The following is a 72,089-nucleotide window of genomic DNA, read 5'->3' as shown; positions in this document are numbered from 1 at the left end:
TAGCACTCACTTCTGTCATCATGAAGTGTTTTGAGAGACTAGTCAAGGACCATATCTCCTCCTACCTGATACCCTAGACCCACTCCAATTTGCTTACCGCCCCAATAGGTCCACTGACGACACACTGCACTAACTCATCTGGACAAGAGGAATAGCTATGTAAGAATGCTGTTCATCCATTACAGCTCAGCATTTAACACCATAGTACCCTCCAAACTCATCATTAAGCTCTAGACCCTGGGTCTCGACCCCACCCTGTGCAACTGGGTCCTGGACCGAATTTTGCACGCCCAGTTTTTCAGTTTTTGATTTGTTAAAAAAGTTTGAAATATCCAATAAATGTCGTTCCACTTCATGATTGTGTCCCACTTGTTGTTGATTCTTCACAAAAAAATACAGTTTTATATCTTTATGTTTGAAGCCTGAAATGCGGCAAAAGGTCGCAAAGTTCAAGGGGGCCGAATACTTTTGCAGGGCACTGTATACTGTACTCCATACCATCTACTGCATCTTGCCTATGCCGTTCGGCCATCACTCATTCATATATTTTTATGTACATATTCGTATTCATTCCTTAACAATTGTGTGTATAAGGTAGTTGTGAAATTATTAGGTAATAATACTTGTTAGATATTACTGCATGGTCGAAACTAGAAGCACAAGCATTTCGCTACACTTGCATTAACACCTGCTAACCATGTGTATGTGACAAATAAAATTAGTCTTGATTGCAATGTGCCATACCTTCATTTGATATACTGTACATATGAGGAGAAAGCTGAAGTCTCTATCCATTTCGTCTGCAGGAACTCGTTATTTTTCACTCGGTCCACTCGTCCATGTGCTGATGTACACTGCTCAAAAAAATAAAGGGAACACTTAAACAACACAATGTAACTCCAAGTCAATCACACTTCTGTGAAATCAAACTGTCCACTTAGGAAGCAACACTGATTGACAATAAATTTCACATGCTGTTGTGCAAATGGAACAGACAACAGGTAGAAATTATAGGCAATTAGCAAGACACCCCCAATAAAGGAGTGGTTCTGCAGGTGGTGACCAGAGACCACTTCTCAGTTCCTGTGCTTCCTGGCTGATGTTTTGGTCACTTTTGAATGCTGGCGGTGCTTTCACTCTAGTGGTAGCATGAGACGGAGTCGACAACCCACACAACTGGCTTAGGTAGTGCAGCTCATCCAGGATGGCACATCAATGCGAGCTGTGGCAAGAAGGTTTGCTGTGTCTGTCAGCGTAGTGTCCAGAGCATGGAGGCACTACCAGGAGACAGGCCAGTACATCAGGAGATGTGGAGGAGGCCGTAGGAGGGCAACAACCCAGCAGCAGGACCGCTACCTCCGCCTTTGTGCAAGGAGGAGCAGGAGGAGCACTGCCAGAGCCCTGCAAAATGACCTCCAGCAGGCCACAAATTTGCATGTGTCTGCTCAAACGGTCAGAAACAGACTCCATGAGGGTGGTATGAGGGCCCGACGTCCACAGGTGGGGGTTGTGCTTACAGCCCAACACCGTGCAGGACCTTTTTCATTTGCCAGAGAACACCAAGATTGGAAAATTCGCCACTGGCGCCCTGTGATTTTCACAGATGAAAGCAGGTTCACACTGAGCACATGTGACAGACGTGACAGTCTGGAGAACGTTCTGCTGCCTGCAACATCCTCCAGCATGATAGGTTTGGCGGTGGGTCAGTCATGGTGTGGGGTGGCATTTCTTTGGGGGCCCGCACAACCCTCCATGTGCTCGCCAGAGGTAGCCTGACTGCCATTAGGTACCGAGATGAGATCCTCAGACCCCTTGTGAGACCATATGCTGGTGCGGTTGGCCCTGGGTTCCTCCTAATGCAAGACAATGTTAGCTGGAGGCTGGAGTGTGTCAGCAGTTCCTGCAAGAGGAAGGCATTGATGCTATGGACTGGCCCGCCCGTTCCCCAGACCTGAATCCAATTGAGCACATATGGGACATCATGTCTCGCTCCATCCACCAACGCCACGTTGCAACACAGACTGTCCAGGAGTTGGCGGATGCTTTAGTCCAGGTCAGGGAGGAGATCCCTCAGGAGACCATCCGCCATCTCATCAGGAGCATGCCCAGGCGATGTTGGGAGGTCATACAGGCACGTGGAGGCCACACACACTACTGAGCCTCCTTTTGACTTGTTTTAAGGACATTACATCAAAGTTGGATCAGCCTGTAGTGTGGTTTTCCACTTTAATTTTGAGTGTGACTCCAAATCCAGACCTCCATGGTTTGATAAATTTGATTCCCATTGATAATTTTTGTGTGATTTTGTTGTCAGCACATTCAACTATGTAAAGAAAAAGTATTTAATAATAATATTTCATTCATTCAGATCTAGGATGTGTTATTTTAGTGTTCCCTTTATTTTTTTGAGCAGTGTATTTGTGGCATGATGTGAACAGTAAGAATTTGTGTCACTACCAAAGTAATGGTTTTAAATGACTGTTTTGTATTGTCTGGAAACTCACTTGTAGAATTCGCTTGCAGTAGGTCTCTTAAAAAAGAGAAGCCGTGCAAGGTTGTTAAACAGAGGTGCCTAGTTATTCTTCTTTTGTTGATATCAGGTAACGTGCAACCAAACCCTGGCCCTGATACGCAATGTCTCCAAACCCTCTCGGATTTTAAATCAAGATCTGGTTTTGGTATTTTTCATTTAAACGTATGCAGCCTGTTGTCTAAAATTGATGGGGCTAGGATTTGGGCTAAATCTACTGATGCTGATGTAATTGTGTTTTCTGAAACCTGGCTCAGCAAGTCTGTTTTTGATAAGGATATTTGTATAAGTGGTTACAATGTTTATCGCACTGATCGGGTTAAGACTAAATTCCTTGTAAGTGTGTCAAAGTCTGAAACTATTTGTAAACAGCTGGAATTTCTTTCTTGAATATTGAGGTTTCAAAGGGTCTCTTTATAACTGTGATTGGCTGTTATAGACTCTCTGTTCTCTGTTCTCAGAGATGCATTTTCATCTTTGACGCACCTTAAGTCTAAACTTCTTTACAGTGAAATTATCTTGATTGGTCATCTCAACTGGTGTTGGTTAAAGCCGGTGTCTGATGATTTAAAAATGTTTTGTAATTCTATGAATCTTACCCAGTTGATTAACTCACCTGTCACGGCTGGCTAAGTGTGTAGAGAGGAATCAGGCGCAGAGAGCAGAGAGGTCCAGGGGAAAAATGCACTTTAATGCGGCACCAAAAGTAAATGCCCAAACACGCAGGGCGTAAAACACTGATCAACCCAAAACAACGGGTAACACGTTCCAGAGCACAAACAACACCAATGACACAACGTGAACATCAAAATAATCCCGCACAACAAAGGGGCGGGTACCACACGCTAAATAGGGAAGCAAACCAAGCACACACAAAATAGGAACAGGTGTAATAAATGAGACAAAACTAACCGAAACGAAAAAGGGATCGGTGGCGGCTAGTAGGCCGTTGACGACGACCGCCGAGCACCACCCGAACAGGCGGGGGAGCCAACTTCGGTGGGAGTCGTGACATCACCCACTCGCCCAAATCTTAAATGCCCAGATACATCTACCCTGATTGATTTGATATTGACAAATGTTCCACATAAATATTCTGCTGTTGGTGTTTTTTGAAATTATTTAAGTGACCATTGTGCTGTTGTTGTTGTTAGAAATACTAAGGTTCCTAAAACAAACCCACCTTTTTTCGTAAGAGAAATGTGAAGTGTTTTAATGAGCAGGCTTTCTTTCATGATTTGTTTTATTTTGACTGGAGCAAGATTGAGCTTATTCCTGATGTGGAAACTGCCTGGAAATTCTTTCATTATGTTTTTTTCCAAATAGTAAACAAACATGCCCCATTCCGCAGGTTCAGGGTTAAAGGGAGGGATAATCCATGGTTTTCTTCTGAGCTGTCTTGTATTATTCACGACCGTAATCTAGCCTGGGCTAAAGTAAGGAAATCATGTTCTGATACTGATTGGCTTCTTTTTAGGCAGTTACGGCAATTACGAAACAAGTGTTCTTTTCTTCTCCTTTATGTCTGTTACCACTGATAACCTGAATGACCCTAGAACGATTTGGAAAGCTATTAAGTCTATGTCTGGTAACAGTAATGTTAATGACTCTGTTGCTGTCTATGACAAAACTTAAATGCTGAATTGTTTCAATGAGCACTTTGTATCATCTGGTAGGCTGTTTGATTCAGTGTCCTCTGTCTCTGTACAACCCTGTGTGGATGAACCAGTGAGAGCTGGTCAAAGTTTTAGCTTTTTGCCATTCTCAGTGCAGGTGGTACATAAAGCCCTGAAATCCTTAGATCAGAGAAAGCCTGCAGGTCCTGATCTTTTGGATTCCTGCTCTTTAAATCTGGCAGCTGATTTCATAGCTGAATCACTTACATATCTGTTCAATCTAACCCTGGAATGTAATGAAATTCCAAAGATCTGGAAATCCGCATTTGTTCAGCATTTGTTAAAAATAATGTAAACATAACCTCTGTCTGATTCCCAGTTCGTCCACTAGACAGCTGTAGGAGATCACATGATAAGCTTGAAACAAGTTGTGTCAAAATGGCTGAACAGATTTTCAAGTCTGACATCTTAAAATTACCTTAGTAATCAGGGCTTTCAAGTTAAGGTGAAGAAACTTCAAACCTCTTTTCCTATTCACTTTTCCTATTGTAAAAGACGAGGTAACTAAACAGTGCATATGGAGGATGCATACAAGGTAATGTGGATGGAGAATGAAATGTATTGCTTTACAATGACCATCAGGGTGTATGTACCCTTTCAATGCATACTAAATGTTGGCACTTTTGGTGACTTGACCTACATTGCATACTCTATGAATATGTCCACAGCGCATGATTTATGACCTTTATGGGGGGGAGAGATTCTTATGACATTGCCAGCAGTAAGATTTGAGATCGAATTCCAAAAATTCTAATTTCAAATGATCAAATCAAATCAACAAAAAAACATTTGTCACATGCGCCGAATGCTTCAGTGAAATGCATACTTACAAGCCCTTAACCAAAAATGCTTCAAATATTTAAGTAAAAATAGATAGGTAAAAAATAGACAATTAAAAGTAACAGATAATTCAACAGCAGCAGTAAATTTAGCAATAGTGAGACTATATACAGTACAAGGGGTACCGGTACAGAGTCAATATGCGGGGGCACCGGTTAGTCAAGGTAATTGAGGTAATATGTACATGTAGGTAGAGTTAAAGTGACTATGCATAGATATTTAACAGAAAGTAGCAGCAGCGCAAAAGAGGGGTCTGGGTAACCCTTTGATTAGCTGGTCAGGAGTCTCATGGCTTGGGGGTAGAAGCTGTTAAGAAGCCTTTTGAAGATTGACTTGGCTCTCCGGTACCACTTGCCGTTCGGTAGCAAAGACAACAGTCTATGACTAGGGTGGCTGGAGTCTTTGACAATTTTTAGGGCCTTCCTCTGACACAGCCTATAGAAGTCCTGGACGGTAGGAAGCTTGGCCCCAGCGATGTACTGGGCCGTACACACTACCCTCTGTAGTGTCTTGCGGTCAAAGGCCGAGCAGTTGCCATACCAGGCAGTGATGCAACCAGTCAGGATGCTCTTGATGGTGCAGCTGTCGAACATTTTGAGGCTCTGAGGACCCATGCCAAATATTTTCAGTCTCCTGAGGGGGAATAGGGTTTGTCATGCCCTCTTCACGACTGTCTTAGTGTGTTTGGACCATGATAGTTTGTTGGTGATGACCAATGACCAATATGTGGTGCTCTTTGTTTCTGCATTTTATTCATGACAAATGTACAGTGTATAAGAGTGAAGGAACTTTTTCAAGGAACTTGAAAATCTCAACCTACTCCACTGCAGCCGCCTCTAATGAGAATGGGGGCCTGCTCGGTCCTCCTTTTCCTGAAGTTCACAATCATCTTCTTTGTCTTGATTACGTTGTGGGAGAGGTTGTTGTCCTGGCACTACACGGCCAGGTCTCTGACCTCCTCCCTATAGGCTGTCTCATCGCTGTTGGTGATCAGGCCTACCACTGTTGTGTCATCGGAAAACTTGATGATGGTGTTGGAGTCGTGTCTGTGAGTCGTGCAGTCATGAGTGAACGAGGAGTACAGGAGGGGACTGTGCACGCACCCCTGAGGGGCCCCCATGTTGAGGATTGGTGAGGCGGATGTGTTGTTACCTACCTTTACCACCTGGGGGCGGCCCGTCAGGAAGTCTAGGATCCAGTTGCAAAGGGAGGTGTTTAGTCCCAGGGTCCTTAGCATAGTGATGAGCTTTGAGGGCAATATGGAGTTGCACGCAGAGCTGTAGTCAATGATTAGCATTCTCACATAGGTGTTCCTTTTGTCCAGGTGTGAAAGGGCAGTGTTGAGTACAATAGAGATTTTATCATCTGTGGATCTGTTGGGGCAGTATGCAAATTGGAGTGGTTCTAGGGTTTCTGGGATGATGGTATTGATGTGAGCTATGACCATCCTTTCAAAGCACTTCATGGCTACAGATGTGCGTGATATGGGCCGGTAGTCATTTAGGCAGGTTACCTTAGTGTTCTTTGGAACAGGGACTATGGTGGTCTGCTTGAAACATGTTGGTATTATAGACTCAGTCAGGGCCAGACATGAAAATGTCATTGAAGACACCAGTTGGCCAGCGCATGCTCGGAGTACACGTCCTGGTAATCCGTCTGGCCCTGCGGCCTTGTGAATGTTGACCTGTCTAAAGGTCTTACTCACATTGGCTACGGAGAGCATGGTCACACAGTCGTCCGGAACAGCTGATGCTCTCATGCATGCGTCAGTGTTACTTGCCTCGAAGCGAGCATGGAAGTAATTTAGGCTTGTGTCACTGGGCAGCTCGCGGCTGTGCTTCCCTTTGAAGTCTGTAATAGTTTGCAAGCCCTGCCACATCCGACGAGCGTCAGAGCCGGGGAAGTATGATTCAATCTTAATCCTGTATTGACGCTTTGCCTATTTGATGGTTTGTCTGAGGGTATAGCGGGATTTCTTATAAGCTTCCGGGTTAGTATCCTTTTTCCTTGAAAGCAGCAGCTCTACACTTTAGCTCAGTGCGGGTGTTGCCTGTAATCCATGGCATCTGGTTGGGGTATGTTCGTACGGTCACTATGGGAATGATGTCATCAGTACACTTGTTGATGAAGCCAGTGACTGATGTGGTGTACTCCTCCATCGGAAGAATCCCAGAACATATTCCAGTCTATGCTAGCAAAACAGTCCTGTAGCTTCTGCTTCATCTGACCACTTTCTTATTGACTGAGTCACTGGTGCTTCCAGCTTTAGTTTTTGCTTTGAAGCAGAAACCAGGATAGAATGATGGTCAGATTTGGCAAATGCAGGCCGAGGGAGAGCTTTGTACGCATCTCTGTGTGTGGAGTAAAGGTGGTCTAGAGGTTTTTTTCCCTCTGGTTGCATATTTAAAATGCTGGTAGAAATGAGGTAAAACGGATTTGAGTTTCCCTGCATTAAAGTCCCAGGCCACTATGAGCGCCGCATCTGGTTGAGCGTTTTCCTGTTTGCTTATGGCCGTATACAGCTCATTGAGTGCGGTTTTAGTGCCAGCATCGGTTTGTGGTGGTATATGGACAGATGAAAACTCTCATGATGAGATACTCTACCTCAGGCGAGCAAAACCTTGAGACTTCCTTAGATTTTGTGCACCAGCTGTTGTTTACAGGTATACATAGGCCACCACCCTTTGTCTTACCAGAGGTCGCTGTTCTATCCTGCCAAAAAAGCTTAAAACCCACCAGCTGTATGTTACCCATGTCGTCGTTCAGCTACGACTCGGTGGAACATAAGATATTACAGTCTTTTATTTCCCGTTGGTAGGATATACGAGATCGTAGTTAGTCTATTTTATTATCGATTGATTTTACGTTGGCTAATAGAACCGATGGTAAAGGTAGATTACCCTCTCGGCAACAAGGCACCCGGACCTTCTTCCTGTAAGGGATTTCCTCCTCTTCTTCCGAAGAGGAGAGGCGAAAAGGATCGGAGGACCAATATGCGGCGTGGTAAGTGTCCATGGTTCTTTTAATAAGAAATAGTACACATGAACAACTGAATACAAAAACAATAAACGTGGAATGAACGAAACCCAAAACAGTACCGTGTGGTGAAAAACACAGACACAGAAACAAACACCCACAAACACACAGTGAAACCCAGGCTACCTAAGTATGATTCTCAATCAGAGACAACTAATGACACCTGCCTCTGATTGAGAACCATACTAGGCCGAAACATAGAAATCCCCAAATCATAGAAAAACAAACATAGTATTCCTCCAGTACGGGTGAGTAATCGCTATCCTGATATCTAGAAGATCTTTTCGGTTATAAGACACGGTGACAGAGACATTATGTACAAAATAAGTTACAAATAACGCAAAAAAACATGCACAATTGGTTACAGGATCGTAAAACGGCAGCCATCTCCTTCTGTGCCATTCTCTTATGACATGTCACTTTCAGTTTTCTGATTAATACTTTTTTGGGGGGATACCCCCCAAGCTCACTGGGCCCAAAACAACCGTTCAGAGTTCAACTGGTATTACAGTTTTTTTCAATTGCTAAAACACCATTTCTGAAACCTTACTCTATTTCCTGAAAACATTCAACACAAAACCTCATCTTCAAGCCCTATTTACATAACCTCTGACTCCTCTTGCAAAATTAAACATTGAGCAGTCAGTACTGTTAATAAATGAAAAGCACAATGTTCAGGGCCATACAATTTGTCCATTGTACAGTATACAGTCTATGCACTGTACTACAGTATCCATTCTCAGACTTTCTCCTTCCCACCTTCAACAACCTGTTTGCTCTCTGAACTGGCGTATATTGGTTGTGTCACATCATTTGAAACAGATTAAATCAATTTTGAGTGGTTGCGTTCAATCAATGACATATGTTCTCTATTTGTATTTGATTGTTGCCACTTGCGTTTACCAGTATGGATGACATGTGCATTAGAGTGCAGAATGTGTTTTGAGAATGAGAATGTGTTTAGAGTTTTGCTGAAAAGTCTAAGTGAGATCTGCAAATTGTGTTTTACCATGTGAAATGGTTTAAGGTATTGACAACAGACTGCATAATTAGCTAAATGAGTCCAGGCAACTGAGAACTTTGTTCAGCCAATGGGTTTTAGTGTTTTAGCAATTGAGAAAAACTGTAATGCATTACTTAATTCCTCAGTACTACCATGAGGTTATCATGACTGCGGGACTTGACCAAGCCCCAGTTGTAGGAAAAACTCTGAAAACCTGTCATCTGATATTTCACAAAATGAGAATATGTTGTATGGATATCTAACATAACAGTATATGGTTGAATAATATACGTATTTCCAACACGTGACAGTCTTATACTGATTTGATGTATTACCAGTGGGGTGATGGCTTGCAGACATGGATACTGTTAAAGGAATTTTACACTCTAAACTATATTTTAGTATTTTGTCAATTAGTCCACTGTAAATATAAACCCCAAAAAGTTCAACTTTTTAAGATAAAACACTTACAGGAGAGCAGAAACTTGCCCTGGTGCATGATTTGATGCAAAAAGCATCACGTTGTAGTATTCAAAAAAGGGGGGAAAGACTATTATGGTTCAGTAAAGTACCTACCAAAAGGGACACTGCAATACAGTAATTATACAAACAAATGTACAGATCTTCCAACCATTTCTACACTTACAGCAATATGAAACATTAGCAATGCTCTTGCACCATCCAAAGGCTCAGATTGGAACTATCCTTGAGAAAAACTACCCTGCTCTTGTGACAAATATAAAATATGTGGCCATATTGTTTCAGTAGATAGGCCTATACATGTCTGACTACTGGGTATTCTGAGGGGAATGAATCAGCTAATGTGTTCGTACCTCCGACTAAATCTCCAGCCAAATCAAAATGAACTATGTAATCCAGAAGTAGGGCCTTTTGCCTTGCAGCTGTACGGTGTCCATATTAGGATATTCTCAGCAGGTCACCGGACAACTGTATAGTCACTGAAGCAGCCTTCATGGCACCTGTACATTAAATGACCATTAAGTGAAGGCACTAATAACACTGTTTTTACTAATTCAGATGCCAGTTGATCTTTCTTGTCAAATTATTTAACTTTATTCCACAAGCATCCGTGTGAAATAAACCAACAACAAAAGGAAGCGGAGAAGAAGAAAATGTCCTAACGCAACACACAGCAGTGAGAAAACACTTAAATCTACTAATTCCCACAGCTATTCTCATCATTATTATCCATAGTAAATGTAATGCTATTACTAAATACATTAAATATCTTATGTTATATTATAAGTATGTCAACATGCATTAATATGGATATGAACGTGGTCGCTCCAATTCTAGTCTTGGCAACCTCAAATAATGTCAATACTAATATCCACAAGGTTTAGAGACTATTTTCCCCAGTAAGTGCTTATTTGTTTAATATTTTTTGTCATTATACCTGTTAGAATTCACCAAAAGAACAGGCAAAGAGAGAGAGAATGTGTGCATGCATGTATGTATGTAAAAGAGGGACAGAGAGAGTGAAACAGAGGGAGGGATAGACAGAGTGGGGTTGAAGGAAAGAGAGAAGAGAGAGTGAGATATAGAAAGGCATACAGAGACAGAGAAAAAGAGAGTGCATGTGAGAGAGAGAGAGAGAGAGAGAGAGAGAGAGAAAGAGAGAGAGAGAGAGAGAGGGGGGGGGGTGCGATAGATCTCAAAACAGAGAGAGATTAGAGACGGAGAGTGCTCAGAACACGCAAAGGCATTGTGTGTTCTGTGATGGGTTAAAGGAGTGAGCAACTGCCACCTGGTGGTCCTAGACAGTAATGCGAGAACAGGGCTCATATTCATGAAGCATCTCATATGAGTGCTGATTTAGGATCAGTTTTGCCTTTTAAGTCACAATGAATAAAGTTACATCAGTTCTTCTATTCTGATATGCTTGATACATACAACCCCAGGTATAATCTACGGTTATAGCAGTGGTGGGATACAGAAGGGGAGAGGTATCAAATGGATAGCCATGCTGCTGCTACTGCCGCTAGTGTGGCTAATTAGAGTTCCCGCCATGCTTTATTATACAGCAGCAGTGTCAACCGATCATTCAGGGAAGGTGCCCCACCTGTTGCCTGTTGTCTTTTTTGCATGTTATTTTGGCATTAATACGTGTCACATATCAGTTTACAAACCATGTAAAAAAATAAATATATATTGAGTTAATAAAGCCGCGTCTCTTTTTTGCTCTCTTGAGTAAGGCAGCTCCAAAATGACGGTGTGTCGTCATCAAATATTGTAAGAGCTTCATTGTCTGCTTATATGCACCCTTATCCTACGGTTCTGACTTGGTGTACAGGGAGAATACTGTAAGAACGGCCCATGTTCTGAAATCTGTCGCTGTACATTTCAAAAGTGCTGAACAAATAGTTAAATTGACCAGGTCTGTCTTAGCTCGCTCATTAATGTCTTAATCAGAATTACTTATTGCGTCTTATTCACTCATCGTTCCCTCAAGCCATAGTTTGTAAATCTCAATTGTCAGTAGAAACCACATTTACTTTTTTTTAAAGCAGTAAATGAGGCTGAATGAACTGTTTTGCGTTCAGACAAGGCTCCGCTGATAGCCAGGTGTAGCAGTGTTAAGGATTCGCTCCATGGTGCTGAAAAGAAAGCTCTGCTGTTTATTTTTTTATTTAACTTTACAAGCCAGTTAAGAACCAATTCTTATTTACAATGACGGTCTAACCCAGACAACGCTGGGCCAATTTTGCGCAGCCCTATCAACTCCCAATCATGGCATGTTGTGATACAGCCTGGAATCGAACCAGGGTCTGTAGTGACACCTCTAGCACTGAGATGCAGGGCTTTAGACCGCTGTGCCACTCGGGGACAGCTTTATGTAGGCCCTAACAGTTTGTGGGCACCGTTTGGCACCATTATAGTGTAATTAATGTATTGTTTAGTGTTGTGTTGTGTAGTGGCTTGGCTGGCATGCATTAAAAAAAAGTTAGTTTCCCCACCAAGATTTACATGCAAAAATTGCCAGCAGCAATCAAAAGTAAGGGAAAGAAAATGCAGACTTGGCTCCTTATTGAGTGGGACACCCAAGGGGCCTAGTTACCCTCTCTGCCTCACATTGGAATGCAGGATTGGCTTCTAATCTTTGAAATGTGTGTGCCGGTAAGAGGTGACTCGTTTCTGTTAAATCCCCTATCTATCCTACAACTCTGCCTGGACTGTAAAAAACCAGACTGGTTTATGCTCTGAAATGCTTGTTTTAAAGCTGAAGAGAGATGCTATTATCGTCTGATTAAGAGCACCATTGCTAGTCCATTGCTAGTTTCTTGTGCGTTTGCCAAGGCAGAGCTGTGTTGCAATAGATTTCCACTAATACACTGCAGCACTGGCGTAACGCAGTTTCTCTGGGCCCTTGTAAGGTCGGCATTTGCCTAACATTTCACAAAGTTATACAGTGCCGCAATGCTGCCATTTTTAGACTGCTGACTGGTGGCAATAATGTAATTACTTTTTCAGTAATTAAAGTTGGAAATTCAAACATTGCAGATTGTCAAATCAATTTTCGTTACAACAGAATACTAATCAGCTACCAATTGATTTTTTTATATACAGCTGTCCTGTATAGGCTACCTGAACCTGTATGACATGAGCTGTCCTCGCGCCCTCTCCCAGCATGGATAGAAAGTTGTTGTGAGGAAAAACCAGTCTATTAATGCCAAATAATAGTCAGTCCACACTAGCTAACTACAGATTGTTTCATTATGTAGTATACTATCTATACCTACAGTATATACTGTCTTTAGCTAAGATTTAGGTGCTAAAAATTACACATCAAATAGCCTAACAATGAAGAAAAATGAATCGGCTTGAGGATAAATTCAGCCACTATTTCTTGTTGAACTCAGCGGGTTTTTGTCACATCTGCTCCTGCCACACCCCCTAGTGGTCATCCAGTGTCTGCTTGACCTGCAGCCATTCCCCCAGTACACTCTCTCTCTACCCCTCCCTTTCTGTTTGTGTGTGATTGTGTGGTTGGAGACGGGTGTGCTGGAGTCAGAACAGATCCCTACCAGCCGCAACTCGTTCCATTATCAACACCTCTACAAATACTCAGTTATGCCACTTCCACTCAGAGTGCTTTTATGCTTCTAGCCATTATTATTCACGATCCTGTTACCCTGCTGTACCTGTTTCCCTGCTTGACGCTGTTTATCCTCTCACCGCAGTTTTGCCCCCTGTTCCACATCTCACCACCCTGTTCCGGACTCACCACACCACCACTCCCTTGGATTCCCCTCTGGACCTGTTTAGCCTGTCCCAATCCATCACACTCCATCCTCAGCCTCCACATCTGGTTTCCTACAACTCATCCAAGCTTCCCCGGATCTGCACTCCATATCTCCCTGTGTTACAATAAATACCTTGGTTCATTCATCTGTTTCCTCATCTGAGTCTGCTCTTGGGATCCCCTGTGCTGCTCTGCGTAACAGTACGATCTGGCCAAGATATGAACCCAGCGGACTTGGATACTCTCCATCAAATGCTCATTGGTCAAGGCACCCTGCTCAATCAACATGACCAAGCTACGGGAGCCATTTGTTCCTACTCCAGAGTGCTACGATGGTAATCTCGGAACCTGCAGAGCCTTTTTGGTACAATGTTCACTAGTTTTTGAGCAACAGCCCAACTCTTATGCTAGTGAACGAGCCTAGATTTTGTGTTTCGATTGGTTGCCTCTGTGGAGCAGTCCTTTCCTGGGCCACTGATGTGTGGGAGAGAGTCACCTATTTGCTTCTCCTATGGTAGATTCACGGAGGAGATGAAGAAGGTTTTCGACCACCCGGTATGCATGAAAGACGCCGCAAAACGAATCCTGTCCCTCTGTCAAGGCTAACAGAGTGTTGCTGAAATGGCATGTGAGTTCCGCACCCTCGCCGCAAAGAGCGGCTGGGATGAGGCTCTTCAGGGAGCATTCCGTAACTCACTCACTGAGACCCTCAAGAACGAGTTGGTGTCCAGGGAGGATGATCTTGATGAACTCATTTCTCTCACTATCCGCATTGACAAGTGTCTCTGGGAGCAGCAGAGGGAGAGGGTAGTTAAGGTTGCAAATTCCTTAACATCTACTTCAGTGCTTTGTTATTCTCCTCCGACTGTATCCCAGGCATGTTCTGAACCTGAACCCATGAAGCTCGGCCGGACCTATCTATCTCCAGAGGCGAGACAGCGGCGTGTCGATGCTAGGAGCTGTCTATACTGTGGTCAGGTTGGTTACCTGTTTTCCACTTGTTCCCTGCGTCCAGTAAGAAGAGGCTCAGGTGATTATGGGGAAAATACTATTGGGTCAAATTGCCTGCCCATCTTCCCCTAGACCCCTGTTTGAGGCCAACCTTGTGTGGCAGTCAGGCATTTCCTCTAGCTGCTCCTTTAGATTCAGGTGCCGACAAGAGCTTTCTGGACCGAGGTGTTGTCAACTAGTTGGGCCTGGACACTGTTCCACTTAATTCACCTCTCGATGCCTACGTTCTCAATGGTAAGCTTCTCTCCCGTGTCTGTAAGAACCGTTCCAGTCATCCTGCGTCTCTCTGGTAATCACCAAGAAAAGATCAGTTTCCACATAATCGACAGTCCCTGTTCTCCTCTGGTTCTGGGCCATCCATGGTTAAAACTACACAACCCACAGATTGACTGGACCACTGGGAGGGTTACAACTTGGAGTGCATTTTGTCATTCCAATTGTCTACATTCTGTCCTTCCACTTGCCTGTCTTCTGTTCCTCCAGAGTATCACAGTTTAGCTCCTGTGGTCAGTAAGCACCACACCCTGTCTCTGCCGCCTCATCGCTCATACAACTGTGCTATTGACCTCAAGCCTGGAGCTCCCCTCCCCAGTAGCAGATTGTATAACCTTTCTCGCCCCAGATCTAAGAATACTAAACCTGACACCGTCTCCTGTCAGTTCACCACATACAACATAAGTACCGAGATAGAAACCATTATGCCATCCTCCTGCATCGTTGCTGCTGTCTCCTGGGAGATCAAGTCCCGTGCTCGTCAGGCTCAGCTGAGCCAGCCTGATCCAGGAAACGGTCCTTGTAAGGCTCTGTTTGTGCCAGATTCAGTTCGCTCTGAAATTCTTCAGTGGGCCCATGCTACTCACCTCACCTGTCACCCTAGCATGAACTGGACTGTCGCCTTCCTGCGGCAGTTTTTTTTGTGTTTTTTTGGTGGCCCACCATGGTCAGCCTGCTCGGTCTGTGCCCGGAACAAAACCTACATCAAACCTACATCCGATCGGCTTCACCCTCTTCCCATTTGCCCTCTTGCCATAACTCAGTCCGGGACCACAGGCACTGTTGTCATTGCACCTGGAGGATGGACCGGTCAGTTCTTCTTGTCTCCGCCAGGACCCAAACCCAAGCTAACCGTTGCCGTGCTTCAGTTCCAGTCTACACTCCAGGTCAAAAGGATTTCCATACCTCACACCCTGACAAGCCAGGTTGTGCGCCAGGTGGCACCCGGCCAGATCGTAATCTCTGCTCAGTCAGTTTATGCTTCTAGCCATTATTATTCAAGATCCTGTTACCCTGCTGTACCTGTTTCCCTGCTTGACGCTGTTTATCCTCTCACTGCAGTTTTGCCGCCCTGACTCCGGCTCCTGTCTCCTGTTCCACATCTCACCACCCTGCTACCCTGTTCCGGACACACCACACCACCAATCCCTTGGATTCCCCTGCGGACCTGTTTACCCTGTCCCAATCCAGCACACTCCAACCTCAGCCTCCACATCTAGTTTCCTACAACTCATCCAAGCTTCCCCGGGTTCCCTGAATCTGCACTCCATTACAATAAATACCTTGGTTCATTCATCTGTTTCCTCGTCTGAGTCTGCTCTTGGGTTCCCCTATACTGCTCCACGTAAAAGTTTTATCTGGCTAATAGCCTACACACATGGGCTGCAATATTCAAGGTAAATCAAATTGAATCCAATTTGAGAGACTCTCCTGAAGTACTCATTTTGTGTGTGCATACGTTTTCACCAGTGCCTGTAGGTCCAGGGTGCTCGCTCAACTGTTTTCTATACTAAGTATTGCCAACCCAGACAGTCTTTCCTGAGACATGCATTGTGCATTATATATCCATTGTACTGCATACAATTGAAACTTAGTCTTGAATGATACATGCCAAGATGCAGTGCCGATGTAAATTATTCAGACCCCTTTTTCAAAATGTTATCTTACAGCCTTATTGTAAAAATTATTAAATGTTTGATTAAATCTACACACAATAGCCCATAATGACAAAGCAAAAACAGATTATTTAAAAAAACATTTTTGCAAATTCATAAAGTATTCAGACTCTTTACTCAGTAAAGTTGAAGCACCTTTGGCAGTGATTACTGCATCAAGTCTTTTTGGGTATGACACTAGCTTGGCACACCTGTATTTGGGGAATTTCTCACATTCTCTGCAGATCCTCTCAAACTATGTCGGGTTGGATGGGGAGCATTGCTGCACACCTATTTTCAGGTTTCACCAAAGATGTTCGATCGGGCACTGGCTGGGCCACTCAATGATATTCAGACTTGTCCCAAAGCCACTCCTGTGTTGTCTTGGCTGTGTGCTTAGGGTCGTCGTCCTGTTGGAAGTGGAAACTTCGCCCCAGTCTGTCGTCCTTAGCAGGTTTTCATCAAGGATCTCTCTGTACATTGCTCCGTTCATCTTTCCCTAGATCCTGACTAGTCTACCAATCCCTGCCTCTGAAAAATATCCCCACAGCATGATGTTGCCACCATACTTCACCTTAGGGATGGTGCCAGGTTTCCTCCGGACATTACACTTTGCCTTCAGGCCAAAGTTCAGTCTTGGTTTCATCAGAGCAGACCATCTTGTTTCTCATGGTCTGAGAGTCTTTAGGTGCCTTTTGGTTAACTCCAGTTGGGCTGTCATGTGCCTTTTACTGAGGAGTGGCTTCAGTCTGGCCACTCTTCCATAAAGGCCTGATTGGTGGCGTGCTACAGAGATGGTTGGAGTCTCATAGCAAAGGGTCTGGATGCTTATGTAAATAAGGTATTTCTGTTTTTTTCGCTTCATTATGAGGTAGTGTGTGTAGATTGTTGAATATGTATATATTTTTTTATCTACTTTAGAATAAGGCTGTAACGTAACAAAATGTGGAAAAAGTCAAGGGGTCTGAATACTTTCCGAAAGCACTGTATACCAGAGATGAGAGACTGTTGATATCGCTACCACACAACTCAAACTCCGATTCACCAGTATGAACAAAAAAACGCAAACAACTTTTTTTGTTCAAGCCCTCAAACTGTTGTCAGCTAAATGTGATCATCTCTTTACATCTGCCAGTTTATTTTGCTGTCCAGTATCCAGATATACCTTTCCCCAGAGCTTCCTATACAGTTAATCTCTTTACATAACGTGTTGAGGCCGGCAATTAAGGAGAATGAGAGGCTCAATTAAAGATGCTGCAGAACTACTGTATTTGAAGTACTCCTCTCTTTTTCCCAGTTTCCCTGATGTTGCTAGGGCAATCAAGCTGTTTTTACCATCCCTGTAACTTTCTCCTACAGAGAGATTGTTTTCTAAACTAAAACTCAGAAAGAACTAGCCTACATAATAAGCACTGGGCTCTCGGTATGATATGAGCTTTCGAACACCTGAGTATTCTCCATTCATTGTACTGGTGCCATCGTAGCCTTGACCACGGCATTTGTTCGCGGATATCCCCTTATACTTTAAATCAATTACATTTTTCCTTTTCAAGACCTGGGGCACTGCAGTACTTTGTGATTGTTGGGATGACTACATGTTCACCCTAGCATCACTTTCCTCTTAGTTACAGTTAAAGCCAGCTCACCAGCACCAAACAATCACACCTATCAAGCTTAGTATGTATTACCACTCTTTCACTTTCTCTCTCTTTCATCCCTGCTTTTGTAGGCATTGTCATGTTCGTCGTAACGAGGAGACCAAGGCGCAGCGTGATGAGAATACATTCCTCTTTATTAAACGAAGAATACTTAAACAAACGACTAAAACGACCGTGACACTATACCCACTAGTGCTGACACAGGCAACTATACATAGACAATAACCCACAGATAAACCAAGGAATATGGCTACCTAAATATGGTTCCCAATCGGAGACAACAATAAACAGCTGCCCCTGATTGAGACCAATCTAGGCAACCATAGACATATAAACCCCTAGACTAGAATAACCCCTAGACATACAAAAACCCCTAGACAATACAAAAACTAAACACACCACCCTTGTCACACCCTGTCCAAAACAAATAATAAAGAAAACAAAGATAACTAAGGTCAGGGCGTGACAGGCATACTCTTTTGTATTGCATGAATTACCACAAGTAATTAATGTAATTCCAAGGTCTCATTCAAGGGCCATTGTGGAGATATGTTCCTTATTGTTGTCATATTCTTTATACAACAATATGACAATTTCTTCCTATACTAATTATAGCAGTAGTATCGTCAGAAGACTTGCATGGCAAATAGTAAATGTGATTATTTTTTACAATTTCACCCATCACTGCTTTTCCAAGGCCCTGGGTTATTACTTTTTAGATGCCCCCTGGGCAGTGATCTGTGTAAATTGAAAGCATGCTCTCACACCGAGAAGATAGTGTTGCCTGATGACTATAGCGAGATACACAGGTTCTCTCTAGCATACCCAACATGAGGCACATACTTGCATATATGAAGTGCAGATACCTGCGTATATCAAGGTACTCCATGTACAGATACGGACACACACACACACACAGGGGTGGCATCGTCTGCCTCTGATAGCAGTTCAGGCCTGAGATAGAGGTTTCCTCTCAGGCCTCAGGGCCAAAGTGTACACATAGGTCTACAGTAACTACATACAAATGATGAACAGAACACATCACAAAATAAAAGCATATCAAATGCACCAAATAACACTGGTAACCTTAGCAAACCTCCCAAGGCTTGTCTGATTGGTTCACTTCTCATTTCGTCGTCCCTGTTTTTCTTTTTCCTCCAATTTCAAGCTTCGTCTTTCTAATGCAAAATTATCGTTACAGCAAAGCCAATTTTCTGTTGTCAGGGTCAAAAGAGCATAGGAAGAGAACAGTATGTCTTGAAAAAAATGAAGCACAATAAAATGACTTTCATACTGAGTCATAATCAAGTGTTCCTTTTCTAGCTTCTTCAGTCATGAAGTCAATCATGGAGTGAGTTGGAGGGAAGATAAACCGATTGTTATATGGATGCTTTCCAATATGCTTTCAGATAAAAACAACTGTTTTATTCTTCACTTGTCTAAATCTATGCTAAAGCTAAACTTGAATTTGAATTAAAGCGTCAGTTCATTCCTCAGTACTCCCCTGATGTTTTCCTGACCACGTGACTTGACAAGGAAAAATCTAATTGTATTTGTCACATGCACCGGATACAAAGACTATTATGGTTCAATAAAGTACCTACCAAAAGGGACACTGCAATACAGTAATTATAAACATTTGTTTACAGATCTTCCAACAATTTCTACACTTACAGCAATATGAAACATTAGCATTGCTCTTGCACCATCCAAAGGCTCAGTTTGGAACTATCCTTGTGAAAAACACAGCTACGACCAAGCTCCGGGGTGAAGTTTCTCCTAGGTACAGATCTAGGCTCAGCTTCCCCTCGCCCAATCCTGACCTTAACCATTTGTGAGGAAAATGCAAAGCCTACCCAAGATCAGCAATAGGGGCAACTTACTCCTGCTCCTATGACCAATACAGAATATGTGGCCATATCGTTACAGTACATAGGCCTATACATTTCTGGCTACTGGGTATTCTGAGGGGAATGAACCAGCTAGTGCATTTGTAACTCAGACAAGATCTCCAGCCGAATCAAAATCAACTATGTCATGCAGAAAAAAATATAATATCCAAGTTTGAGTAGGACCTTCAATGAGTGCCATGCAACTGTACTGTGTCCATATTTGTTCAGCCTGTCTCAGCAGGACATTGAAGCAGCCTTTAGCACCTGAACAGCATATTAAATGACCTCTGTATTATTCAGAAGTCATCTTGAATGCATTTTGTAAGACATTTATGCTACACAGGGCCATCACTTTAAGTCAACCTGTGCTGTCATGTCCCATTGCACACATTGTGCTCCAAAGAAGTGAATGTAAAATGGCTGACATCAAACACATCATGCTCCAAAGAAGTGAAAGCAATGTCTGACTATCAGTTGCATTAGTGTTGCATCACATTGCTGTGATGACAACACTCTGTCCCAAAAGGCACGCTTTTCCGTATGTAGTGCACTTATTTTGACCAAGCCACCTTTTGTTTGGTGCTCAATGAATATAGGTTATATTCATTAGTGCACACCGTAGAGAAATGTTTTGAAACGGAGAACAAAAAAGTGTTTCTTATTGGAAAAGTGCTGGCATAGTCCCTTCCCGTTTTAGTCTGGTTTCTTCCATTTGGTGCCTAGTGAATAAGACCCAGATGTCCCTGGCCTTTTACACTGTTCACTCGCCAGGGCCAGCTGGTGCAATTTCCTGTCTCGCTGGTGTCACAACCCATGTCCCATGGTCGCCTGGTCGGGCAGAAGAACATTGATGCTGTCACATACGGCCAGTATCACTTCAGACATGGAGATGGCCCCAGAGTTCAACTGGTGTGAATTTACATGCGTCCCAAATGGCACCCTATTTCCTATGTAACTTGGACAAAAGTAGTGCACTAAATAGGAAATAGGGTGCCATTTCCAAGGCAGATGTTGACTCATACATCATTCTGTGCCCTAGAGTTCATTCACAGCAGTGAAGAAGACAACTGCTTCTCCTCAGTCTGAATACAAATATGCCTATGGCAGTTTCTTCAACAACAGCAATGTACATCAGGATCTGGTTTTTGTTTTTCTATGTTTTAGAATGTGAGAAACAGGTGGATTTGATTGTGTGAGCCCCACTGTGGATTAAACTTTGAAGAGTGTCTGCGGAAACTGCTTGTTGTTATGTACTTGGCTAATACTGCTGTTTAGCCATCCAGCAAAGTGGATCAAACCTGTCGGTGTCTGCCGTAAGCTGTTTGGTATGACGGCCTGACAGACGCTCCTGTTTATCTGCACTACACTTGGTTTTAGATATATTTTAATTATATAAAATCTCAATATATTTTCAGAAAACCCCTTTTTGGATGTTAGGTACCAAAATAGGTGACACACTTCCTCAATGCAACCATCATGTATTTTTCATCTTGGCAAGAAAATGTAGTGTTGTACATATACATATACGTATTTTATATACAATACATATTGAGCAATTCATGTAATTTTCTTAAATCACATTCAACTCAGTTTAGGAAAAAACATACATAACACAACAATATACATTTATTTCACATGTACAGTGTTCCCTCTTGTAATTACTTGTTTTTCTTGCACAATATTGTCATGTTCTTTCGTTTTGAATGGGAGTTGTGGGTAGTGGGAGAAAGGGAGTGTAATGTCACAATCTGGGGCACAATAGGACGCTGATAAGATGGCCGTTTATTACAAGTTCTACACAACACGTCGAGCAGCACCCACCTCTCTCAAACCATGCATTGTTTCGATATACAACCATTCAGTACAAACAATAGTTAATGCTATGCCTTGTAAATACCCGATTATTTGCTTATTTAAATCGGTGCAGTTGCTGGACATGAAAATACTTTCTACATCTAAGAAGTTGGAATGCTTGGCAACAACATTCCATACACGCTTGAGATGTTGCTGACGCAATGGTTTTACGACAGTTTAACGACAGTTTTTATCGGAAGTTGATCCAGGATGCCGGCGTTCTTGTGCACTCGAGCATCAGCGTGGTCGTTCAGCTCGAAACTTCTTTGCAAGTTTGCGAATTTTCCTACTCTTCGCCCAAGCAGCAGTCAAAGGTTTTCAGCAAGTCGACATTTATTTTTGCAGTCAAGCACAAGTCTGAACTGCGCTATTTCTGAGCAGAGGAAAGGCCTAGCGCCAAGACGGACCGGGCTGAATATTTTTGTACATAATATCTCCATATACCGCAAGAAAATGTCATCTTCGCGGTCAGACCCTGGCATGAGGCAGAGGATGGTGTGGGTGGACTTGGAGGTAACGTTAACGTGCCTTGCTAGCTAGAAGCTAGCAATTGCAACGGGTTTGTTCATTACTGGTAGTTAGCTAACAGCTGTTAGTTGTTAGGTAGGCTATAGCTAAGTTAGCTAAACAAAAACATACTAACGTTAGCTAGCTGTTCAGATAGAACTTGGCCTGACATTGACAACTGTAATGAGGTAATTTGCGGCTAACAACTTTTGATAGCTAGCCAGCCATCTATGGATACCTAACTAGTGTTAGTATAATTAACACCACGGTGTTAGCTTTTTAGCTAGTCCACATCAAATGTCTGCTTCTCTCATAATAATGTTTGCAGACGTCATAGTTAGTTATTGTCTTTATTAGCTAGCAAATTACTAAATCTGTTACACATGCGTTTGCCACTAATCCATCACTCCCACTGCAGTGAGCTGTCAACCTAGTCATTATTTTGTCAGTGTAATGTAATGGTTTTCGAAGGCTGAGATTCAAATGCTGTACTGTATCTAACTAGCTAAACATGCGTGCCATTTTAAGTGTCATGATTAACGTTAGTATCTAACGTAAACTCACTCACTTTTGTACATCTCCTTGCTCCGTACAATTGACCTTATTTTAGCGCCCCAAAAACGTATTCCAGATCAACTGTAATTTCAATACCATTGTAAAGCACCATTTCTCCCCTTTACAACAAAATAAATGACATGACCTAAACGCTGCCCGTTTCTGTATAATTCAAGCAGGCAATGAGCCCCGTCGGGTCTTTAAAAAAATGGCGGGTGGGGAAGCGAAACTAATGCGTGATAGTGAGAAGGAGATGTTGTGGGAAAACTACTTTTTTTCACTAGTTCTGTCCAACTTATCACCTTATCGCTGTCCATTTCTTGTTTTTAAAGGATGGGAGAAGTGCTACACCTGGTGGAGAGAGATTGTAAGACAGAAATAGTTGCTTTATGCGTGCTGTACGTTATGACATGACACGTCACAATGTAACGGAGGGTCCGTTTTTTTAAACTTTTCTCCAATATTATAGAGCCATTACCATGTCGATCAACGCTTGAATAGAAACCTAGTTCACACCCCCGATTTTGAAGTCAACACAGTGGCTACAGTCTTATTAGTTTTCTTTGTAGCCTCGTTTGAATGTTTACGTTAGCTTTTTAATTTTAAACGTCTCATGATTCTCTTGTATGTTATGGAAAGCAAGAAAAGGCCAGAGCAGAATGATGGTGCATTTTCGGTGATGTAGTTGTTTACTATAGCATAGCATTTTGAATGGGAATGTCATCTTTATGCATATTAGCTACAGTAGACCTACACCATTTTCTCTTATTGTGTACATTCTTTTTTCAGATGACAGGACTGGACATAGAGAAGGACCAGATCATTGAGATGGCGTGCCTCATAACAGATTCAGAATTAAATGTTTTAGCTGAGGTAATTCTGGCTGCCACCCAAATTCCTATTGCCTACTTAGTGGTCTATGTTTGACCAGAGCCTTAAGGGCCCTGGTCAAAAGTAGGGCACTACACAGGGAATAGGGTGCCATTTGGGATGCTAGACTGTCATTCAATTGGTTGCATTTAATTCCTCTGTACATTACGTGAAGAATGACGTGAAAGTTATGTTGACAGGGTCCCAATTTGATAATCAACACAACTGGCGAACTGCTGGATGGGATGGACAACTGGTGTAAAGAACATCATGGCAATGTAAGCATAACTTGTGGAACTTTGTCTAGGTCCCGATCCTCTACCCTTTTCCTGAAATGTGAACTTTGACACTCCCTTGTCGTGGATTTCAAAGCATAGCGTTGGTGTAAATGTTGGCTGGAAGAAATTAGCACCACTGTAAAAATCCATGTTAGAAAGTTTGCAAGCGAATGGAAAAAGATGGAGAATTGGGACTGCCTATGCCACCTCATTGCAAGTTGTCTCAGACAGACTAAAATGGTCAGATGCGTTTTGCTTAATGAACAAGATGCTGCACCAGCACAAATAAGTCTCCTAATTCAAAAGTAATCAGTTTAATTACTCAATACATAAACCAAGCAAGCTGAATAGTTAACACATTCATATTGAACATACAGTTGAAGTTGGAAGTTTACATACACTTAGGTTTGAGTCATTAACTAGTTTTTTAACCACTCCACAAATGTCTTGTTAACAAACTATAGTTTTGGCAAGTCGGTTAGGACATCTACTTTGTGCATGACAGAAGTCATTTTTCCAACAATTGTTTACAGACAGATTATTTCACTTATAATTCACTGTATCACAATTCCAGTGGGTCAGAAGTTTACATGCACTAAGTTGACTGTGCCTTTCAACCGCTTGGAAAATTTCAGAAAATGTTGTCTTGGCTTTAGAAGCTTCTGATAGGCTAATTGACATCAATTGGAGGTGTACATGTGGCTGTATTTCAAGGCCTACCTTCAAACTCGGTGCCTCTTTGCTTGACATCATGGGAAAATCTAAATAACATCATCCAAGACCTCAAAGAAAATTGTAGACCTCCACAAGTCTGGTTCATCCTTGGGAGCAATTTCCAAATGCCTGAAGGTACCACGTCCGTGTTCTGTCTCCTAGAGATTAACTTACTTTGGTGCGAAAAGTGCAAATCAATCCCAGAACAACAGCAAAGGACCTTGTGAAGATGCTGGAGGAAACAGGTACAAAGTATCTATATCCACAGTAAAATGAGTCCTATATCGACATAACCTGAAAGGCCACTCAGCAAGGAAGAAGCCACTGTTCCAAAACCGCCATTAAAAAAGCCAGACTACGGTTTGCAACTGCACATGGGGATAAAGATAGTACTTTTTGGAGAATTGTCCTCTGGTCTGATGAAACAAAAAGATAACTGTTTGGCCATAATGACCATCGTTATGTTTGGAGCACGGTGGTGGCAGCATCATGTTGTGGGGGTGCATTGCTGCAGGTGGGACTGTTGAATTTTACAAAATAGATGGCATCATGAGGAAGACAAATTATGTGGATATGTTGAAGCAACATCTCAAGACATCAGGCAAGAAGTTAAAGCTTGGTCCAAATGGACAATGACCCCAAGCATACTACCAAAGTTGTGGCAAAATGGCTTAAGGAACAACAGTCAAGGAATTGGAGTGGCCCTGACCTCAAGCCCATAGAAAACTTGTGGGCAGAACTGAAAAAGCGTGTGCAAGCAAGGAGGACTACAAACCTGACTCAGTTACACCAGCCCTGTCAGGAGGAATGGGCCAAAATTCACCCAACTTATTGTGGGAAGCTTGTAGAAGGCTACCCAAAACATTTGGCCCAAGTTAAACAATTTAAAGGCAATGCTACCAAATACTAATTGAGTGTATGTAAACTTCTGACCCACTGGGAATGTGATGAAAGAAATGAAAGCTGAAATAAATCATTCTCTCTACTGCTACTACTACTTCACGTTATTAAAATAAAGTGGTGATCCTAACTGACAGGGAATTTTTACTAGGATTAAATGTCAGGAATTGTGAAAAAAACGAGTTTAAATGTAGTTGTCTAAGGTGTATGTAAACTTCTGACTTCAACTGTAATACATTATGTTCCATAAGTCTTTACTTTGTGACATTATCTTAGTGCCAACAACCACAATACCTGTATTGTGTGTAGATGAATAATACATTTAATTTATTGAATTTGGAAAGTATGCAGGCCCCTTGACTTTTCTCCAGAGATGTTTGAGTGTGGCCTCTGGCTGGGCCACTCAAACACATTCAGACGTCCTGAAATCACTCCTGTGTTGTCTTGGCTGTGTGCTTAGGGTCGTTGTCCTGTTGGAAGGTGAACCGTTGTCCCAGTCCAAGGTCCCGAGTGCTCTGGAGCAAGGATCTCCCTGTACTTTGCTTTGTTCATCTTTCCCTTGATCCTGACTAGTCTCCCAGTACCTACTGCTGAAAAACATCCCCACAGCATGGTACTACCACCACCATGCTTCACCGTAGGGGTGGTGTCATGATTCCTCCAGAAGTGACGCTTGTCATTCAGACCAAAGAGTTCAAATCTTGGTTTCATCAGACCAGAGAATCTTGTTTCTCACGGTCTGAGAGACTTTAGGTGCCGTGTGGCAAACTCCAAGCGGGCTGTCATGTGCCTTTTTTTTACTGAGGAGTGGCTTCCGTCTGGCCACTCTACCATAAAGGCCTGATTTAGTGGAGTGCTGCAAAGACAGATTGACTATCAGGTTCTTGGTCAGTTCCCGGACCAATGCCTTACTCCCCCGATTGCTCAGTTTGGCTGGGCGGCCAGCTCGGAAGAGCCTTGGTGGTTCCAAACTGCTTCCATTTTAAGAATGATGGAGGCCACCGTGTTCTTGGGGGCCTTCAATGCTGCCAACATTTTTTTGTTACCCTTCCCCAGATCTATCCTCAACACAATCCTGTCTCGGAGCTCCACGGACAATTCCTTCAACATCATGGCTTGGTTTTTGCTCTGACACGCGTTGTCAACTGTGGTACCTTATATGGACAGGTGTGTGCCCTTCCAAATAGCCACTCAGATTTTTTTTATAAGCCACATTTTCTTTTTTGCCTCTAACAAAATAAAAAACGGATGAGCATGCTTTGTAATGTTTCTAAAACAGTAAATGTATTACTAGTAAGAAGTCGTGGTATATTGTTTAATTTCATTTTTTGTTGACTGAGTTTTTTTAAACTAAAATATCACACATGAGACACATTTTCACTACTCCAGTAATGTGACTGTAGTCGGATTTGTGCCAATGTGATTGAGTCTGACTAGTAGAAGCGTTGTTTTCTTCCCTAATAGTTGATGCGCAAACATAGGAAAACAACCTAGCTTGTGAACAAAACAATGTAAATAGCCAAGAAACACAAGGACAGTCTCACAGTAGACCTTCGTTTCAAGTAAATTAAACCAATTTCATGCCTGTGCGCAGTGCTTCTAAAAATGATTATTTCACTCAGCTCTTCACGTGCGCACAGCCCCCAGCCAGGCAGTGTTGCAGCGCGAGTTGGAATAGGCTACAGGATTCGTAGTTATTTGACTTTGTGCGATTCATTTACCAGCTAGGAAACAAAACGGCAGAAATACTTTTTTGAACAGCTGCTGCAGCATTTATTTTACTATACATTTTACTATACTTGACTATTTTTATTCGGAAATGCATGTGGAACCCTGACACCCACCGATGTGGCTGATGAAATTGACATTTTCCCCACCAATGTCAAAATCTACCCGTAGGTGTTAATTTTAAGCCCTGGTCTAGATTGTTGTCACTATGCTCAGCACTTATGACCAGTTGTCTAGACGCTTTATGGATTCAGCTCTGACTCTCAAGCAAGAGAATATTTCAGAACCCTTCCATTGAGAACAGCTCATCCATATTTTACGCTGTCATCTAGCCAGCTACATTGTGTATTAAATTGCCTAGTAAATATTTGCTTCAGTCTTTGTTTCCTTGCTCTCAATTTGCTTTGAGCAATGATCAGTAGGATTATGAGCTGGGATCTTATCAATAAATAAAATGCACAACTTTGTAGGGTTCACAAGGAGAGCATGTGTTAAGCAATTTTATAATGTTCTATAATAATGTTGCATAATCACCTTCCGGTGTAAAAACCATTAAAAGATGAGAATAGGCATTGGTCTGAAGCTGAAAAATAATGAGCACTGCAATGTCTATTCCACTTTTTCGGATTCAGAAAAAAACTCATTTTTTGGTTTTAATAGTGTATACTTACCCCTGTGCATTCTGTTTCCCAGTCTGGGTTGACACAGGCAGTGAGGGACAGTAAGATCTCGCTGCAGCAGGCTGAGTACGAGTTCCTCTCTTTCATCAGACAGCACACCCCACCTGGCCACTGTCCCCTTGCAGGTGAGTGGTCCTCTTTCTTCACTGGACTATAAACGTAGAGAATACCGTCATTAAAACACGGTCACACCTGGGTCGTATTCAGTAGAAAACACTCTGAAAACAGGGTGAAACAGGGAGTTTCCCTGGGTGCCAGATCTGTTTGGGTTATCATGCAGACTCTTTGTCACTCGTTGTCATGCCAAACATGTTTGACTTAACAATAAGCAATGGAGTTGGCAGGAGCACAAACAGTTATAGGACAAGGTGTTTTTGGTACCACCTTGTTTAGAATGTTTTTAACACTGTTACCATTTTATTTTGTCACTTTGCAAAATTTTACTTATCCTTTGCCATGCAAAGGTCCTCCTATGCCACTGAGTGGAAAATATACATTTTTCTTGCTGAGGAAGCATTGTAGCACTTTCGGCACATCCAAAACTGAATGACTGATGCGTTCTTTTTCCCTGCAGGGAACTCTGTGCATGCTGACAAGAAGTTCCTGGACAAGTACATGCCCCAGTTCATGCACCATCTCCACTACAGGATCATCGACGTGAGCACGATCAAGGAGCTCTGCAGGTGTGTGTGTGTGTGTGTGTCGATAAGGCATAGGTACTTCACCTATTTACCCAAGTCAGTCAGTATGTCTTCAGAGAGAGTGGTCAGTCCAATGTGTCTCTGGCTCAGTCAACTCAGATGGATAGAGAACAGGCCTTAAGTTAGCTAAAGTTAGCTGAAGTTTGTAATGGCTGTTTAAAGAGAGCTGAACCATGAACTACAGTTTCTCCCAGCCCATAGACTACTTTCAGGGTGAGAAACAATCTAACATCAAGTTGTAAAATAGTGAACTATTCCTTTAATGGCTATTTATCCATTTTCACGTGCCTTGATGTGAACTGTGGTATTCATGCACTTTCATGCATTTTGTTAATTTAGCAGATTCTCTTCTACTTAGCAACTTCCTTGTATGTGGTTCAATTTAACTTTCTAAAGGCAAATGACCTGTTCAATGCCTTACTTCATAAATGTATGAAACAACAGTGTCTTCAAACAGACAAATATTGCTGTTATGTGATGTCATTTCTGAGAAGGAGCAGAGTTTAATTTGTGTATGTGTCCCGCTACTCAAGACGGTGGTTTCCAGAAGAATACAAGCTCGCACCACAGAAGAAAGCGTCTCACAGGCAAGTCTGACAGAAGTGTTTTAAGAGTCAAGCTCAAAGTACCATAATCATGTTAGAAATGTCTGGCCTTTGACAGATGTCAATGAGCTGTGCATTGGATCAAGTAGATATTGATGCATAGAAGTGTTACTGTTGTATGAATCTCCCAAATGGGGACTGAGGTTCGATTCCCATGCCCATCCTTTCCATTGTTTTCCCGACCTGCCTGTATCCCGCTCTTTTTTCAGAACTGTCAATACATTTATAAAATACCCTTAACTTCTTGATCCTACTTGAGACGCAGACGTCTCAAGTAGGCACCTGGAAATGCAAATGCGCTACGCTAAATGCTAAATGTACTCGTTAAAACTCAAACGTTCATTAAAATACACATGCAGGGTATTGAATTAAAGCTACACTCGTTGTGAATCTAGCCAACAAGTCAGATTTAAAAAATGCTTTTCGGCGAAAGTATGAGAAGCTATTATCTGATAGCATGCAACACCCCAAAATGCCTGAAGGCGACGTAAACAAAATAATTAGCGTAGCCGGCGCTACACAAAAACGCAGAAATAAAATATAAAACATTCATTACCTTTGATGATATTCTTTGTTGGCACTCCTATATGTACCATAAACATCACAAATTGGTCTTTTTCCCGATTAAATCCGTCCATGAATGCCCAAAATATCCATTTGTATAGCCTGTCCGCTTCAGGAAAAAAGCTCTCTTCCAACACGCAACGTCATTTTTAAAAATGATATAAGTTGCCTATATTCTTTGACAAAACACTTCAACCTACTTTTGTAACCCAACTTTAGGTATTTGTAAACGTTAATATGCGATCAAATTGATCACTGGGCGATCTGTATTCAATAGCAGCTACTCAAGAAAACAATGTCCATTTTTCAATCTTCCAAAATCGATTGAGGTAGGCTGGATGGAATGACGGATCTATTGGTAATGTCTCAAAGGATTTTTGTCAATGAAAATGACGTTTTTGGCGACATCGTGTGGAAGCTGTAGGAATTGCATCCGTGTCCATATTAAATTTGGTTTCCTTTAAACAGTCCATGAAAGGGGCGCATGGATACTTTTTTTCAGCTTTCAGTGACCAGTTTTTCTTGCGCTTTTCGATGAAACACACGCTCTGTTATAGTCACAGCCGTGATTTAACCAGTTTTAGAAACTTCAGTGTTTTCTATCCACACATACTAATCATATGCATATACTATATTCCTGGCATGAGTAGCAGGACGCTGAAATGTTGCGCGATTTTTAACAGAATGTTCGAAAAAGGAGGATGAAGAGGTTAATATTAAAAAAAACAACAACAAAAAACACTTTGAATGTGTAGGTGTCAACTTTTGACTGGTACTGAATATTCTCTATGTACACATCTGTGTGTACATAGAGTATACCCAAAATAGAACCGCTTAAAATGATTATACAGATTGTGTATGAGTTATAAAGTGCCATCTTGTAATCGTCTTTCCCTTTCTAGAGCACTGGGCGATATTCAGGAGAGCATCAAGGAACTGCACTTCTACAGAGCACATGTTTTCAAATCGCAAACAGAGGAAAAGAAGCGCAAGATATTGCAAAATTGTGACAGCAACAAAAGTGTTTGAGGGGGTTCCAAGGTGGGTGTTGAGGTTAAGAGATGGAGTAAGAGGTATTGTCTGAGTCCCAAATGGCACCCTAATTCCTTGTCAAAAGTAGTGCACGACATGGGGAATAGGGTGCCATTTTTGCGCAGACAAGGTTTTAGATTCTGAAAATAAATACAATTTGCAAAGCTGAATTTGAACTTTAATCTCCCGTCTGCCAAGAAAACTGTGATCATCGTTTTCTTATTCACACCTGTCTTTCCTCAATCCGTTTTTAGCTCCTATTTGCATTTGGCTGCAAAGGCATCTTGGTTTCCAAGTTCAACGTGGACATTTCCTTGTTTGGAAAAAAGCTGCTTTGCACTTGTTTTGGCTTTTTATGGGGATTTTAGCCGTTTGACAAAATCACATCTAAAATGTGTCCTTTCAGTTCTGTTGCCAATATTATCTGGGATTGATTCATCATTTTCATATTTTATCAGATTATACCAGAAACAATAAACTCAATTTTCTTTGAACCATCTTGTGCAAATTTCTGGCATGTCTAAATTTGATGTACTGATTCTAACACTAGATGGCAGTTTGTGCTTATATAAGGGATACCAATATTAAGAAATCTGACACACAAATAGACCGTAGTGTGTACTGTCTATCCACTCAGTCATTGTCTGACTATGCCAGTTGGTGTAGGGTGACTTTTCCTCTAGACACTGATCTTGAGTCAAATTGGGTCATTTTACCCACTTGTGTAAATGTAGAATTGGGCAAGGGAAGCTAATCCTAGATGTGAACCTAAGGGAAATGTCACCCTGGTGACTGGAAAAACTGCTTAGACTGACCACAAAACACACAACTGATGGTTAACCTAAGGTTAACCATGAGGTGACAACGGGGTCTTGTTTAGAAGTGTGCAACATATAACATTGCAGATAGAAATGCTATGAATAGAGTTGAACCGATTCCTTGTCAGAGCAGAGCCACTCATTCTTTACACAATGTATTTCTATCTGAGCGTAGCCCTTGTTTTAGCCAGATCTTCTCGGTTCAATTGAAGAGCAAAGTGTTGTCTACTACTTTTCATATCTGAAGGTTTTCAAAGGTCATTTGATCTTTGTGCATTTTAGCTTGCAATTGTTGAAGGGTAGGTGTGTGTTTGTAAAATACTACTTGAGACAGGGTTTCCATGCTCTTTACTTTATGAAAAACAACACATCAAAAAATGTCAAGACTTCAGTAAACAACAGTATCATCGAGCGAATGACCATGGCCAGTAACGCATTTCAGAGCGATGGCATATGATTGTCAACTCCCAATCTCCACCTTGTTATTTTCTGCATGTGTCTCAAAGGGCTTTTATTGGGATTAAGAACACTCTGCTTTAAGGCAAGACTTACAGCACTCTGTACAGCGACATGACACCTCTTAAGCTACACCGTAGGTTACACACCAACCAACTCTTAACATCCAGCTGCTTCCTCTTTGGGCTAGATAATTATTCAGGAACTGTTAATAGGCCGAAAGTATGATCATCATAGCAATATTTGAAACACAACTTGTCTTGAACAAATTCTGTGCGAATTTGAAATGTAACCAAATGCATTTCACAATGGTTGATCTGTGTGTGTGTGCTTTGCTAAGTGCAGTGTGGAGTTAATGGCCTGTCTTATTGTAGTGTTCCTCTAACCTTACCTCCCTCCTTCTCTGGGACTGCCAGCCAGGTGGATAACTCCAGGCTTTTTTTACACCCCCTGCTTGACCTCTGCGACAGGTCAACTCTGGGAGAGCGATGGAGTAGAGTATCTGGACAGAGCACGTGAAATCACGCCTGATTTTTTTTTTTTTAAAACCCACTGAGACCTTGGGAGAATCGTTTTTTAAAACACAGGCCATGACCCATCTGTCTAGCCTACTCCTTACTAAAACTACAGAAATCTAATGTGATTTGTCACATCCTTCTTAAACAATCGGTGTAGTATAGTAACAGTGAAATCCCTACTTACGGGCCCTTCCCAGCAATGTAGAGAGAAATATAGAACAAATAACACAATAAATAAATGCTTTGTTCACTGCGGCAGGTAGGTTACCGGTTAAGAGCATTGGGCCAGTAACCAAAGGGTTGCTGGTTTTAATCCCTGGGCCAAGTAGGTGAAAAATGTCTGTGCCCTTGAGCAAAGCACTTAACTCTAATTGCTCCTGTAAGTCGCTCTGCATAAAAGCGTCTGCTAAGTGACTAATACATTTTTAAATGTATTTAGTGTACTCTACTTATAGTACTATATACTATTTAACCTACTGTTTAGAAAAAAACAGTGTTCAAAAAATATCTTCTATCATGTGCAGCAAATTCTACTAGACGATAAGCCTAAATGAGGATGACATCCTGGCATGTTAAGCATACTGAACACGGCCAAAAAAGAAACGTCCTCACTGTCAACTGCGTATGGCCACCAGCTGCATTAGTACTGCAGTGCATCTCCTCCTCATGGACTTCGCTGGCCATGGCAGAGCACTGACATTGACACTGACATCCGATGCTGCTGTGACACACCGACCCAGACCATGATGGACCCTCCACCTCCAAATAGATCCCGCCTCGGTGTAACGCTCATTTCTTTGACGATAAACGCAAATCCGACCATCACCCCTTGTGAGACAAAACCGCGACTCGTCGGTGAAGAGCACTTTTGCCAGTCCTGTCTGGTCCAGCGACGGTGGCTTTGTGCCCATAGGTGATGTTGCCGGTGATGTCTGGTGAGGACCTGCCTTACAACAGGCCTACAAGCCCTCAGTCCAGCCTCTCAGCCTATTGCGGACAGTCTGAACACTGATGGAGGGATTGTGCATTCCTGGTGTAACTCGGGCAGTGCTTGTTGCCATCCTGTACCTGTCCCGCAGGTGTAATGTTCGGATATACCGATCCTGTGCAGCTGTTGCTACACGTGGTCTGTCGCTGCGAGGACGATCAGCTGTCCGTCCTGTCTCCTTGTAGCACTGTCTTAGGCGTCTCACGGTACAGACATTGAGATTTATTGCTCTGGCCTCATCTGCAGTCCTCATACCTCCTTGCAGCATGCCTAAGGCACGTTCACACAGATGAGCAGGGACCCTGGGCATCTTTCTTTTGGTGTTTTTCAGAGTCAGTAGAAAGGCCTCTTTAGTGTCCTAAGTTTTCATAACTGAACTTAATTGCCTACCGTCTAAGCTGTTAGTGTCTTAACGACCGTTCCACAGGTGGTTCTTTTAATTATGGTTCATTGAACAAGCATGGGAAACAGTATTTAAACCCTTTACTATGAAGATCTGTGAAGTTATTTGGATTTTTATGAATTTTCTTTGAAAGAGGGTCCTGAAAAAGGGACACTTTTTTTTCAACATTTCACACTATAAAATGTTCTAGTTTTGCGTCATCAAAAAGTACTCTTTAGAACACAAGTATTGGTATTCGGACACCACCATGTTTTGAAAAGGAGACGAGAAATGACGTGAGTTACCTTGCCAGGCCTCATCAAAGTATCTGGCTGCCCCACTAACCCTAACCCCACTTTGATTCAAGTGTCCTCGTTTCTGTTCAGAGGCTTCTTATACGGGACAGACAAACAATCAGCAGATGAACACCACATCCCAAAGGCACCCTATATTCCCTTAGGGCTCCCGAGCGGCGCAGCGGTCTAGAAGCGTCATTGGGAGTCCCATAGGGCTGTGCACAATTGGCCCAGTGTCATTCGGGTTAGGGTTTGCCCTGGGGTAGGCCGTCATTGTAAATAAGAATTTGTTCTTAACCGACTTGCTTAGTTATTTTTTTTATTTTATTTAACCTTTATTTAACCAGGAAGGGCTCATTGAGATTAAAATATATGTTTCAAGAGCGCCCTGGCCAAGATAGACAGCACCAAGTCATTACAAAAAAATTAGACAGACAACATGAAAAACTACAAGTAATCTAGTAAAAACCATTGAATTCACAAGAGTATAAAACAGCAAATTAAAAACATTGACAGGTCAGGGAATCAGCCTCAAAATCCTTCATCAGTGATTTAAAAACACCAATAGGGACAAGTTCTTCCAGTTTAAAAGTATTTTGTAAGGTGTTCCAAGACGATGGCGCAGAGTACATAAAAGCCCTTTTACCAAATTTAGTTCGGACATTTGGAACAGTTAGCAGGATAAAGTCAAGCGAACGAAGAGAGTACCCACCACATTTCTGAACAATAAAAATGCACAAATAAAAAGGTAATAAACCCAAAATGGCTTTGTAAATAAAAGTATACCAGTGACTTAGCCTTTGAGTGACTAGAGAAGGCCAGCCAACCCTGGTATTCAAAGTGCAGTGGTGCGTAAGGGTTTTGCAGTTTAAAAAAATCTCAAAGTGCCATGGTAAAGAGTGTCAATTGATCTCAAACACTGAGCGTTTGAGATCATATATAAAGCATTCATATATAAAATATCCCCATAGTCTAGTAAAGTCATAAATATAGCTGATACTAGCCTCCTGGTTTCAAAAGAAAAACAGGCCTTATTCCTAAAATAAACTAAAGTTAAATAAATTAGTGGGAATGCACTCCTTTTGACCAGGGCACTATGACAGGATTGGGTTGGTTGGGTTGGTTGGAGGCATATGATGGGCTGTATACTGGGGGGACTGTTTATGTGAGTCTCTAGCTTTGAATAATCCTTACTTGATTTCACACAGCCTATCTGTTTGGGAAGCAGCCGAAGCCTAAGCACGAGCTTTTGAGGGAGTGTGCATGTGAGGGATTGTGTATGCCAGTGAGTGTGTTTCTCTTGTGTACTAGTGTGGGTTTACAGTTTGTGCGTACACTCTTGAGTCTTACTCTTCCTGAGTAAGTGTGTCTCTTGCCACTTTGGCGCTGATTCATCCCCTCACTTCCTTCTCTCAACTGTCCGTGCCCCCGGAGAGGTAACACCTGTGCGCTCTTTTCTTCAAGTACAAATCGATGAAGGGGCAATCTCACCGCCTTGGAGGACATGCGGTGTGAGTGTGACGTGCTTCAGCTCACTGGGATTCAAACTAATCTGACCGGGCAGGTCAGAGAGAGGAGGAGAAGAAAGATAAACATCTGACCTGGCTTCACAAGGAGAAGGGTGCGTCCGAAGTAGCCTCCTTTTATATTGCATTACTTTTTTTACCAGATCCCATAGGGCTCCTGTCAAAAATAGTGCACTACACTATATATTCAAACGTATGTGTACACCCCTTCAAATTAGTGGGTTCAGCAATTTCAGCCACACCCGTTGCTGACAGGTGTATAAAATCGAGCACACAGCCATGAAATCTCCATAGACAAACATTGGCAGTAGAATCTCCTTACTGAAGAGCTCAGTGTCTTTTAAAATGGACCATCATAGGATGCCACCTTTCCAACAAGTCAGTTCGTCAAATATCTGTCCTGTTAGCGTTGCCACGGTCAACTGGAAGTGCTGTTAATTTGAAATGGAAATGTCTAGGAGCATCAACGGCTCAGCTGCGGAGTGGTAGACTATACAAGTTCACAGAACGGGACTGCCGAATGCTGAAGCGCACAATGCGTAAAAATTGTCTGTCCTCGGTTGTAACACTCGCTATCGAGTTCCAAACTGACTCGAAGCAATGTTGGCACAACTGTTAATCGGGAGCTTCATGGAAAGGGTTTCCATGGCCGAGTAGCTGCACACAAGCCAAGGAACACCATGCGCAATGCCAAGTGTGGGCTGGAGTGGTGTAAAGCTCGCCGCCATTAGACTCTGGAGCAGTGGAAATGCGATCTCTGGAGTGATGAATCCTGCTTCACCATCTGGCAGTCTCACGGACGAGTCTGGGTTTGGCGGATGCCAGGAAAATGCTACCTGCCCGAATGCATAGTGCTAACTGTAATGTTTGGTGGAAGAGGAATAATGGTCTCGGGCTGTTTTTCTTGGTTCGGGCTAGGCCCCTTAGTTCCAGTGAGGGGAAATCTAAACACTTCCGCATACAGTAACATGCTGTTTTGTGCTTCCAACTTTGTGGCATTAGTTTGGGGAAGGCCCTTTCCAGTTTTCAGCATGACGGTGCCCAACCTCACTAATGCTCTTGTGGCTGAATGAAAGCAATTTCCCGCTGCAATGTTCCCACATCTAGTGGAAAGCCTTCACAGAAGAGTGGAGGCTATTTATAGCAGCAAAGGGGGGCACAACTCTATATTAATGCCTGTGATTTTGGAATGAGATGTTTGACGATCAGGTGTCCACATACTTTTGGTCATGTTGTGTATATAGGGAATAGGGTACCATTTCTGACGCTGACAGAAACGTGCCTTAGCCTGTCTTTCCGTTAACTTCCTTTTTGTTCCTTCCAGACATGTGACCCACCTGTCACTCATCACGTAACCTTGATGAGACAAGCGTGAGGCGTTTTACCCTGCACCTGTTCCGGACCATGTGAGCTGTCAATTTTACTGCAATGGCACACCGCTAAGAGGGATGGACAAAAAAATATACTTACTAGGATCCCTCTTTGGGTCATACATTGTCATATTTACATCATTATGCTGCATACTGTATCTCTTAGAGTATAGAGGAAAGCAGACCATTATATTGTCACTTGCTTTGAGTATGTATGTTGTAACATTTTATCTTGCATCTGTCAGAATTAAACCACTCACTCAAGAAAGTCTGCATCCATGCGCGACCTCCCCTCCCATACAGGCCCAATGCCAAATCAACCCCTAAGCCCTACACATTATTTACTTGTAGAGATCCCATGGACTTTTCACAGATTTTGTTGTTACAGCCTGAATTTAAAATGTATTACATTTAGATTGTGTCACTGGCCTACACACAATAACCGATAATGTGAAAATAGAATTATGTTTACAAATGTAATCAATTAAAAGCTGAAATGTTTTTAGTCTAAGTATTCAACCCCTTTGTTATATAAATAAAAATGTGCTTAAAAGTCACATTAGTTGCATGGAATAATAGTGTTTAGCATGATTTTTGAATGACTACCTCATCTCTGTACCCCACACATACAGTTAACTGTAAGGTCCCTCAGTTGAGCAGAGCATTTCAAACACAGTTTCAACCACAAAGACCAGGGATGTTTTCCAATGCCTTCCAAAGAAGGGTACCTATTGGTAGATGGGTCAAAATAAAAAAGCAGATTTTGAATATCCCTTTGATCATGGTGATTTATTAATTACGCTTTGAATGGTGTATCAATACACCAAGTCACTACAAAGATACAGGCTTCCAACTCAGCTGCTGGAGAGGAAGGAAACCACTCAGGGATTTCACCATGAGGCCAATGGTGACTTTTTAAAGCAGTTAAGAGTTTAATGACTGTGATAAGAGAACTGTGGATGGATCAACAACATTGTAGTTATTCCACATTACTAACCTAAATGACAGAGTGAAAAGGAAGCCTGTCAGAATAAAAAAATATTCCAAAACATGCATCCTGTTTGCAATGAGGCACTAAAGTAAAACTGCAAAAAATGTTGCCAAGAAATTAACTTTATGTAATGAATACAAAACGTTATGTTTGGGGCAGATCTAACACAACACATTACTGAGTTCCACTCTTCATATTTTCAAGCTTGATGGTAGCTTCATCATGTTATGGGTATGCTAAGACTAGGGAGTTAAGACTAAGATTAGGATACCAAAAAAAAGGAATGGAGCTAAGCACAGGCAAAAATCTTCCAACTGACACAGAGACAAAGTCACCTTTCAGCAGGACAATAACCTAAAACACAAGGCCATTTACAGTATACACTGGAGTTGCTTACCAAGACGACATTGAATGTTCCTTAGTGGTCTAGTTACAGTGTTGACTTAAATAAGCATGAAAACTTATGGCCAGACTTGAAAATGGCTGTATAGCAATGATCAACAACCAGCTTGAAGAATTTCTAAAAGAATAATGTATTTTACAATCCAAGTGTGTGAAGCTTCTTAGAGACTTACCCAGAAAGACTCACAGCTGTAATCGCTGAGGTGATTCTAACATGTACTGACATAGGGGTGTGAATATTTATGTAAATGAGATATTTCTGTATTTCATTTTCAATACATTTGCGAACACTTACTAAAAACATGTTTTCACTTTGTCATTATGGGGTATTGTTTGTAGATGGGTAAGATTTAAAAATATATATTTAATCGCGGCTGTAACACAATGTGTAATAAGTCGAGGGTATGAATACTTTCTAAAGCCACTGTAGCTCCACCTTACCGTATGAATAGGCTAGGTGGAAGTTTCACCATGTTGCTTCTACCAATCAAATCCTCTGATCTTCAAGTGCGTAGGCCTTAGTTGTCGATTTGGGATTGGTGAATCGGCACCTCTGAGGCAAACTCAAAACCCACATCTGTCTTATCGATAAACCCCCGAACACCCTCTGGCACCCGATTTAGGTCCTTCTTTTAATGCTCTTCTGTTCGTACTTCGCCTGTACAGCGACTACTACTCTGCACTAGCAGCCTACGCTCCAATGCCACTGATTGTCCTCAGAACCCCATTAGAAGAGCTGTTTGATTACACAGATTAAGAGCTGTGATTAGGGGGATTGATAGGATAGGGACACAGGCGGCGCAATAGATGGAATCAGGAGAGGCAACTTCCCATATGCCCCTGACTGCGTATCACATCCCAAATGGCACCCTAGTCTCTATGTAGTGCACTACTTTTGACCAGGGTCCATATGGGTCCCCGTAGGGTAGTGCCCTACATATTGAATAGGGTACCATTTGGGACACTACCTGCCTAGAAGGAGGCAGTGTTCATGTCGTCAGCAGCTTTCTCATCCTCAACTAAATCTGTGTTCCCCTCGCTTGCTCACTCTGTGTGACTGCCCAGGGAGAATTAACGATCCACTAGCACCGGTATGGCACGAGGCCCCCTTTATAGAGATGTCATTGCTGAGATGTGATTTTTGCACTGATTAATTAAGGAATGCTATTTCATTACGTCTGCGGTAATTGATATAGATTGCTAGTCTTTTCCCTCAGATTTTTCCCCTATGTTGTGTTAATCATATCCCTGCATTGGGTTTCCAACATATGCTAATGGCAATGGGCAAATCCAACCTTGAATGTTATCATTGTATTTTTTTGAGGTTTTGGTCTTGAGTGACTGTGATAATATCTGATGGTGAACAGGCAGGAACCACATGAATAATGTTCATGTACTTGGCCTAAACCGTTACAATTGGCCATGTAATCCTTTGGGCATTTTTACTGTAGTTCTGTCAGAGTGGTCATTGGATTCTTGGTCACCTCATTGACTAAGATCCTTTTTGTCCAGTTTCTGAGTTTGATCGGATCACCAGCTCTAAGGAAGGGTAGTTTCATTTTTTTTTCATTTCCCCAATGATGGAGACAATTGTCGTGTCTTTGGCTATGCCCGATTAAGTGATATGACATGCTATTCTATAAAATCCTTTCTCTGTAATTAATATTACCTGATTGAGCTAATCATGTAAATGTAATTAACTAGAGAGTCGGGGCACCACAAAATAATATTTATAGAGCTGTTATCTTCCGAATAAACTCTTAAAGACCTAGTAATATTTTACATCAATAGCAGTCAATATTAATAGTCACCTTAATTCAGTCTCATCTGAAAGTTGTAAATTCTTGGTTATCTTCATGAACCCTGCCTAACAAGTTGAATCAGCAATACAACATTTGGTTTAATTATTTACTAAATACCTAACTAATCACACAGAATTACATATACACAGAATTAATTATACCTTGATTACAAATTACGTCATAAAGGAAAACGTCCCTGGTGGGCGGAACACATGTGACAGCTGGTTACACAAAAGAAAAGGGGCTGGGTTTGAGTGAAAGAGCGGGAAGACTGAGGGACAAAGGGAGAAGCTGTGCTATCGTAAATACAGTATCTTATGCATTCTAAATGACCTCCCATTTGAAAAAGGAAAATGCAATAAATATTTACTCTGAGCTGCGCTTCGGTAGGTTGGTGGTAGATGGAAGGCCGTGTTTCCAAACCGGGTCCTTTGTCCTTTGAAGAATGTCTCTGGTGGTCAGTTGGGATACGTCGTAGTAACGTCGTTGTATGGTAGACGGGATACTCTGTCTGTTCTTTCCTAGCCCGCGTTTGCAGCTGCTGTTGCTAACTCAACGGCTAGGAGTTATCACTTTTGTAGTGAATAATAGTTCAAAGTTCATACCATTCGCAACCAAAGCTCACGCTGAGGTTGGCTTAGTTCTGTAGTTGACATGTTAGTCCTTTTAACGCAGAGGCTGCAGACCTCATGTACTATCACGTAATATCCACTAGGTACAATGTGTAGTGTTTTAGATGGGAATAAAATGGATAGAGACACACACAGCCCTGTATACCATATAAAAGACCATTGTGTTGTCTTCGGGCTGCATCCCAAATAGGGCTCTGGTGAAAAGTAGTGCACTTGTAAGGAATAGTGTGCCATTTTTGAAGAAACATCTGCGTTTTGAAATCAAATCTAATTTCATTTGTCACATGCGCAGAATACAACAGGTGTAGTAGACCTTACAGTGAAATGCTTACTTACAAGCCCTTTTAAGAAAATACCTATAAAACAAGTTACAAATAATTAAAGAGCAGCAGAAATGCCTCTAACGTCAAGCCTATTGACCGACACAGGCAGGTAGCCAAAACATCTTCCTCCTTTCTCTTGTCACATCTGGACTAAATGCTTGGGGAAAGTATGAATTTGTGTGGCCTACCTAAGGAAATGGGTGTCGGATGTGATGGATCGATGCCTCTTGAATCCATACGCTTGACTTACAGAGCTAAATGACTCAAAGCCTATGCTGCTATTCATCACTTGCTATTCATCAACTGCCCCATGTCTAGTCTGTTTCTGGTGGCCGTCATATGAGGATCTGTTGCCGGTAATGTTTTCAGAGAATAAAATGGAAGTGGTTGAAGTGTTATCCATTTAAGCATATTACAGATTAATAAATTGCTGACAGCCTGTATGTCCTCCCACCTATCTGTTTCATGTCTCAGGTGGCCTGCATATGTACTTTGGTGTCCGTATTGTTCGTGTCCATGCTTACAAATATCTGGATAAATGAAAAGCTGTCTTATAAAAAGCATATTAATGAGTTAAGAAGCTGAGAATAAAAATAGGCTTCTTCTATAGAAATAGGTCCTGCCACTTGCTAAATAGTAGAAAGCAGATTATTCAGTCAACGTTCCTATCGGTCCTGGACTATGGCGACATCATCTATATGAACACAGCTGCAACTTCATTAAAGTTGTCAGATGCAGTTGATGATAGCACACTGCACTTTATTACGGGCACCAATTTTAGTACTCATCACTGTATTCTCTACCAGAAAGTTGTTTGGCCGTCTTTAATGTCACGTAGGTTGGTACATTACTATGTTTCCATTTATAAATCCCTTTCACAAAAAGTCCCACTGTACCTAACATCTTTACTGAACTAGACCTACAAGTTTCCACACCTGGTCTCAGGGATGGTTAACTCTGGAAATGCCTTTGGTGTCTACTGAGTTAGGTAAATCAGCTTTTAGTTTTCTTGCACCTTATTTGTAGAACAATCTTCAAAATGTTCTTACATTTGAAGTTCTTATGCCTCTAGGGCAATTCAGAAAGCTGATTGAGAACATTATTACTGATGAATGTGAAGTTCTTATGCCTCTAGGGCAATTCAGAAAGCTGATTGAGAACATTATTACTGATGAATGTGAAGTTCTTATGCCTCTGGGGCAATTCAGAAAGCTGATTGAGGACATTATTACTGATGAATGTGAAGTTCTTATGCCTCTGGGGCAATTCAGAAAGCTGATTGAGAACATTATTACTGATGAATATGAAGTTCTTATGCCTCTAGGGCAATTCAGAAAGCTGATTGAGAACATTATTACTGATGAATGTGAAGTTCTTATGCCTCTGGGGCAATTCAGAAAGCTGATTGAGGACATTATTACTGATGAATGTGAAGTTCTTATGCCTCTGGGGCAATTCAGAAAGCTGATTGAGAACATTATTACTGATGAATATGAAGTTCGTATGCCTCTGGGGCAATTCAGAAAGCTGATTGAGGACATTATTACTGATGAATATGAAGTTCGTATGCCTCTGGGGCAATTCAGAAAGCTGATTGAGGACATTATTACTGATGAATGTGAAGTTCTTATGCCTCTGGGGTAATTCAGAAAGCTGATTGAGGACATTATTACTGATGAATGTGAAGTTCTTATGCCTCTGGGGAAATTCAGAAAGCTGATTGAGAACATTATTACTGATGAATATGAAGTTCGTATGCCTCTGGGGCAATTCAGAAAGCTGATTGAGGACATTATTACTGATGAATGTGAAGTTCTTATGCCTCTGGGGTAATTCAGAAAGCTGATTGAGAACATTATTACTGATGAATATGAAGTTCTTATGCCTCTGGGGCAATTCAGAAAGCTGATTGAGAACATTATTACTGATGAATATGAAGTTCGTATGCCTCTGGGGCAATTCAGAAAGCTGATTGAGGACATTATTACTGATGAATGTGAAGTTCTTATGCCTCTGGGGCAATTCAGAAAGCTGATTGAGGACATTATTACTGATGAATATGAAGTTCTTATGCCTCTGGGGAAATTCAGAAAGCTGAGTGAGGACATTATTACTGATGAATGTGAAGTTCTTATGCCTCTGGGGCAATTCAGAAAGCTGATTGAGAACATTATTACTGATGAATATGAAGTTCTTATGCCTCTGGGGCAATTCAGAAAGCTGATTGAGGACATTATTACTGATGAATGTGAAGTTCTTATGCCTCTGGGGCAATTCAGAAAGCTGATTGAGAACATTATTACTGATGAATATGAAGTTCTTATGCCTCTGGGGCAATTCAGAAAGCTGATTGAGAACATTATTACTGATGAATGTGAAGTTCTTATGCCTCTGGGGCAATTCAGAAAGCTGATTGAGGACATTATTACTGATGAATATGAAGTTCGTATGCCTCTGGGGCAATTCAGAAAGCTGATTGAGGACATTATTACTGATGAATGTGAAGTTCTTATGCCTCTGGGGTAATTCAGAAAGCTGATTGAGGACATTATTACTGATGAATGTGTTTGTTTTTTATGACCGTGTTTTTCTTTCTGCTTACATTTAAATTTTTCTATGTGTATTTCTGTAATTTCTGTAATTCAAGGCTCATCTCTAAAATATACCGTGGTCTCAGTATGACTCCCTGATAAATTTGTTTAAAAAAGGTTACAAAATAATTTTAAAAGGTTAAAAATATAAAAAACTACAAGCCAGCATGGATAGAATGCAATCATTTAATAATTTTTCCATATTCTAATAATTCTCATGTGCCAATGTATCACCAGGGTCCGTGCCGTGGTGAAACTTGCACTGCTGTAGATCTGAAATCAATTATTATTTTATACACCTGTCAGCATCCTGGTGTGGCTGAAATAGCCGAATCCACAAATTTTGAAGTGGTGTCCACTTACTTTTAATAAAGTGCTCTGGGGACCTTTAACAGAATGTGACTGGCAGAATGGGTGTTGTATGTGGAGGATGAGGGCTGCAGTAAATATCTCAGATAGGGGGGACAAGCAAGACCCAACTGACAGAGCTGTCATGAATTTCAGGCTGCCGCGAACCTGAAGCTAAATTCAGCTAGACATATTGGACAGTTTTCCATGTAAATGGACATATCTAGAAGACTCGTGTCTACAGTGTGTTTGATCAAACACCTGCATATAGTAATTCCCCATCATGTTGAAAATGTCATAAGACTGACTTCAGATTTCAGCTAGGGAAAGCACTGTCAGGTCGCTCTGGACAGGAACATAGACTGTGGCTCAAATGGCACCCTATTCCCTATATAGTGCACTACTTTGACCAGTGCGCATATGGCTCTGGTCAAAAGTAGTTCACTATGTAGGAGATAGGATGCACACCCTCTCACACATCCTGTCCAGAGCAGCATCAACAGTCATCCTGTCAATCAACCGGGGAGGTGGAGGGCCCTTTGTCAGGTTGTCAATCACCTGTGTGACCTTGTCAGTTAAGGGACAGACCTGGGAACTCAGCTCTTTTGAAGGCTGAGCAGCAACATGTACCGCAACTGGACATGGCAGACCAGACAGCACTAGGCACAGGAAAAAGATAGGCTGACAAATGTCTGGTCCAGTGGTAGTTCTGCCGAGTGTCGACTCCTGCCCCCTTGGACATGTTCAAAACCCGCCCTGCAACCTTTCATTCAGTCTCTCCCCATATCTGTTTCCCCATCTCATTCTGTACCTAAATAACAAAGAAAATATACAAAAGGATAGTGCATGTTCACTATTCTTTAAAAAGAAAAAAGAACGGGAAAAGATAGGCCAGCAGGAAAGTAGTGTTTTCTTTCGGAGTGATGGGTATTGGAAGGATGCATTTTAGTATCCAAACATGACCCCTATTAGGTTTGATAGGGGCCCTGATTGAATATTTCTAAAATGCATCCCTGTCTTGGTCTTCCTTGAAGTAATCACTGATCAATCATGATTGGATTGTTGAGAGCAAGTGTTACCCTGCGTTGATTCCACAAGTCATGTCATGATGATATGTTGAAACTGTTGCCGCCTCATTGCATGTTCGGGTGACTGAATCTTTACTCGTTGTTACTCTGACTTTTTGTTTGGTATTTGTCTGCTTTCATTTTTGATTTGTTGTTGTGGGCTCTCATCATGTGCCAACAGCCACCATATTGGTGTATTGTCCTCGCTAAGGATCAATCATTCAAAAGTATTTATAAAGCCCTGTGTACATCAGCAGATGTCACAAAGTACTATACAGAAACCCAGCCTAAAACCCCAAACAGTAAGCAATGCAGATGGAGAAGCACAGTGACTAGGAAAAACTCCCTAGAGGAACCTAGGAAGAAACCTAGAGAGGAACCAGGCTCTGAGGAGTGGCCCATTCTCTTCTGGCTGTGCCGGGTGGAGATTATAAGAGTACATGGCCATTAAGGCGAGAGAGAGAGATAATTATAGGGAGCATACTTACATTCACACAGGACACCAGATAAGACAGGAGAATTACACCAGATATAACAGACTGACCTTAGCCCCTCGGCACATAGACTATTGGAGGCTGAGATGGGTGGGTTGGGGGAAACTGTGGCCCCTTCTGATGATACCCCCGGACAGGGCCAACCAGGCAGGATATAACCCCACCCACTTTGCCAAAGCACAGCCCCCCACACCACTATAGAGACATCAACAGTACAGTACTACATAGAGCTATGACTTCATGGAACTCTATTCCACATCAGGTAACTGATGAAGCAGTAGAATGAGATTTAAAAAGCAGGTAAAAATACACCTTATGGAACAGCGGGGACTGTGAAGTAACACATATAGGCACAGACACATGCATACACACACATGATAACATATGCACTATACACACACTTAATGTGTTGTGACTGTAATGAATTGTAATGTAATTGTAATGTTTTTAAAATTATATAACTGGCTTCATTTTGCCGGACCCCAGGAAGAGTAGCTGCCTTGGCAGCAGCTAATGGAGATAAATAATAAATATACAAATACAAACAGACCACCATCTGACTACCCTGAGACAAGGCTGAGTATAGCCCATGAAGGTCTCCTCCACTACACGAGCCAGAGGGGCGCAAAACCGGACAAGAAGATCACATCTGTGACTTAACCTACTCAAGTGATGCACCCCTCCTATGGACTGCATTGAAGAGCACTAGTAAGCCAGTGACTCAACCCCTGTAATAGGGTCAGAGGCAGAGAATCCCAGGGAAGAGAGAGGAGCTGGTCAGACTGACAGCAAGGGCGGTTTGTTACTCCAGTGCCTTGCCGTTCACCTTTGCACCCCTGGGCCAGACTAAACTCAATCATAGGACCTACAGAAGAGATGAGTCTTCAGTAAAGACAAATGTAGAGACCGAGTCTGTGTCTCACATGGATAGGCAGACCATTCCATTAAAATGGAGCTCTATAGGAGAAAGCCCTGCCTCCAGCTGTTTGCTTAGAAATTCTAGGGACAATAAGGAGGCCTGCGTCTTTTGACCATTGCGTACTTGTAGGTATGTACGGCAGGACCAAATCGGAGAGATAGGTGGGAGCAAGTAGGTTAGCAGTAAAACCTTGAAATCAGCCCTAGCCTTAACAGGAAGCCAGTGTAGAGAGGCTAGCACTGAAGGAATGTTATAACATTTTTGAGTTCTAGTCAAGATTCTAGGAGCCGTGTTAAGCACTAACTGAAGTTTATTTAGTGCTTTATCCAGGTAGCCAAAGAGTAGAGCACTACAGTAGTCTAATCTAGTGACAAAAGCATGGATTATGTTTTCTGCATCATTTTTTGACAAAAAGTTTCAGATTTTTGAAATGTAATGAAGATGGGAAAAAAGCTGTCCTTTAAATATTCTTGATATGTTTGTCAATAGACAGATCAGTGTCCAGAGTAATGCTGAGGTTCATTCAAAGTTTTATTTGAGACGATTGTACAACCATCAAGATTAATTGGGACGTAGAACAAGCATCTTTGTTTTGTCCGAGTTGAAAAACTTTTGCCGCCATCCACTTACTTACAGTTGAAGTCGGAGGTTTACATACACCTTAGCCAAATACATTTAAACTTGCTTTTTCACAATTCATGACATTTAATCCAAGTAAAAATGCCCTGTTTTAGGTCAGTTAGGATCACCACTTTATTTTAAGAATGTGAAATGTCAGAATAGTAGTAGAGAGAATGATTGATTTATTTCAGCTTTTATTTCTTTCGTCACATTCCCAGTGGGTCAGAAGTTTACATACACTCAAGTAGTATTTGGTAGCATTGCCTCTAAATTGTTTAACTTCGGTCAAACGTGTCAGGTAGACTTCCACAAGCTTCCCACAATAAGTTGGGTGAATTTTGGCCCATTCCTCTTGACAGAGCTGGTGTAACTGAGTCAGGTTTGTAGGCCTCCTTGCTCGCACAAGCTTTTTCAGTTCTGCCCACAAATTTTCTACAGGATTGAGGTCAGGGCTTTGTGATTGCCACTCCAATACCTTGACTTTGTTGTCCTTAAGCCATTTTGCCACAACTTTGGAAGTATGCTTGGGGTCATTGTCCATTTGGAAGACCCACTTGTGACAAAGCTTTAACTTCCTGACTGACGTCTTGAGATGTTGCTTCAATATATCCACATCATTTTCTCTCCTCACGAAGCCATCTATTTTGTGAAGTGCGCCAGTACCTGTCCCTCCTGCAGCAAAGCACCCCCACAACATGATGCTGCCACCGCCGTGCTTCACGGTTGCTTCACAGCTTGCAAGCCTCCCCGTTTTTCCTCCAAACATAACGATGGTCCATTCTGTTTTTGTCAGACCAGACCAGAGGGTATTTCTCCAAAAAGTATGATCTTTCTCCCCATGTGCAGTTGCACACCGTAGTCTGGCTTTTTTATGGAGGTTTTGGAGCAGTGGCTTCTTCCTTGCTGAGCGGCCTTTCAGGTTATGTTGATATAAGACTTGTTTTACTGTGGATATAGATACTTTTGTGCCTGTTTCCTCCCATATCTGTCCAAGGTCCTTTGCTATTGTTCTGGGATTGATTAGCACTTTTTGCACCAAAGGACGTTCATCTTTAGGAGACAGAACGTGTCTCCTTCCTGAACAGTATGACGGCTGCATGGTCCCATGGTGTTTATACTTGCATTGTTTGTACAGATGAACGTGATACCTTCAGGCATTTGGAAATTGCTCAATGGATGAACCAGATTTTTCTGAGGTCTTGGCTGATTTCTTTTGATTTTGCCATGATGTCAAGCAAAGAGGCACTGAGTTTGAAGGTAGGCCTTGAACTACTCCACAGATACACCTCCAATTGACTCAAATGATCTCAATTAGCCTATCAGAAACTTCTAAAGCCATAACATAATTTTCTGGAATTTTCCAAGCTGTTTAAAGGCACAGTCAACTTAGTGTATGTAAACTTCTGACCCACTGGAATTGTGATACAGTTAATAATAAGTGAAATAATCTGTCTGTAAACAATTGTTGGAGAAATAATTGTGTCATGCACAAAGTAGATGTCCTAACCGACTTGCCAAAACTATAGTTTGTTAAGAGTGGTTGAAAAACGAGTTTTAATGTTTCCAACCTAAGTGTATGTAAACTTCTGACTTCAACTGTATGTCTGAAACAAAGGCTTCCAGGCTAGGCAATTTTGGGGATTCACCATGTTTCATCAAAATGTACAGCTGTGTGTCGTCCCCATAGCAGTGAAAGTTGACATTGTGTTTCCGAATGACATCACCAAGAGGTGGAATATATAGTGAAAACAATAGTGGTCCTAAAAAGGAACCTTGAGGAACGCCGAAACGTACAATTGATTTGTCCGAGGTGAACTGATATCTTTCCGACAGATAAGATCTAAACCAGGGAAGAACTTGTACGTGTAGACCAATTTGGGTTTCTAATGTGATGATCAATGGTGTCAAAAGCAGCACTAAGGTTTAGGAGCACGAGGACAGATGCAGAGCCTTGGTCTGACGCCATTAAAAGGTAATTTACCACCTTCACGAGTGCAGTCTCAGTTAGAAGTCGACCGATTAATCGGAATGGACGATTAATTAGGGCCGATTTCAAGTTTTCATAACAATCGGAAATCGGTATTTTTGGGCGCCGATTTGCTGATTTTAACTAGGCAAGTCAGTTAAGAACACATTCTTATTTTCAATGACTGCCTAGGAACGGTTGGTTAACTGCCTTGTTCAGGGGCAGAACGACAGATTTTCACCTTGTCAGCTCAGGGGATCTAATCCTGCAACCTTACAGTTAACTAGTCCAACGCAATAACGACCTGCCTCTCTCGTTGCACTCCACAGGGAGACTGCCTGTTACGCGAATGCAGTAAGCCAAGGTAAGTTGCTAGCTAGCATTAAACTTATCTTATAAAAAACAATCAATCATAATCACTAGTTAACTACACATGGTTGATGATATTACTAGATATTATCTAGCGTGTCCTGCGTTGCATATAATCTGACTAAGCATACAAGTATCTAAGTATCTGACTGAGCGGTGGTAGGCAGAAGCAATCGCGTAAACATTAATTCAAACAGCACTTTTGTGCGTTTTGCCAGCAGCTCTTCGTTGTGCGTCAAGCATTGCGCAGTTTATGATTTCAAGCCTATCAACTCCCGAGATGAGGCTGGTGTAACCGAAGTGAAATGGCTAGCTAGTTAGCGCGCTCTAATAGCGTTTCAAACATCACTCGCTCTGAGCCTTGGGGTGGTTGTTTCCCTTGTTCTGCATGAGTAATGCCTCTTTGATGGTGGCTGTTGTCGTTGTGTTGCTGGTTAGGGCCCAGAGAGGGATGGAAGCAAACTGTTACACTGGCAATACTAAAGTGCCTTTAAGAACATCCAATAGTCAAAGGTTAATGAAATACAAATGGTATAGAGGGAAATAGTCCCATAATTCCTATAATAACTACAACCTAAAACTTCTTACCTGGGAATATTGAGTCATGTTAAAAGGAACCACCAGCTTTCATATATTCTCATGTTCTGAGCAAGGAACTGAAACGTTAGCTTTCTTACATAGCACATATTGCACTTTTACTTTCTTCTCCAACACTTTGTTTTTGCATTATTTAAACAAAATGTAACATTATTTTCTTGAGGCTAAATTGATTTTATTGATGTATTATATTAAGTTAAAGTAAGTGTTCATTCAGTATTGTTGTAATTGTCATTATTACAAATAAATACAATTAAAAACCGGACGATTAATCGGTATCGGCTTTTTTGGTCCTCCAATAATCGATATCATAATCGGCCGACCTCTAATCTCAGTGCTTTGATGGGGTCTAAAACCAGACTGAAGCATTTCGTATACATTATTTGTCTTCAGTAAGGCAGTGACATCTTTTTCTAAAATGTTTGAGAGAAATGGGAGATTTCATATAGGCCAATCTTTTTTTAAACATTTTCTGGTTCAAGATTTGGCTTTTTCAAGATAGGCTTTATTACTGCCACTTTTAGTGAGTTTGGTACATATCTGCTGGATGGGGAGCCATTTATTATGTTCAACATAGGAGGGCCAAGCACCGGAAGTAGCTCTTTCAGTAGTTCAGTTGGAATATGGTCCAGTATGCAGCTTGAGGGTTTAGATAATATTCACATTTTTGGTGAATTTAATATTCACATGGAAAAGTCGAAAGATCCCCTCAAAAAGACTTTCAAAGCCATCATTGACTGAGTGGGTTATGTCCAACATGTCTCCGGACCTACTCATTGCCAGTCATACCCTGGATCTAGTTTTGTCCCGTGGAATAAATATTGTAGATCTAAATGTTTTTCCTCATAATCCTGGACTATCAGACCACCATCTTATTAGGTTTGCAATCGCAACAAATAGTCTGCTCAGACCCCAACCAAAGATCATCAAAAGCCGAATTCAGAGGACTAAGTGAGGAACGCTGTATACGGCCCAGGAGTCCTGTATACAGTAGCTATAAACAGTGATTGAGTAGGCTGCATAGATTTCATGACTAGAAGCTCTGACCAAAAGCTCTGATGAAGGCCTTGAGGCCGATACGTTAAGCTTATTAAAGAGCAGTGATACTATCAAGTGCAGTGTGCAGGTTTTTTCTTTCTTTTTTCTCATCTTATTCAACTGTTACCATGCACCTGCAAAACAGATAGCTCAGATGTGTGAGTTCCTTTTGAATTTTGAATGACTAGAAGCTCAAAAGATGGAAATGCAGTTTTAAAATGTGTTTTATTAGCTGTCATAAATGTTAGCAACACCTCTGCCTTTTCGGGATGCATGGGGTCACTAGTGCACCCACGAGGAGAGGCCTCATTTAACACAGTAAATTCATCAGGCTTGAGCCATGTTTCAGTCAGGCCAATCACATCAAGATTATGATCAGTGATTAGTTAATTGACTATAACTGCCTTGGAAGTGAGGGATCTAACTTTAAGTAGCCCTATTTTGAGATGTGAGATTTCACAATCTCTTTCAATAATGACAGGAATGGAGGAGGTCTTTATTTCAGTGAGATTGCTAATTTGAACACTGCCATGTTTAGTTTTGCTCAACCTAGATTGAGGCACAGACACAATCTCAATGGGGATAGCTGAGCTGACTACACTGACTGTGCTAGTGGCAGACTCCAATAAGCTGGCAGTCTGGCCATCTCATTGTGGAGCTTGGGGAGTTAGAGCCTTGTCTAAGTTCGTAGATAAGATGAGAGCACCCCTCCAGCTAGGATGGAGTACGTCACTCCTCAGCAGACCAGGCTTTACCCTTGTTGTTGGTGAATCCCAGAAGGAAGGCCAATTATATACAAAAGCTATCTTTTGGGAGGAGCAGAAAACAGTTTTCAACCAGCGATTGAGTTGTGAGACTGCTGTAGAGCTCATCACTACCCCTAACTGGGAGGGGGCCAGAGACAATTACTCGATATGGACACATCTTTCTAGCTAATTTACAAGCTGAAGTTGCTATGTTGCTCTTGGTGATCTCTGACTGTTTCATCCTAACATCATTGGTGCCGACATGGATAACAACATCCATATACTCTCTACACTCGCCAGTTTTAGCCTTAGTCAACACCATCTTCAAATTAGCCTTTATGTCGGTAGCCCTGCCCCCTGGTAAACAGTGTATGATTGCTGGATGATTATTTTTAAGTCTAATATTGCGGGTCACCAATGACTAGGGTTTTCAATTTGTCAGAGCTAATGGTGGGAGGCTTCGGCAGTTTCAACCTCGTAACGGGTGGAGGTGAGACCTGAGAAAGCTCGGCCTCTGAGTCCGACTTGTTACTTAATGGGGAGAACCGGTTGAAAGTTTTTGTCGGCTGAATGAACGACACCGGTTGAGCATGCCGACAGCATTTCTTTCCAGAAGCCTTGAGAAAATTGTCCAGCTGCGTGGACTGTGCGAGGGGGTTTATACTGCTATCTGTACTTACTGGTGGCACAGATGCTGTTTCATCCTTTCCTACACTTAAATTGCCCTTGCCTAACGATTGCACCTGAAGCTGTGCTTGCAACACAGCTACCTCACCATAAGGCTAAGGAGCGGGAGCGTGTACCACTATTTTATTTACCTATCGTAACTAAGTGCACTTATACAGTGTCCATATTAGGAAAGCCTCTGCACGACTTCTCTGCTGAGACTGAAGCTGTCCTAACATGGATATTGTACCATTCTGCTCTACTGCATACTGTGATCAAAGCTATGTCACTAGCAGTGCAACATACCAGTCTGTCCAATATCTACTACTCAGAGAAGAGAGTCTTCTGCCACCGTTTCATATTTCAGTTACACACACACACACACACACACACACACACACACACACACACACACACACACACACACACACACACACACACAGACACACACACACACACACACACACACAGATTTACCTTCTTACAATTCACAAGCAAAGATTACATCTAGATTTAAATGGTCCCTCCTACCAAACCTCATAAACACAGTTGTACAATTGAGAACCTTACTCTCCCTGTCTGCTCAAAGAGGAAATACAGTGTGGACTGAGAACTAGTGGGTGGAGTGAGATTCAGCCCCTTGCATACATAACCTACTGTGAAACCTGACCTTGCCCTGACCTCCCGGTCACTTTTCTCCCTTGAACCTTAGGATAAATGAAAACACCACGGGCCTGGAAAAAACAATGCACTTCAGCACATGAAGGATGTGAATTAAATCACTTCATTATGCAAGCACTTGGAATTAAGTATTGATCAATCGGACTTTGGGTGATGGAGGAATTACAATGAAAATAAATAATAGGGTGGCTGAGAAAAATAGCTCTCAACAAAGATTGAATAAAAACCATTGGCGGCTTCCCCCATAAATAGACCCAAAACAATATACATACATATATCTTTCCTCTCTGTGTTTTCATAATTGGCTGGATGTATCTCACCGGATTAAGCTTCCGAGCAAGCGAAACAGCGCACCTCTATATGTGTAGGCCATCTATCTGATGTTGTCTGTTTATAAAGAGTATGACATTGTTTTCGCCTGTAGCATTGAATTCAAGGGAAACCAGCAAGCATTTGACCTCCCTTGATTTAAAAAAAGTATAAAATAATAGCCAATCAGTGTTGAGCTCAACTGTGAATGGTCCTGGCGCACCAAAAAAAAAAGTGTCAGGGGAAGCCAGTTTGGATTTGGCTTCACTCCTATCACATTGCATCAAGAGAAATAAGTAATTGACAGAAACAACTTGAACTTGCATCTTGTTGTGTGGTTGGCCTCCTTAGCTAGCGAGCAAGCATTTAAGCCAGGTAGCCTAGGACAGCAAAAACAACAAAAATGTGTTCTGTATGATAGTCATAGACCGTTTAATCAACATTAAAGAGAGGAGGATGGCATTGGCATTTCTCTACATGTAGGGTGAGTCAACATGTTCTTCTACTTGCACGAATGCACGCACACACAAAACGGAAACGTGGACAACCACATCATATTTAGCTTACTTTGATTGGACTAAATTGTCTTTTGTATATTTTAGTCACTGTATTAGACAAAGCAATGGGGATTTGATGATGAAATGTTGAAGTTGAAATGGTGATGGAATAGTGGAGGCAGCTCCTGTTTTCTTTGCAACTTGCGTAAGTCGCCGTGGTTCTGAATTAACAGTTGTTTAGTAGTCAGAAAATGTTGGAAACATTAACTTGCTTGACCATGCTGTCGGTCATGTAACTGTTTGTTACATGCAATATGCTTTCTGGACTTCACCAGACAGAGGTTGCTCTCCGGTTTTGTGATGAGACAAAGGTGTGGTTGAATTTATTCTACTACTGTGTCATCTTATTGTCTAGGCCTTTAGGCCTGTATAACATGGTCGTAAGGCATATGAACTGTTGGGTTCTGAGAATCAGAAATATACTTATTCATGTCACTGAAAGGGTGCTTAAGTTTAGAGAGTCTACACCAGATGTTCATGGTTATCTATAGGAGGAAAGTATATGTTTGGGGCAATTAAGCTTGGAATGTACTTAATGCAGAGAAAGCGATCACATATGACAGGCATTGATAAGGGGAGAGAGCCATGGATTAGTGATGAAGGGGGGTCGAGAACAGGTCACGTTAAGGGAGAAATAAAAGTTTATGGCCCATATTACTTAGTTTCCTGCTTAAGCAATAAAGATACAATGTTTGTTCAGATGTGTAGGAGGAGACTCGGCATAGAGAAAGGGTTAAATATCAGTGAACAACGTCTTGATGTATTGACCCTCTGGGAAGAATAAACTCGGTTTAAGCTTTCATAGTGTCCATTGAGTTTTTACTCTGGGAATTAGAACCTAACAGAACAAACAGTTGCGTTGTTTGCAGTATAACCTATCACAACACGTCAGTTGTAATATAGATTTTTTTCTATGGCTTGGCTTCCCCAGTGATCTTTACCCACGCACGGCTACTGATCAAAGCAAATTCACTAAATCTACTCCTTCAAGGTATGGAATGAGCAGCAGCTGCCGCGGAGATCCTCAGGTTTATCTCAGACAGAACTCTCAATCTACATTCATCTCTAATTATCTACAGCGTTTTGACAGATTATCTGGTTTAGTGTGAAAGCTCAGTTTCAAAGGAGAGATGATCTCTTTGACAACATCGCAGGATAAGCCAAAGAAGCTTTCAACCATTGTTGTACCGACGCACAGGAATTGATATTGATCTGATGTATGTTGTAGGCCTTTATTGTCTTGGTATTCTCTTTTTTTTGCATAGGATAGAGATGACAGATAGAGTATGCTGAAATAGCAGTGGGCTAGATTCAAACCCATGCTGCAGCGATATATACTGAGTGTACAAAACATTATGAACACCTGCTCTTTCCATGACAACGACTGACCAGGTGAATCCAGGTGAAAGCTATGATCCTTTATTGATGTCACTTCCACTTCAATTGGTGTAGATGAAGGGAAGGTGATAGGTTACAGAATGATTTTTAAGCCTTGAGACAGATTAGGCCTGGAGGAGAGGGTGTGCCTCTCTACAGCCAATGAACTAAACAAGTTCTTCACCCGCTTTGAAACAGGGGTTGCCCCCGCTCCCCAGGCCTGTCTGGAAGAGGATGTCATGGCAACCAAGAGCGTGCTTGTCATCGATGAGGAAGTCGTACCACAAGTGTTCAAAAGCACTGGAGCAAGAAAGAGCCCGGGGCCTAATAACATAAGTGTAACGTCTGCTTCCAACTCACACCCTCAAACACTGAACGCAGCTGACTTTCCAGCCGACTTTACATCTCACACTCTCAAACACCTAGATCCCCTGAGCAGCTCACTGTGCAGATCCCAATCACCTGAATTCTAATCACCTGTTCACACACCTGTCATTATCAAACACTATTTAGTTCTTTACACCCCATCATTGTGAAGTATTGTTTGTTTTGTGACACACACCTTTCGGAGTGCTGTTTTTCCCGTGATTTACTCCTCCCGTGTATGATAGTTTTTGCCAGCCTCACTAATGACTCATTTTGCCTATTCCCTACCTGTAATTTAGCCTGTTATCTTCATATTGCCTGATCTCCCAAACTACTTTACTAGCCTTTTCCCTGCCTATACTGTTGCCCTTTTCGACCCCATGTGTATGACTTTCTGCCTGCCCCCTGGACCCAGCTACCTGCCTCCTCCTGTGGTCCTTTGCAATAAACACCTGCTGCACCCTGTGCTTGAAACCAGCTCTCTGTCTCCCCTCGTGTTCATTACAATAAGTGGTCGTGTCTTGAAACACTGTTCCACTCAGCTGAGCGGTGTCTTCTGCTCTCTCTCTCTTTCAGCGGTCCCTGGATACATTGGAAATTCCATCTTTATGGAAAAAATCTGTTGTACTTGTCCCAAAAACCTCTCATCTGTTTGCATCAAATAATTACAGACCTGTCGCTCTGACCTCTCTCTTGATTAAATCTCTTGAAAAGATAATCAAGACATACATCATCAACACCACCAGTCACCTTCTTGACCCTCTCTAATTTGCATACCGGTCAGAAAGGTGGACAGATGATGCCATCCTTTCACTCTTACATCTGGTGCACATGCATTTGCACGGCAGTAAAACCCATGTGTGTATCATGTTGACAGATTTCTCCTCTGCATTTAACACAATCAATCCGTTGGTCCTCGCAGACAGACTGAGGAGACTTCGGACTTGATGCTATGCTTATCACATGGATCACCAACTTCCTAACTGATAGGTCTCAGCAGGTACGAGTTGGCAACACACTCTCTGAGTTGCGCACTACTTCAGGTGGAACCCCACAGGGCAGTGTTCTTTCACCAGTACTATACATACTGTATACAGACAGCTGCCGGAGCAGGTTCCCAGGGCGCCACCTGATCAAATATGCTGACGTTTCTACTTTGGTCAATCTTCTTGAAGGGGATGAGACGGAGCACGGACCAGCTCTGAATGATTTTACTGTCTGGTGTGAGTCATCCCATTTAATTTTAAATACATCAAAAACAAAGGACATGGTGATTGACTTTCGAAGGATCATTAACATGCACATACCATCACTGATAAAAGGTGAGCCTATTGAAATAGTGGAGGAGTACAAATACCTTGGGCTTGTCATTGACAACAAGCTGTCCTGGGATCAGTGTACTGACACTATTTTTAAGAAAGGCCAACAGAGACTGTATTTCCTACGGAAACTGCACTTTTTTAATGTTGATCTAACCATCATGGTTCTCTATTATAAATCATTCATTGAGAGCATTCTGTCCTACTGCTTGACCTGCTGGTTTCGGAAAATCAAGGTTGTTCAGAAAATAGTTTGGGCAAGATAGTCAGGACTTGTGAAAAAAATAATGGGGCAGCAACTGTAAGAACTGTCATCTCTCTACCTGGGCAGAGCCCTCCATAAGGCACAAAAAATAGTGATTGACTCTTCTTATCCACTCCACCCTGAATTCCAGCTCCTTCCTTCTGGACGCAGGTACAGGTAAAAAAAAATAGGGCCAAGTACTCTTTTATTCCGAATGCAATTCTGCAACTTAACAAATGTTGCACTAAGCACATGCACAATGAAATTGCACTTATTTGTTTGTAAATATCCTTTGCTATTTATTTTACATTTTTAGATGTTATATGTTTTATGACTGCTGCAATATGAATTGCCTCTTTGAGGACATTTACAGTTTTTCTTGAATCTGAGATTGTGAATGAGTGCCATTCAGAGGGTGAATTATTAGGAAGGTGTTCGTAATGTTTTGTACACTCAGTGTATTTGTCCGGAGGCAGCACCTTAGACCGCTAGACCACTTTGTGTTGGTATTCTAACTGTGATTCCTGTTGAAGAGAAAATACACAGGTGACTGAGGGGATGGCAGGAGGGCCTTCAACCATCATAACTCTGGGTATTGATTCCTAGCCGTTAATAGATCTCATTGGCGTCAAAGAGGCTGATTAAAAAGTGGTGGCTGATTATTGACAGTACGTGGTCAGAAATATCACTCTCACATGTCTTTTTTATAATGTATTTCCTATAAATATACTGTTTAAGGTTTTAGATCTAATTTTATCAGAGTTGATAGTCAGATTATCCAAGTTTTTACCCTGAAAAATTTTATCAATATTACAAAAAATAACAATGTTCTATTCGATAGGGATAGAACCATCTGAGAAGTCTGGCGGTAGCTCCAGTATTGTTCAGGGAACGGGAGATCAGGGGGACTGCAGGTCAGAACAGTGCATGTTTCCTGGAGTGTGTGAACATTTTTGGTCCTGGGAATTGAACCAACCATCCTGGCATTGCAGGTACAGTGCTCTACCATCTGAGCTACAGAGGAACACTAAATAATAAAAAAAACATGACCATTTTTTAAAAATTATTTATTTGAGTCTGAAATGGGGAATTTAATTGTAATGGTTTGAATATGAATCTTTGACAAATTCATTAAACAAAAGTCAAACTGAAACATTTTCTTCTGTCTTCTAATTTCTCCTGGTTAGCCTCTTGTCTGCAAAGGTTGTTACATTGTAACCACAAAGTAATAAAAAATGTCACTTCACTTTACATTAAGTTGCTTGCTCCTGGGTAAGTAAAAATACATGTACAGTATAACCCTTGTAACGACATTGTAATTACAGAGTTGGTTGTTAAAAATTGTTACATTTGTAAGTACAATCTAACATAAAGGATGTCATGATGTGGCCCTTTCTCTCTCCTAAACCAGGTTTATTACCTCAGGTCATAAATACCGGGTAGAAACTGCCATGCAGTATGGGGGTAGAGAGCCTAGAGAGAACAAAGAAAGACTTGGCCAAACTCCTAAATCCCCAAAATGTGAGAATTAAACAATATTTCTACTTTTGAAAATGTGGGAATGGTCCATAGACACTTAAGGGGCAGTCATGTTGAGTGTGTTTCATTTGGTGATCTCATGAAGGACAGGAAACACACACAACTGTACCTCCAAATGTCTAGATTTCTCAATGATGGTGTTTGCATCTAATTCTTGTATAAAATTAATGAGTAAAGATTAACTTCTTGGTGACAGGGGGCAGTATTTTCACGTCCGGATGAAATGCATGCCAAAATTAAACTGCCTGCTACTCATCCCCAGAAGATAGAATATGCATATATGCACATTATTTAGTAGATTTGGATAGAACACACTCTGAAGTTTCTAAAACTGTTTGAATCATGTCTGTGAGTATAACATAACTTATTTAGCAGGCGAAACCCCGAGGACAAACCATTTAGATTTATTTTTTTGAGGTCACTCTCTTTTCAATGAGATTTCATTGGGAATCCAGATTTGTAAGGGACCTTCTTGCAGTTCTTATCACTTCCACTGGATGTCAACAGTCTTTAGAAATTGGTTGAGGTTTTCCTTTGTGTAATGAAGAAGTACGGCCATCTTGAACGAGGGTCACTTGAAGTGTACTGTTAGAGGCACCAGAAAGCTACCTACAGTTTGTTTTCCTCCTGTATTGAACACAGATCATCCCGTCTTCAATTTTATTGATTATTTACGTTAAAAAATACCTAAAGTTGTATTACAAAAGTAGTTTGAAATGTTTTGGCAAAGTTTACAGGTAACGTTTGAGATATTTTGTAGTCATGTTGCGCAAGTTGGAACCAGTGTTTTTCCGGATCAAACGCGTCAAATAAATGGACATTTTGGATATATATCAACGGAATTAATCGAACAAAAGGACCATTTGTGATGTTTATGGGACATATTGGAGTGCCAACAAAAGAAGTTTGTCAAAGGTAAGGCATGAATTATATTTTTATTTCTGCGTTTTGTGTCGCGTCTGCAGGGTTGAAATATGCTTTTCTCTCTTTGTTTACGGAGGTGCTATCCTCAGATAATAGCCTCATTTGCTTTCGCCGAAAAGTATTTTTTGAAATCTGACATAATGGCTGGATTCACAACAAGTGTAGCTTTAATTTGCTATCTTGCATGTGTGATTTAATGAAAGTTTGATTTTTATAGTAATTTATTTGAATTTGGCGACATATCCCAGAGGTGTTCAACTGTTTGTTTCCCTTCTTGGAAACAATAACAGCCTTGAACTTTTTTGCCAACATAAAAGGGATATACAGTGAAGTCAGAAGTTTACATACACTTAGGTAGGAGTCATTAAAACTAGTTTTTCAACCACTCCACAAATTTCTTGTTAACCAGTTATGCAAACGCTATTAAACATTTTGGAAGAAAAACGTTCCCGTTTTAAACAAGATATTTTGTCACGAAAAGATGCTCGACTATGCATATAATTGACAGGTTTGGAAAGAAAACACTCTGACGTTTCCAAAACTGCAAAGATATTGTCTGTGAGTCCCACAGAACTGATGTTACAGGCGAAACTCAGATAAAAATCCAACCAGGAAGTGCCGCATTTTTTTTAGGCATTTCCATTGAAGAATGGCCGTAAGGGACCATATATAGCATGTGGTCACATGGTGTCTCCCGCAGAAAATTTTGCGTAAAATACTGAGGTAGCCATTTTTCCAATCGCTTCTTATGAGAAACCAATTGCCTCGACGGATATACTATCGAATATATATGTTAAAAACACCTTGAGGATGGATCCTAAACAACGTTTGCCGTGTTTCTGTCGATATTATGGAGTTAATTTTGAAAAAAGTTTGCCGTTATAGTTGTAGCATTTTCCGGTCGATTTCTCAGCCAAGCATGATGAAGAAACGGGAGCTATTTCGCCTACAAAAAAAATATTTTTGGAAAAAAGGAACATTTGCTATCTAACTGGGAGTCTCCTGAGTGAAAGCATCAAAGGTAAATTATTTAATTTGGTTGCTTTTCTTATTTTCGTGAAAATGTTGCCTGTTGCCAGCAGAGTTCGCATAGCATTATGCCATGATAAACTTACACAAATGCTTGTCTAGCGTTGGCTGTAACGCATATTTTGAAAATCTGAGATGACAGTGTTGTTAACAAAAGGCTAAGCTTGTGTTTGAATATATTTATTTCATTTCATTTGCGATTTTCATGAAGAGGAAAAGTTTCTAGGGGTATTTATGTCCGTTGCGTTATGCTAATGCATTTGAGGCTATGATTACGCTCCCGGATACGGGTTTGCTCATCGCAAGAGGTTAATTAACAAACTATAGTTTTGGCAAGTCGGTTAGGACATCTACTTTGTGCATGACACAAGTAATTTTCCAACAATTGTTTACAGACAAATTATTTCACTTATAATTCACTGTTTACATACACTAAGTTGACTGTGCCTTTCAACATCTTGGGAAATTCCAGAAAATTATGTAATGGCTTTAGAAGCTTCTGATAGGCTAATTGACATAATTTGAGTCAATTGTATTAGTACCTGTGGATGTATTTCAAGGCCTACTGTCAAACTCAGTGCCTCTTTGCTTGACATCATGGGAAAATCAAAAGAAATCAGCCAAGACCTCAGAAAGAAAATTGTAGACCTCCACAAGTCTGGTTCATCCTTAGGAACAAACGCCTGAAGGTACCACGTTCACCTGTACAAACAATACTACGCAAGTATAAACACCATGGGACCACGCAGCCGTCATACCGCTCAGGAAGGAGACGTGTTGTGTCTCCTAGAGATGAACGGACTTTGGTGCGAAAAGTGAAAATCAATCCCAGAACAACAGCAAAGGACCTTGTGAAGATGCTGGAGGAAACAGGTTCAAAAGTGTCTATATCCACAGTAAAACGAGTCCACATAACCTAAAAGTCCGCTCAGAAAGGAAGAAGCAAATGCTCCAAACCCGCCATAAAAAAGCCAGACTACGGTTTGCAACTGCATATGGGGAAGAATATCGTACTTTTTGGAGAAATGTCCTCTGGTCTCATGAAACAAAAATAGAACTGTTTGACTGTTTGGCCATAATGACCATCATTTTGCTTTGAGGAAAAGGGGGAGGATTGCAACCCGAAGAACACCATCCCAACCGTGAAGTATGGGGTTGGAGGCATCATGTTGTGGGTGTGCTTTGCTGCAGGAGGGACAGGTGCACTTCACAAAATAGATGGCATCATGAGGTATGAAAATGATGAGGATATATTGACACAACATCTCAAGACATCAGTCAGAAAGTAAAAGTTTTGAGAATGACACAAATATACATTTTCACAAAGTCTGCTGCCTCAGCGTGTATGATGGCAGAGTTATCAGATTAATTACAATGAACTGCAAAGTCCCTCTTTGCCATGCAAATTAACTGAATCCCCAAAAAACATTTCCACTGCCGTTCAACCCAGTCACAAAAGGACCAGCTGACATCATGTCAGTGATTCTCTTGTTAACACAGGTGTGAGTGTTGACAAGGCTGGAGATCACTCTGTCATGCTGATTGAGTTCGAATAACAGACTGGAAGCTTCAAAAGGAGGATGGTGCTTGGAATCATTGTTCTTCCTCTGTCAGCCATGGTTACCTGCAAGGAAACACGTGCCGTCATCATTGCTTTGCACAAAAAGGGCTTCACAGGCAAGGATATTGCTGCCAGTAAGATTGCACCTAAATCAACCATTTATCGGATCATCAAGAACTTCAAGGAGAACAGTTCAATTTTTGTGAAGAAGGCTTCAGGGCGCCCAAGAAAGTCCAGCAAGCGCCAGGACCATCTCCTAAAGTTGATTCAGCAGCGGGATCAAGGCACCACCAGTACAGAGCTTGCTTAGGAATGGCAGCAAGCAGGTGTGAGTGCATCTGCATGCACAGTGAGGCAAAGACAGCAAAGATGCTACTTCTCTCTGATTTTCTGCAAAAGGTACAGGGATTGGACTGCTGAGGACTGGGTTAAAGTCATTTTCTCTGATGAATCCCCTTTCCGATTGTTTGGGGCATCCGGAAAAAAAGGTTGTCCGGAGTTGACAAGGTGAGCGCTACCATCAGTCCTGTGCATGCCAACGGAAAAGCATCCTGAGACCATTCATGTGTGGGGTTGCTTCTCAGCCAAGGGAGTGGGCTCACTCACAATTTTGCCTAAGAACACAGCCATGAATAAAGAATGGTACCAACACATCCTCCGAGAGCAACTTCTCCCAACCATCCAGGAACAGTTTGGTGACGAACAGTGCCATTTTCAGCATAATGGAGCACCTTGCCATAAGGCAGAAGTGATAACTAAGTGGCTTGGGGAACAAAACATCGATATTTTGGGTCCATGGCCAGGAAACGATTTGGGGTTGTACCTGGTAGGTTCCATAATATTTTGTATGAGTTTGAGGGCATCTAGCTTAGACTGTAGGACGGCCGGGGTGTTAAACATATCCCAGTTTAGGTCACCTAACAGTACAAACTCTGAAGATAAATGGTGGGCAATTAATTCACATATAGTGTCCAGGGCACAGCTGGGGGCTGAGGGGGGGGGGGGGGGGGGGGGGGGGGGCTGTAACACGCAGCAATAGTGAGAGACTTATTTCTGGAAAGGTGGATTTTTAAAAGTAGAAGCTTAAACTGTTTGGGCACAGACCTGGAGGGGATGTGGGGATGGTGTTCTCGGGGTGATGATAGGTGTTGGGTTTGCGCCAGACATAGTGTTTTCCATGATGGCCAAAAAGCTACACTTTAGTCTCATCTGACCGGAGTACCTTCTTCCATATGTTTGGGGAGTCTCCCACATGCTTTTTGGCGAACACCAAACACGTTTCCTTATTTCTTTTCCGTATAGCCCAGCTCTGTGGAGTGTACGGCTTAAAGTGGTCCTATGGACAGATACTCCAATCTCCACTGTGGAGCTTTGCATCTCCTTCAGGGTTATCTTTTGTCTCTTTGTTGCCTCTCCGATTAATGCCATCTTTGACTGGTCTGTGAGTTTTAGTGGGCAGCCCTCTCTTGGCAGGTTTGTTGTGGTGCCATATTCTTTCCATTTTTTAGTAATGGATTTAATGAGGCTCTGTGGGATGTTCAAAGTTTCTTATATTTTTTATAACCCAACCCTGATCTGTACTTCTCCACAATTTTTTAAATTTTTTTTATTTAACTTCACAATTTTGGACTGTTTGTGTAAATCCATTACATGAAGTTCAAATAAAAATAAATTTAAGTTGCAGGTTGTAATGCAACAACATAGGAAAAATGCCAAGGGGGGTTGAATACTTTTGCAAGACACAGTATATGCAAATGATGAAGGTGGAAACTAGAATCTGCACAATTGTGGTATAAAACAATTGGATACCAAGAAAAAGGGGGTAAAATTTAAATAAAAAATTAAAATTAAATAAAAATTGTAGTAGTATAGAACAGTAGTATAGAACAGCAGCTTCCCACCAGCTCTATATTATCCATGTCGTTGTTCAGCCATGACTCGGTGAAACATAAGATATTACAGTTTTTAATGTTCCCGTTGGTAGGATAATCTTAATTGTAGGTCATACATTTTATTTTCCAATTATTGCACGTTAGCCAATAGAACGGATGGCAGTGGGAGTTTACTCGCTCACCTACGAATTCTCAGAAGGCAGTCCAACCTCCGCCCCCTTTTTCTCTGTCTTTTCTTCACGCAAATGACAGGGATTTGGGCCTGTTCCAGGGAAGGCAGTATATCCTTCTAGTCGGACTCGTTAAAGGAAAAAGCTTCTTCCAGTTCGAGGTGAGTAATCGCTGTTCTGATGTCCAGAAGTTATTTTCGGTCATAAGAGACGGTAGCAGCAAAATATGTTAAAAAACAAGTTACAAACAACGCAAAAAAAATAACAAAATAGCACAGTTAGTTAGGAGCATGTAAAACGTCAGCCATCCTCTTCGGCGCCATCTTATCATCTTATATAGTGGGCCTATGTAGGTCCTGGTCAAAAGTAGTGCACGACATAGGGAATAGGGTACTATTTGGGATGCAGACTACCACACTGAGCAGTTTAGGCTAGAATTCACAGGGCACCATTTGAAACATTTAGCTGTTAACAAAATAGGACATGAGCCACGCTGTCGTCATGAGTACGTTTTTTTATTTTTTTATTTTTATTTCCCCTTTATTTAACCAGGTAGGCTAGTTGAGAACAAGTTCTCATTTGCAACAGCGACCTGGCCAAGATAAAGTGTAGCAATTCGACACAAACAACAACACAGAGTTAACAAAACATACAGTCAATAATACAGTAGAACAAAAGAAAACAAAAAGTCTATATACAGTGAGTGCAAATGAGGTAAGTTAAGGAAATAAATAGGCCATGGTGGAGAAGTAATTATAATATAGCAAATAAATACTGGAATGGTAGATCGGCAGAAGTTTAATATGCAGGTAGAGATACTGGGGTGCAAAGGAGCAAAATAAATAAATAAATACATACCAGTATGGGGATGAGGTAGGTAGATAGATGGGCTGTTTACAGATGGGCTATGTACAGGTGCAGTGATCTGTAAGCTGCTCTGACAGCTGGTGCTTAAAGCTAGTGAGGGAGATGTGAGTCTCCAGCTTCAGAGATTAGATGTTAGTGTTTTACATTATGTGTGTTCCTTCCAAGGCTGCATCATGCCAGAACCGTTAGTCCCAGTTGTCGGCGTCAATAATTATTCGCCTTTGTTGTCGTTTTTTGTCCTCGCCTCGCTCGTTATATGTATTCGTTTGAGTTGTTTATCTGCCCTAACACATATTCCCAGGCCTTCGTCTCGTTTGCTTTCTGGAATTCTACTCAGACTTGTTTTTCCAATGGGACAGCACTTGCCAAATGTTGTTGTGCCTCCACAACACTTGAATACAATGCATAGATGTGGCATTGTGGTCTAGCACCCTCTGCGAGTCAGAAACAACCGGATGCATCCGGTTTTCAGGGAAAATGGAAACAGAGGTTGACTTGGAAAGAGAGCCTGTCTTTCAATTTTACAGTATTTTTTTCTCATCAGGACTAGAAAGAAAGAAATGCCTCTCTGGCATTCCTTTTATGGCTGTTACATTACATTAGTGGACTAGAGACAGAATTCTTCAAGCAGCTGTACTCAGGAGAAACAGTCTAAATAACATGTGTCCTATCTCGCCATGTTAAATAGGTGATAAATGGAAAGGAATAATAATAATAATAATACAAAATTGTTGTTCATTTACAGGCATAAATCACAAAGCTCTTTACATTGTGAGCAACCATTAAAAGAAAAAACTTGCCTCCCTCTGGCTATGTCAAATAATGACCAAAGCTGACAACAACAAAAATTATATCTGCTGTTCAATTTCATGCTAGAGGAGTTACATTAGTGTGCTATATCCCTTTGATGAAAAGTGTGAGCTGGCTGCGTCGTAATCAAGTTAGTCCGGCTGGAACACAGTCACAGACCAGCCTGGTGGCGCAATTTTAAAAAACTATTTTTTACACTTGGACCTACCAGGTCACCAAATGATGAAAAATAGTAACCCAACAAATTATTGAATAAACAATGTTTCTTTGACCTGCTACAACCAGGAGGGAGTTGTGACCGGCCATGTGGTGTGAACCGTGGTGTGAACCATAAACTTAGAATGGAAATACCCATTCAAGTCAATTATGAATAGCTTAGCCATGAGTTTTCCAGTCAAACTGCCATGGTCAGAGGTTTTATTTCCGTTCTACTCATTCTAATTTTATGGTGTGACCCTCTATGAAGCCTCTGGAGTATCCCATATGTTTGCCATGATTGACCTGCAACTGACATGGTTGTAGGGAGGTCTTCGTCAATATGCTAGATCAAAATTTAATAGCTGTATCAATGTAGCTCAATATCCATCAATCCTGTACGCCTCTAACAAAGTTACAGTGAAAAAATATTGCTGTATTTTTTGGGGGTTGAATCATTTGTAGGTTGGAGGTGTTGCCCATCCCCATAGGTACCATTTTGCATTAGGCCTGCAGGCCCATTGTTTAGGGAAAGCTATATCTATATGTAGCTAAAATTAGGGAGAACATTTTTAAAGGTTGTAAAATGTAGAATTAGAAGTCAGTTGTCCAGCAACTGCTGTGTTATGTACATTTCTCATTACCAGTCACAATCATGCAATGACATTCCATACACATTCATCCTGGCCATGACTGTTGTTCCAGTCACACTTTATCCTACGATTAGACGGGATAGACATACAGCCAGACCCAAGGCTTTATCTTTGCTTGATTGAGCTAGCCTTGCTTAAGGGACCATTAGAATAGTCCCAAAACGGTAAACCATGCCAATCTGACACTCTAGGCAGACTAGAGCAAACGCTCACAGTATTTGAAAGATTTAAAGTAGTGTTTGGTCTGATACAGCAGCAGTATAACGCTGACACACTCCTCCCCAAGTGTGGAAGCCAGGTCATGCATCCAGACATTGTACAAGACAAAGGCCCTAATGAGGAAGGACAGCACGTCAATGAGTGAAGCCATTAAGTCACAGCCGAAAAGTCTTGAAGAGTAGCCGTCTCAATGCAAAGAGACACCTGCTATTGCCTAATGGGCAGTGGTGGGCAGGAAAATCCATAGAGTGGTGCAATCTTAATGTCAGGGGTGCCACTCGGTTCTCAGGGGGCGTCGGGCCCCAAGTTTGAAAATATTTTTGTTTAGTCGTGTTTTATTTTAATTTTATTGTTCCTCCTCACAGAATAGGAGCCCTCATTGTTTAAGGAAGTTCTCAATTTAAGGAGGTTCAACAGTGTTCAAACTGAAGATTCAAATGTGTGCTGAAAAGCAATTAATAATGCAATGAGCACTGAGAATGAGTGAGAATGAGCCCTTAAGATTTTGTTATTTTCATGTCATAATTGATTATGAAGACAGAATATGATGCAGTCACACAGGTAAAAGTCTGACACACATATTAACATTCTATTTCATAAAACGCTGAAACCTTTTAATAACAGTAATGTCCTCATGTGGCTCAGTTGGTAGAGCATTGCACTTGCAACACTGAGGTTGTGGGTTCAATTCCCTGTATGATGAAAGTATTAAAAAGTATGTACTCACTACTGTAAATTGCTCTGGTTTAGTGTCTTGCTAAATGACTCAAATGTAAACTATTGTACTCTATGCTCAGAGGAATAAACATACAGTAACTACAACCTCTCTTTCTCCCACTTCCTTCTTAAGGTATCCGCATGCTTCCCAGCCGAAACATGGCTCACTCGAGAGACGCTATCGGAGTCGGTGCAGCCAGCTGGTTTCTCCACGCATCGTGCCGACAGAAACAAACATCTTTCTGGTAAGAAGAGGGGCGGAGGCGTATGCTTTATGGTTAACGAGACGTGGTGTGGTCACAACAACATACAGGAACTCAAGTCCTTCTGTTCACCTAATTTAGAATTCCTCACAATCAAATGTCGACCACATTATCTACCAAGGGAATTCTCTTCGATTATAATCACAGCCGTATATATTCCCCCCCAAGCAGACACATCGATGGCTCTGAACAAACTTTATTTGACTCTTTGCAAACTGGAATCCACATATCCTGAGGCTGCATTCATTGTAGCTGGGGATTTTAACAAGGCTAATCTGAAAACAAGACTCCCTAAATTGTATCAGCATATTGATTGCGCAACCAGGGCTGGTAAAACCTTGGATCATTGCTATTCTAAATTCCGCGACGCATATAAGGCCCTCCCCCGCCCTACTTTTGGAAAAGCTGACCACGACTCCATTTTGTTGCTCCCTGCCTACAGACAGAAGCTAAAACAAGAAGCTCCCGCGCTGAGGTCTGTTCAACGCTGGTCCGACCAATCTGATTCCACGCTCGAAGACTGCTTCCATCACGTGGACTGGGATATGTTTCATATTGCGTCAAACAACAACATTAACGAATACGCTGATTCGGTGAGCGAGTTCATTAGAACGTGTGTTGAAGATGTCGTTCCCATAGCAACGATTGAAACATTCCCAAACCAGAAACCGTGGATTGATGGCAGCATTCGCGTGAAACTGAAAGCGTGAACCACTGCTTTTAATCAGGGCAAGGTGACCGGAAACATGACCGAATAAAAACAGTGTAGCTATTCCTTCCGTAAGGCAATCAAACAAGCTAAGCGTCAGTATAGAGACAAAGTAGAATCGCAATTCAACGGCTCAGACACAAGAGGTATGTGGCAGGGTCTACAGTCAATCACGGATTACAAAAAGAAAACCAGCCTAGTCACGGACCAGGATGTCTTGCCCCCAGGCAGACTAAATAACTTTTTTGCCTGCTTTGAGGACAATACAGTGTCACTGACACGGCCCGCAACCAAAACATGCGGACTCTCCTTCACTGCAGCCGAGGTGAGTAAAACATTTAAACGTGTTAACCCTTGCAAGGCTGCAGGCCCAGCCACGCCCTCAGAGCATGCGCAGACCAGCTGGCTGGTGTGTTTACGGGCATATTCAATCAATCCTTATCCCAGTCTGCTGTTCCCACATGCTTCAAGAGGGCCACCATTGTTCCTGTTCCCAAGAAAGCTAAGGTAACTGAGCTAAACGACTACCGCCCCGTAGCACTCACTTCCGTCATCATGAAGTGCTTTGAGAGACTAGTCAAGGACCATGTCACCTCCACCTTAACTGACACCCTAGACCCACTCCAATTGCTTACCGCCCAAATAGGTCCACAGACGATGCAATCTCAACCACACTGCACACTGCCCTAACCCATCTGGACAAGAGGAATACCTATGTGAGAATGCTGTTCATCGACTACAGCTCGGCATTTAACACCATAGTACCCTCCAAACTCATCATCAAGCTCGAGACCCTGGGTCTCGACCCCGCCCTGTGCAACTGCGTACTGGTCTTCCTGACGGGCCGCCCCCAGGTGGTGAGGGTAGGCAACAACATCTCCACCCCGCTGATCCTCAACACTGGGACCCCACAAGGGTGCGTTCTGAGCCCTCTCCTGTACTCCCTGTTCACCCACGACTGCGTGGCCACGCACGCCTCCAACTCAATCATCAAGTTTGCGGACGACACAACAGTGGTAGGCTTGATTACCAACAACGACGAGACGGCCTACAGGGAGGAGGTGAGGGCCCTCGGAGTGTGGTGTCAGGAAAATAACCTCACACTCAACGTCAACAAAACTAAGGAGATGATTGTGGACTTCAGGAAACAGCAGAGGGAACACCCCCCTATCCACATCGATGGGACAGTAGTGGAGAGGGTAGTAAGTTTTAAGTTCCTCGGCGTACACATCACAGACAAACTGAATTGGTCCACCCACACAGACAGCATCGTGAAGAAGGCGCAGCAGCGCCTCTTCAACCTCAGGAAGCTGAAGATATTCGGCTTGTCACCAAAAGCACTCACAAACTTCTACAGATGCACAATCGAGAGCATCCTGTCGGGCGGTATCACCGCCTGGTACGGCAACTGCTCCGCCCACAACCGTAAGGCTCTCCAGAGGGTAGTGAGGTCTGCACAACGCATCACCGGGGGCAAACTACCTGCCCACCAGGACACCTACACCACCCGATGTCACAGGAAGGCCATAAAGATCATCAAGGACAACAACTTCCCGAGCCACTGCCTGTTCACCCCGCTATCATCCAGAAGGCGAGGTCAGTACAGGTGCATCAAAGCTGGGACCGAGAGACTGAAAAACAGTTTCCATCTCAAGGCCATCAGACTGTTAAACAGCCACCACTAACATTGAGTGGCTGCTGCCAACACACTGACTCAACTCCAGCCACTTTAATAATGGGAATTGATGGGAATTGATGTAAAATATATCACTAGCCACTTTAAACAATGCTACTTAATATAATGTTTACATACCCTAAATTATTCATCTCATATGTATACGTATATACTGTACTCTATATCATCTACTGCATCTTTATGTAATACATGTATCACTAGCCACTTTAAACTATGCCACTTTGTTTACATACTCATCTCATATGTATATACTGTAATTGATACCATATACTGCATCTTGCCTATGCCGCTCTGTACCATCACTCATTCATATATCTTTATGTACATATTCTTTATCCCTTTACACTTGTGTGTATAAGGTAGTAGTTTTGGAATTGTTAGTTAGATTACTCGTTGGTTATTACTGCATTGTCGGAACTAGAAGCACAAGCATTTCGCTACACTCGCATTAACATCTGTTAACCATGATTTGTGCTTATATTATGACATTTTGTGACGTTTTGTTAGTTTTGAACTTCTGTGAGGGTTTTTTCGGCTGTTCAGGCACACAACATTTTCGCTGGAGTCTACGCCCCTTCGGCGGTGACTGGTCAACAGTAGGGATTCTTCAATAAAGTCTTTGATGTCATTCAACGAGAGATGACTCGTTTTCATGCTATTTTTTTCATTGAGAAATACTGCACCAAACATCTTAGATGTAAAATTGCGCGGCTAAGATCTCTTCGGCAAAAACGTCAAAATGAATAACAGATTTCTTTGATCAAATCAGACTAATTTGAGGAACTGCATACTGGCTACGGCTTTTCAAAATGGACTAACAGTACTATTGCCGCTTTTTTCTGGCTTTTCAATCAAAAGTCTTTTAAGGGAGTATAGGAGCACACTCGTTCGGTTTGAGCTCAGTTAGGCACCAGACGAACTGAAGCATGCTGACACCTTTACTCTCTCTCTGTTCCGCAATTATTTTTCTCTATCCCCCCATCTCTCTCTCTCCTTCCCTTTCCACCCCTTCCGGTGCATCAGAAAAAATTACTATAGATTGTTTTTGTTCTGGCCTCAGTGGAGGAAAGTTCAAGCGGAGTAATGTGCATGGGAGCCCACTGCACAGAATACCAATGAGCAGGCCTGGTGAAAAAGTGCTGATGCAATGCTCTGCTATATGGGATTGTCTCATCTCCTAAGTGACGTTATGGATTGAATATTGACATGCGCTGCCTGCCAGCTAGTGAAACAATGTCCG

The 72,089-nt window shown here is 41.9% G+C and overlaps 1 protein-coding gene across 3 annotated transcripts; it reads left to right on the top strand.

The window, feature by feature from the left end:
- The first annotated feature begins 21,692 nt into the window (after nucleotides 1–21,692).
- Nucleotides 21,693–37,941, top strand: smfn (small fragment nuclease). Of its 3 annotated transcripts, none has more exons than XM_021617611.2 (8): nucleotides 21,693–22,205; nucleotides 23,544–23,627; nucleotides 23,825–23,902; nucleotides 27,938–28,049; nucleotides 28,499–28,607; nucleotides 29,159–29,212; nucleotides 30,697–30,835; nucleotides 37,135–37,941. In XM_021617611.2, exons 1-7 carry the CDS (start codon nucleotides 21,903–21,905, stop codon nucleotides 30,821–30,823), a joined length of 867 nt encoding a protein of 288 aa, XP_021473286.1. In that variant the 5' UTR covers nucleotides 21,693–21,902; the 3' UTR covers nucleotides 30,824–30,835; nucleotides 37,135–37,941. The 3 variants fall into 3 exon arrangements, with proteins under 3 accessions (XP_021473286.1, XP_021473287.1, XP_021473285.1); XM_021617612.2 differs by lacking the exon at nucleotides 37,135–37,941 and adding an exon at nucleotides 31,081–31,320 and having other exon boundaries at nucleotides 21,695–22,205; XM_021617610.2 differs by lacking the exon at nucleotides 37,135–37,941 and having other exon boundaries at nucleotides 21,697–22,205; nucleotides 30,697–31,320.
- Nucleotides 37,942–72,089: the final 34,148 nt, after the last annotated feature.

Source organism: Oncorhynchus mykiss, chromosome 10, assembly GCF_013265735.2.
Source record: "Oncorhynchus mykiss isolate Arlee chromosome 10, USDA_OmykA_1.1, whole genome shotgun sequence".
NCBI lineage: Eukaryota > Metazoa > Chordata > Actinopteri > Salmoniformes > Salmonidae > Oncorhynchus > Oncorhynchus mykiss.
This window is presented reverse-complemented; position numbering and strand designations above follow the sequence as displayed.

Coding starts and splice junctions, on each gene's coding strand:
- smfn (XM_021617611.2), top strand. CDS start 21,903: ATGCCGGCGTTCTTGTGCACTCGAGCATCAGCGTGGTCGTTCAGCTCG. Junction 23,628..23,824: donor AATTAAATGTTTTAGCTGAG/GTAATTCTGGCT, acceptor TTATGTTGACAG/GGTCCCAATTTGATAATCAA. Junction 28,608..29,158: donor ACGATCAAGGAGCTCTGCAG/GTGTGTGTGTGT, acceptor CCGCTACTCAAG/ACGGTGGTTTCCAGAAGAAT.